The sequence below is a fragment of the Lithobates pipiens genome, unplaced genomic scaffold (assembly GCF_037356315.1).
Source record: "Lithobates pipiens isolate NorthernLeopardFrog02 unplaced genomic scaffold, aLitPip1_a1.2 Scaffold_3, whole genome shotgun sequence".
In the NCBI taxonomy this organism is placed as follows: domain Eukaryota; kingdom Metazoa; phylum Chordata; class Amphibia; order Anura; family Ranidae; genus Lithobates; species Lithobates pipiens.
In genome coordinates this window covers 282073664-282145752 of record NW_027507790.1, presented here as the reverse complement: position 1 = coordinate 282145752, position 72089 = coordinate 282073664, and the positions used below count along the sequence as shown (strand labels likewise).

Genomic DNA, 72089 nt, shown 5'->3' with positions numbered 1-72089 from the left:
CAGCAGCTCCGTGACATACAGCGCTGACAGCAGCACCGTGACATACAGCGCTGACAGCAGCTCCGTGACATACAGCGCTGACAGCAGCTCCGTGACATACAGCGCTGACAGCAGCTCCGTGACATACAGCGCTGACAGCAGCTCCGTGACATACAGCGCTGACAGCAGCTCCGTGACATACAGCGCTGACAGCAGCTCCGTGACATACAGCGCTGACAGCAGCTCCGTGACATACAGCGCTGACAGCAGCTCCGTGACATACAGCGCTGACAGCAGCACCGTAAGCAGCCCCAGGAGGAAGTCAGCACAGCACAGGGATGGTGTGATCCCCTCATAATAAGAACCCCCAGGAGGAAGTCAGCACAGCACAGGGATGGTGGGAGCCCCTCATAATAAGAACCCCCAGGAGGAAGTCAGCACAGCACAGGGATGGTGGGAGCCCCTCATAATAAGAACACCCAGGAGGAAGTCAGCACAGCACAGGGATGGTGGGAACCCCTCATAATAAGCAGCCCCAGTAGAAATATGACACCGCTCAACCTCTTCAAAGAGGAGGGTAGGGGCATATAGTACGGTGTGCTTTTTTGGGTCAGGGAAGTGAGCCAAATGAATTAAGAAGGTCTGTGTGCTTGATTCCAAAAATTGTTTATAGACATATACATGGTCTACTGATCACATGTGTTGAATTCCTCCGAGATCCATGCCTCATTCATTTTTAGAAATGTGAGGTAGTTAACACTGTGGTGAGCTAGGCGAGTACGCTTATCGGTCACAATCCCCCCTGCTGCGCTGAACGTCCTTTCGGACAGGACACTGGATGAGGGGCAAGCCAACAGTTCGATTGCAAATTGGGCAAGCTCTGGCCAGAGGTCAAGCCTGCCCACCCAGTAGTCTAGGGGTTCATCACTCCTCAGAGCGTCCACATCGGCCGTTAACCCAATGTAGTCGGACACCTGACGGTCTAGGCGTTCCCTGATGCTGGATCCGGATGACACCTGTCGATGGGTCGGCTGAAAGAATGACCTCATATCCGAAGTCACCAACACATCTTCAAACCGGCCTCTTCTTGCAGGCGCTGTTGGATTGGTACCCGCAAATCCTTCTCTGGGAGTGGGAATTGCTCCTCTGCCAGCGCACGCAAAAGCAGAATGCAGCATTTCTCGAAGCAAGGCCTGGAAGTGCTGCATTCTGACAGCCCTCTGCGACGGCGGTAACATTTCCGCCATTTTGTGTTTGTACCGGGGATCTAAGTACGTTGCCACCCAGTACTGGTCCTTGACCCTCATGCTTTTTATACGGGGGTCCCTATTAAAACACTGGAGCATGAAGGCCCCCATTTGCACTCAAGCGGAAGGTATGTGGTGGTGGTGGTGTTGTTGGTGGTAGTGTCTTTGGGGGTGCACATAGCAGAGAGTGAAGAAGAGGGTGCAGATCGAGAGGATGAGGAGGGTGCAGAAGAATAAGGCTGAGTGAGCCACTCAACCAAGTCTGGTGCGTCCTTTAAAGTAATTGAACGCACCTTCTGCAACTTCCCACTTTGGCTCAAGGCTGTTGCTCCTGCCCTACCCCTACCACCCCTGCGGAAGGGCCTGCCTCTTCCTCTGCCTGTCATTTTTTAAATCACCCTGTGACAAAACTCTTAGTCCCTATACCGCTGAAGGACTGCTGCAGTATAGGGCAGCGGTCAGCAGTAGTGCACGTCAACCCTATGTATTGTGGACCGATAGCGGTCCTTACAGAACAGCAGACTGTACTGCACTCAGGCCTATGTACCGTAGCACCCTATACCAAGTTACCAGTCCTTATAAGAACTTTTGTGGACCAAGCAGGTTGTGTGTTAGTGATTAGCAGACTGTACGTCAGTCCCTATACCAATGAAGGACTGCTGCAGTATAGGGCAGCGGTCAGCAGTAGTGCACGTCAACCCTATGTATTGTGGACCGATAGCGGTCCTTACAGAACAGCAGACTGTACTGCACTCAGGCCTATGTACCGTAGCACCCTATACCAAGTTACCAGTCCTTATAAAAACTTTTGTGGACCAAGCAGGTTGTGTGTTAGTGATTAGCAGACTGTACGTCAGTCCCTATACCAATGAAGGACTGCTGCAGTATAGGGCAGCGGTCAGCAGTAGTGCACGGCAACCCTATGTATTGTGGACCGATAGCGGTCCTTACAGAACAGCAGACTGTAACGCACTCAGGCCTATGTACCGTAGCACCCTATACCAAGTTACCAGTCCTTATAAGAACTTTTGTGGACCAAGCAGGTTGTGTGTTAGTGATTAGCAGACTGTACGTCAGTCCCTATACCAATGAAGGACTGCTGCAGTATAGGGCAGCGGTCAGCAGTAGTGCACGTCAACCCTATGTATTGTGGACCGATAGCGGTCCTTACAGAACAGCAGACTGTACTGCACTCAGGCCTATGTACCGTAGCACCCTATACCAAGTTACCAGTCCTTATAAAAACTTTTGTGGACCAAGCAGGTTGTGTGTTAGTGATTAGCAGACTGTACGTCAGTCCCTATACCAATGAAGGACTGCTGCAGTATAGGGCAGCGGTCAGCAGTAGTGCACGTCAACCCTATGTATTGTGGACCGATAGCGGTCCTTACAGAACAGCAGACTGTAACGCACTCAGGCCTATGTACCGTAGCACCCTATACCAAGTTACCAGTCCTTATAAGAACTTTTGTGGACCAAGCAGGTTGTGTGTTAGTGTTTAGCAGACTGTGCGTCAGTCCCTATACCGCTGAAGGACTGCTGCAGTATAGGGCAGCGGTCAGCAGTAGTGCACGGCAACCCTATGTATTGTGGACCGATAGCGGTCCTTACAGAACAGCAGACTGTAACGCACTCAGGCCTATGTACCGTAGCACCCTATACCAAGTTACCAGTCCTTATAAGAACTTTTGTGGACCAAGCAGGTTGTGTGTTAGTGATTAGCAGACTGTACGTCAGTCCCTATACCAATGAAGGACTGCTGCAGTATAGGGCAGCGGTCAGCAGTAGTGCACGGCAACCCTATGTATTGTGGACCGATAGCGGTCCTTACAGAACAGCAGACTGTAACGCACTCAGGCCTATGTACCGTAGCACCCTATACCAAGTTACCAGTCCTTATAAGAACTTTTGTGGACCAAGCAGGTTGTGTGTTAGTGATTAGCAGACTGTACGTCAGTCCCTATACCAATGAAGGACTGCTGCAGTATAGGGCAGCGGTCAGCAGTAGTGCACGGCAACCCTATGTATTGTGGACCGATAGCGGTCCTTACAGAACAGCAGACTGTAACGCACTCAGGCCTATGTACCGTAGCACCCTATACCAAGTTACCAGTCCTTATAAGAACTTTTGTGGACCAAGCAGGTTGTGTGTTAGTGATTAGCAGACTGTACGTCAGTCCCTATACCAATGAAGGACTGCTGCAGTATAGGGCAGCGGTCAGCAGTAGTGCACGGCAACCCTATGTATTGTGGACCGATAGCGGTCCTTACAGAACAGCAGACTGTAACGCACTCAGGCCTATGTACCGTAGCACCCTATACCAAGTTACCAGTCCTTATAAGAACTTTTGTGGACCAAGCAGGTTGTGTGTTAGTGATTAGCAGACTGTACGTCAGTCCCTATACCAATGAAGGACTGCTGCAGTATAGGGCAGCGGTCAGCAGTAGTGCACGTCAACCCTATGTATTGTGGACCGATAGCGGTCCTTACAGAACAGCAGACTGTACTGCACTCAGGCCTATGTACCGTAGCACCCTATACCAAGTTACCAGTCCTTATAAAAACTTTTGTGGACCAAGCAGGTTGTGTGTTAGTGATTAGCAGACTGTACGTCAGTCCCTATACCAATGAAGGACTGCTGCAGTATAGGGCAGCGGTCAGCAGTAGTGCACGTCAACCCTATGTATTGTGGACCGATAGCGGTCCTTACAGAACAGCAGACTGTAACGCACTCAGGCCTATGTACCGTAGCACCCTATACCAAGTTACCAGTCCTTATAAGAACTTTTGTGGACCAAGCAGGTTGTGTGTTAGTGTTTAGCAGACTGTGCGTCAGTCCCTATACCGCTGAAGGACTGCTGCAGTATAGGGCAGCGGTCAGCAGTAGTGCACGGCAACCCTATGTATTGTGGACCGATAGCGGTCCTTACAGAACAGCAGACTGTAACGCACTCAGGCCTATGTACCGTAGCACCCTATACCAAGTTACCAGTCCTTATAAGAACTTTTGTGGACCAAGCAGGTTGTGTGTTAGTGATTAGCAGACTGTACGTCAGTCCCTATACCAATGAAGGACTGCTGCAGTATAGGGCAGCGGTCAGCAGTAGTGCACGGCAACCCTATGTATTGTGGACCGATAGCGGTCCTTACAGAACAGCAGACTGTAACGCACTCAGGCCTATGTACCGTAGCACCCTATACCAAGTTACCAGTCCTTATAAGAACTTTTGTGGACCAAGCAGGTTGTGTGTTAGTGATTAGCAGACTGTACGTCAGTCCCTATACCAATGAAGGACTGCTGCAGTATAGGGCAGCGGTCAGCAGTAGTGCACGGCAACCCTATGTATTGTGGACCGATAGCGGTCCTTACAGAACAGCAGACTGTAACGCACTCAGGCCTATGTACCGTAGCACCCTATACCAAGTTACCAGTCCTTATAAGAACTTTTGTGGACCAAGCAGGTTGTGTGTTAGTGATTAGCAGACTGTACGTCAGTCCCTATACCAATGAAGGACTGCTGCAGTATAGGGCAGCGGTCAGCAGTAGTGCACGGCAACCCTATGTATTGTGGACCGATAGCGGTCCTTACAGAACAGCAGACTGTAACGCACTCAGGCCTATGTACCGTAGCACCCTATACCAAGTTACCAGTCCTTATAAGAACTTTTGTGGACCAAGCAGGTTGTGTGTTAGTGATTAGCAGACTGTACGTCAGTCCCTATACCAATGAAGGACTGCTGCAGTATAGGGCAGCGGTCAGCAGTAGTGCACGGCAACCCTATGTATTGTGGACCGATAGCGGTCCTTACAGAACAGCAGACTGTAACGCACTCAGGCCTATGTACCGTAGCACCCTATACCAAGTTACCAGTCCTTATAAGAACTTTTGTGGACCAAGCAGGTTGTGTGTTAGTGATTAGCAGACTGTACGTCAGTCCCTATACCAATGAAGGACTGCTGCAGTATAGGGCAGCGGTCAGCAGTAGTGCACGGCAACCCTATGTATTGTGGACCGATAGCGGTCCTTACAGAACAGCAGACTGTAACGCACTCAGGCCTATGTACCGTAGCACCCTATACCAAGTTACCAGTCCTTATAAGAACTTTTGTGGACCAAGCAGGTTGTGTATTAGTGTTTAGCAGACTGTGCGTCAGTCCCTATACCGCTGAAGGACTGCTGCAGTATAGGGCAGCGGTCAGCAGTAGTGCACGGCAACCCTATGTATTGTGGACCGATAGCAGTCCTTACAGAACAGCAGACTGTACTGCACTCAGGCCTATGTACCGTAGCACCCTATACCAAGTTACCAGTCCTTATAAGAACTTTTGTGGACCAAGCAGGTTGTGTGTTAGTGTTTAGCAGACTGTGCGTCAGTCCCTATACCGCTGAAGGACTGCTGCAGTATAGGGCAGCGGTCAGCAGTAGTGCACGTCAACCCTATGTATTGTGGACCGATAGCGGTCCTTACAGAACAGCAGACTGTAACGCACTCAGGCCTATGTACCGTAGCACCCTATACCAAGTTACCAGTCCTTATAAGAACTTTTGTGGACCAAGCAGGTTGTGTATTAGTGTTTAGCAGACTGTGCGTCAGTCCCTATACCGCTGAAGGACTGCTGCAGTATAGGGCAGCGGTCAGCAGTAGTGCACGGCAACCCTATCTATTGTGGACCGATAGCGGTCCTTACAGAACAGCAGACTGTAACGCACTCAGGCCTATGTACCGTAGCACCCTATACCAAGTTACCAGTCCTTATAAGAACTTTTGTGGACCAAGCAGGTTGTGTGTTAGTGATTAGCAGACTGTACGTCAGTCCCTATACCAATGAAGGACTGCTGCAGTATAGGGCAGCGGTCAGCAGTAGTGCACGGCAACCCTATGTATTGTGGACCGATAGCGGTCCTTACAGAACAGCAGACTGTAACGCACTCAGGCCTATGTACCGTAGCACCCTATACCAAGTTACCAGTCCTTATAAGAACTTTTGTGGACCAAGCAGGTTGTGTATTAGTGTTTAGCAGACTGTGCGTCAGTCCCTATACCGCTGAAGGACTGCTGCAGTATAGGGCAGCGGTCAGCAGTAGTGCACGGCAACCCTATGTATTGTGGACCGATAGCGGTCCTTACAGAACAGCAGACTGTAACGCACTCAGGCCTATGTACCGTAGCACCCTATACCAAGTTACCAGTCCTTATAAGAACTTTTGTGGACCAAGCAGGTTGTGTGTTAGTGTTTAGCAGACTGTGCGTCAGTCCCTATACCGCTGAAGGACTGCTGCAGTATAGGGCAGCGGTCAGCAGTAGTGCACGTCAACCCTATGTATTGTGGACCGATAGCGGTCCTTACAGAACAGCAGACTGTAACGCACTCAGGCCTATGTACCGTAGCACCCTATACCAAGTTACCAGTCCTTATAAGAACTTTTGTGGACCAAGCAGGTTGTGTATTAGTGTTTAGCAGACTGTGCGTCAGTCCCTATACCGCTGAAGGACTGCTGCAGTATAGGGCAGCGGTCAGCAGTAGTGCACGGCAACCCTATCTATTGTGGACCGATAGCGGTCCTTACAGAACAGCAGACTGTACCGCACCCAAGCCTATGTACCGTAGCACCCTAGACAGACCAAGTTACCAGTCCTTATAAGAACTTTTGTGGAACAAGTGAGTTGTGAATGATTAGCAGACTGCAGCAGAAGGGCAGCAGTCAAGTATAATATTCTTTCTATATTTGGAAGAAAGAATATTATACGTGTACAAGCCTATTACCGTACCACTGATACCAGTCCTGAAAAGAACCTTTGTGGAACTAATAGTAACAGCAAGTCTTTAAAATTATCCTCACTGCCTGACACACTGCTTCCTGCCTGTCCCTATACAAATTGGCAAAAAAGAGTAGGCTGGAACGATTAGCTGGAATAGCTCTTTTGTGGACCTGATAGTAACAGCTAATGATGATGATGATGATGATGATGAAGAAAGACTAATCTGGCTGAGCTGTCCCTAAAATAGCAGCATACAGCGCTCTGTCCCTTTATCTAAACTGACAAAAGAAACTCAGGCTGCTGACCTAACACCTATACCAGTCCTGAAAAGAACTTTTGTGTACCAAATAGCTAGCGTTTTCTCTGTCCCTACTCCACACAGGATCCTTTCCCTACAGTGACAGAAGAAAGAATGTAAAATGGCCACCGGATCGGGTGTATTTATAGGTTAGGGGGAATGTCCAAGTGTCCATGAGCTGTCATGTCTCAATTGGTTGTCCTGTAACACATGATAAACGTGTCACGAAAGGTTAAAGTTCTTGTATACATTAAACACGTAAGTCCGCCGGGGCGAACGACGGAAAAAGGCGTTCGAACCCGCGGACGGCGAAAGTCGGAAATTCGCCGCGAAACGACCGCCGGGCGAACCGTTCGGCCATCACTAGTTGAGACAGAAGGGCGCCAACTCCAGTCTCAGAAGCATCAACTTCTAGGATAAAAGGCAACGTAGGATCAGGATGTGCCAACACAGGAGCCGAAACAAAGGCAGCCTTGAGACTCTCAAAGGCCTTAAAGGACTCCGGAGACCAACTCTGTGGGTTACCGTCCTTTCTGGTCATATCAGTCAGAGGCTTGACCAGAGACGAGAAGTTATGAATAAATTTCCGATAGTAATTGGCAAAGCCCAGGCAACGCTGCAGAGGACATAAACACATGGGTTCGGGCCACTGTAGGACTCCTGAAAGTTTCTCTGGGTCCATCGAAAAAACCAGCAGTGGAAATGACAAGCCCAGGAATGTAACCTGTTCATGATGGAACTCGCACTTCTCCAGTTTACAATAGAGATTGTTCTCTCTTAGTTTCTGAAGTACACGACAGACATCTGTGTGGTGGCTCTCCAGGGACTTGGAAAATATGAGGATATCATCGAGATAAACCACCACACATAACTGCAACAAATCTCGGAGGACATTGTTAATAAATTCCTGAAAAACTGCCGGGGCGGTACAAAGGTCAAAAGGCATTACCAGATATTTATAATGGCCTGTTCTGGTATTAAACGCAGTTTTCCACTCGTCGCCCTCCTTACTCCTCACGAGATTGTATGCCCCTCTCAAATCAAGCTTTTTGAAAACCGTTGCTCCCTTGAGCTGGTAATAACTCTGTAATCAATAGAATCGGATAGGCAGCAATATAAGGTCTCACTTGGCCGCTCTTCTTCTTCACAAAGAAGGAACCAGCACCAGCAGGAGACGAGGATTTGCGGATGAAACCTTGAGAAAATGCGCCTGCAACATTCTCCTCCATGGCCTTATCCTCCAAGACTGGCAAAGGGTAAACCCGGCCACGAGGAGGTATGGCACCAGGTTGAAGGTCAATTGCGCAATCATACGACTGGTGTGGAGGCAAACTACTGGTTTGACCTTTATCAAAGACATCGCTAAAATCACGGTACTCCTCCGGCAAGGAGGGGAGTGAAGCGGTGCACAGGACTTGGATACCTTCAGGAAGCATGTCTTACTGCATTGTGGTGACCAGGAAAGAACCTCAGCACGGAGCCAATCAAAAGAGGGGTTGTGTCTCTGCAACCAAGGACAACCAATAACCAGCAGAAACTTAGGTGAGGAGGAATTGGATTATCTCATGGTGAAGAGCCCCTACGGCCATGGACAATGGAACCGTCTCATAAGTCACTTGGGCAGGCTGTAGAGGTCTCCCATCAAGAGCCTCAATGGCAAGTGGAGTGTCACGCAGCTGCAGCGGAATCGAGTGCTGCAATACAAAGGCAGCATCAATGAACAGGCCTGCAGCCCCGGAGTCCATTAGAGCCTGTATCTCGATGGACGACTCAGCCCAAGAAAGGGTGACCGAAACCAGGGGCTTATCCAAATCTACAGCAGGCTTCCACAAGTGCTCCTTAAAAGGGAGTCTTTCTCTGAGTCTGGAGTCAATGAGGATCTACAACTCCCCTCTGCACCCCTCTTCTACAACTCCCCTCTGCACCCCTCTTCTACAGCTCCCCTCTGCACTCCACTTCTACAGCTCCCCTCTGCACTCCACTTCTACAGCTCCCCTCTGCACCCCTCTTCTACAGCTCCCCTCTGCACCCCTCTTCTACAACTCCCCTCTGCACCCCTCTTCTACAACTCCCCTCTGCACTCCACTTCTACAGCTCCCCTCTGCACTCCACTTCTACAGCTCCCCTCTGCACCCCTCTTCTACAACTCTCCTCTGCACCCCTCTTCTACAGCTCCCCTCTGCACTCCACTTCTGCAACTCCCCTCTGCACTCCACTTCTACAGCTCCCCTCTGCACTCCACTTCTACAACTCCCCTCTGCACCCCTCTTCTGCAACTCCCCTCTGCACCCCTCTTCTACAGCTCCCCTCTGCACTCCTCTTCTACAGCTCCCCTCTGCACCCCTCTTCTACAACTCCCCTCTGCACCCCTCTTCTACAACTCCCCTCTGCACTCCACTTCTACAGCTCCCCTCTGCACTCCACTTCTACAGCTCCCCTCTGCACCCCTCTTCTACAACTCTCCTCTGCACCCCTCTTCTACAGCTCCCCTCTGCACTCCACTTCTGCAACTCCCCTCTGCACTACACTTCTACAGCTCCCCTCTGCACTCCACTTCTACAGCTCCCCTCTGCACCCCTCTTCTACAACTCTCCTCTGCACCCCTCTTCTACAGCTCCCCTCTGCACTCCTCTTCTACAACTCCCCTCTGCACCCCTCTTCTACAACTCTCCTCTGCACCCCTCTTCTACAGCTCCCCTCTGCACCCCTCTTCTACAGCTCCCCTCTGCACTCCACTTCTACAGCTCCCCTCTGCACTCCACTTCTACAACTCCTCTCTGCACCCCTCTTCTACAACTCTCCTCTGCACCCCTCTTCTACAGCTCCCCTCTGCACCCCTCTTCTACAGCTCCCCTCTGCACTCCACTTCTACAACTCCCCTCTGCACTCCACTTATGCAGCTCTCCTCTGCACCCCTCTTCTACAGCTCTCCTCTGCACCCCTCTTCTACAGCTCCCCTCTGCACTCCACTTCTGCAACTCCCCTCTGCACTCCACTTCTGCAGCTCCCCTCTGCACCCCTCTTCTACAGCTCCCCTCTGAACTCCACTTCTACAGCTCCCCTCTGCACTCCACTTCTGCAGCTCCCCTCTGCACCCCTCTTCTACAACTCCCCTCTGCACCCCTCTTCTACAGCTCCCCTCTGCACTCCACTTCTACAGCTCCCCTCTGCACTCCACTTCTGCAGCTCCCCTCTGCACCCCTCTTCTACAACTCTCCTCTGCACCCCTCTTCTATAACTCCCCTCTGCACCCCTCTTCTACAGCTCACCTCTGCACCACTCTTCTGCAGCTCCCATCTGCACCCCTCTTCTGCAGCTGCCCTCCACACCTGTTCTACAGCTCCCCTCTGCATCCCTCTTCTACAGCTCCCCTCTGCATCCCTCTTCTACAGCTCCCCTCTGCACCCCTCTTCTACGGCTCCCCTCTGCATCCCTCTTCTACATCTCCCCCCTGCATCCCTCTTCTACAGCTCCCCTCTGCATCCCTCTTCTACAGCTCCCCTCTGCACCCCTCTTCTACGGCTCCCCTCTGCATCCCTCTTCTACAGCTCCCCTCTGCACCCCTCTTCTATAACTCCCCTCTGCACCCCTCTTCTACAACTCTCCTCTGCACCCCTCTTCTAGTCCTGCTTAGTTCTTGGTTGCAATATGAAGCTATAATATCTGATATCTATGTTCAGACTGGAGGAAGCGGTATACTAATGGAAGCACTTAAGCGGAGTGTGGGACAGTGCCATCACACCATCATCACTCCACCATCCCTCTGTCACCTGTTCATCTCGTCCATATAGTTGCATAGTTGGTAAGGTCCAAAAAAGGCATGGATGAGCGAGTTTGGGGTGGAGGAACTTGACTGGCCTGCACAGAGTCCTGACCTCAACCCCAACCCCCATAGAACACCTTTGGGGTGAATTAGAGCAGAGACTGCGAGCCAGGCCTTCTCATCCAACATCAGTGCCTGAACTCACAAATGTCCTTCTGGAAGAATGGTCAAACATTCCTATAGGCACACTCCTAAACCTTGTGGACGGTCTTCCCAGAAGAGTTGAAGCTGTTATAGCTGCAAAGCATGGGCCAACTCAATATTGAACCCTCCGGACTAAGACTGGGGTGTCATTAAAGTTCATGTGTGTGTAAAGGCAGGCGTCCCAATACTTTCATCATCATCAGCATTCAGAATTTACAAAGAATGCAGCAAGAAATGTAAGGGTGCAATAAGGACGGCTAACATAGAACATGAAAGGCACAGCAGAGGAGAGCAAAAAAAAAATCCCAAGAAATTCTTTAAGTATGTAAACAGTAAAAAAGGGGAGGACAGACCATATTGGCCCCATAAAAAATGAGGAAGGGCATCTGGTTACAAAGTATGGGGGGGATGGTGAAGGTATTGAATTTATTCTTCTCCTCGGTCTTCACAAGGGAATCGGGGGGCTTCAGTAACTAAAACTGCAGTGTTTATCCTCAGGACACAACACAGGAAGCCCCTCCATAGTTATCAGAGGACAGAATTAGAATTAGACTTGGGAAACTTAACATTAATAAATCACCGGGACCAGATGGCTTGCACCCGAGGGTACTTAGGGAACTCAGTCAAGTAATTACCAGCTGATTGGAGAAAAGCCAATGTAGCACCAATATTTAAAAAGGGCCCAAAATCCATCCCTGGGAATTACAGACCAGTCAGCCCAACACCAATAGTATGTAAACTCTTGGAGGGGATGATAAGGGACTATATACAAGATTTTAGTAATGAGAACAGTATGATTAGCAGCAATCAGCATGGATTCATGAAGAATCGTTCTTGCCAAACCAATCTACTAACCTTCTATGAGGAGGTGAGTTCCCATCTAGATAAAGGAAGGCCCGTAGATGTGGTGTATCTATATAAAGGAAGGCCCGTAGACGTGGTGTATCTAGATAAAGGAAGGCCCGTAGACATGGTGTATCTAGATAAAGGAAGGCCCGTAGACGTGGTGTATCTAGATAAAGGAAGGCCCGTAGATGTGTTGTATCTAGATAAAGGAAGGCCCGTAGACGTGGTGTATCTAGATAAAGGAAGGCCCGTAGACGTGGCGTATCTAGAAAAAGGAAGGCCCGTAGACGTGGTGTATCTAGATAAAGGAAGGCCTGTAGACGTGGTGTATCTGGATAAAGGAAGGCCCGTAGACGTGGTGTATCTGGATAAAGGAAGGCCCGTAGACGTGGTGTATCTAGATAAAGGAAGGCCCGTAGACGTGGTGTATCTAGATAAAGGAAGGCTCGTAGATGTGGTGTATCTAGATAAAGGAAGGCTCGTAGATGTGGTGTATCTAGATAAAGGAAGGCTCATAGATGTGGTGTATCTAGATAAAGGAAGGCCCGTAGACGTGGTGTATCTAGATAAAGGAAGGCCCGTAGACGTGGTGTATCTGGATAAAGGAAGGCCCGTAGACGTGGTGTATCTGGATAAAGGAAGGCCTGTAGACGTGGTGTATCTAGATAAAGGAAGGCTCGTAGATGTGGTGTATCTAGATAAAGGAAGGCTCGTAGATGTGGTGTATCTAGATAAAGGAAGGCTCATAGACGTGGTGTATCTAGATAAAGGAAGGCCCGTAGACGTGGTGTATCTAGATAAAGGAAGGCCCGTAGACGTGGTGTATCTGGATAAAGGAAGGCCCGTAGACGTGGTGTATCTGGATAAAGGAAGGCCCGTAGACGTGGTGTATCTAGATAAAGGAAGGCCCATAGACGTGGTGTATCTAGATAAAGGAAGGCTCGTAGATGTGGTGTATCTAGATAAAGGAAGGCCCGTAGACGTGGTGTATCTGGATAAAGGAAGGCCCGTAGACGTGGTGTATCTAGATAAAGGAAGGCCCGTAGACGTGGTGTATCTGGATAAAGGAAGGCCCGTAGACGTGGTGTATCTGGATAAAGGAAGGCCCGAAGACGTGGTGTATCTGGATAAAGGAAGGCCCGTAGACGTGGTGTATCTGGATAAAGGAAGGCCCGTAGACGTGGTGTATCTAGATAAAGGAAGGCCCGTAGACGTGGTGTATCTAGATAAAGGAAGGCCCATAGACGTGGTGTATCTAGATAAAGGAAGGCCCGTAGACGTGGTGTATCTGGATAAAGGAAGGCACGTAGACGTGGTATATGTAGATAAAGGAAGGCCCGTAGATGTGGTGTATCTAGATAAAGGAAGGCCCGTAGACGTGGTGTATCTAGATAAAGGAAGGCCCGTAGATGTGGTGTATCTAGATAAAGGAAGGCCCGTAGACGTGGTGTATCTAGATAAAGGAAGGCCCGTAGATGTGGTGTATCTAGATAAAGGAACGCCCGTAGACGTGGTGTATCTAGATAAAGGAAGGCCCGTAGACGTGGTGTATCTAGATAAAGGAAGGCCCGTAGACGTGGTGTATCTAGATAAAGGAAGGCCCGTAGACGTGGTGTATCTAGATAAAGGAAGGACCATAGACGTGGTGTATCTGGATAAAGGAAGGCCCGTAGACGTGGTGTATCTGGATAAAGGAAGGCCCGTAGATGTGGTGTATCTAGATAAAGGAAGGCTCGTAGACATGGTGTATCTAGATAAAGGAAGGCCCGTAGATGTGGTGTATCTAGATAAAGGAAGGCCCGTAGACATGGTGTATCTAGATAAAGGAAGGCCCGTAGACGTGGTGTATCTAGATAAAGGAAGGCCCATAGACGTGGTGTATCTAGATAAAGGAAGGCCCATAGACGTGGTGTATCTAGATAAAGGAAGGCCCGTAGACGTGGTGTATCTGGATAAAGGAAGGCCCGTAGACGTGGTGTATCTGGATAAAGGAAGGCCCGTAGACGTGGTGTATCTAGATAAAGGAAGGCCCGTAGACGTGGTGTATCTAGATAAAGGAAGGCCCGTAGACGTGGTGTATCTAGATAAAGGAAGGCCCGTAGACGTGGTGTATCTAGATAAAGGAAGGCCCGTAGACGTGGTGTATCTAGATAAAGGAAGGCCCGTAGACGTGGTGTATCTAGATAAAGGAAGGCCCGTAGACGTGGTGTATCTAGATAAAGGAAGGTCCGTAGACGTGGTGTATCTAGATAAAGGAAGGCCCGTAGACGTGGTGTATCTGGATAAAGGAAGGCCTGTAGAAGTGGTGTATCTAGATAAAGGAAGGCCCGTAGACGTGGTGTATCTAGATAAAGGAAGGCCCATAGACGTGGTGTATCTAGATAAAGGAAGGCCCGTAGACGTGGTGTATCTGGATAAAGGAAGGCCCGTAGACGTGGTGTATCTGGATAAAGGAAGGCCCGTAGACGTGGTGTATCTGGATAAAGGAAGGCCCGTAGATGTGGTGTATCTGGATAAAGGAAGGCCTGTAGACGTGGTGTATCTAGATAAAGGAAGGCCCGTAGACGTGGTGTATCTAGATAAAGGAAGGCCCATAGACGTGGTGTATCTAGATAAAGGAAGGCCCGTAGACGTGGTGTATCTGGATAAAGGAAGGCCCGTAGACGTGGTGTATCTGGATAAAGGAAGGCCCGTAGACGTGGTGTATCTGGATAAAGGAAGGCCCGTAGACGTGGTGTATCTGGATAAAGGAAGGCCCGTAGATGTGGTGTATCTGGATAAAGGAAGGCCCGTAGATGTGGTGTATCTGGATAAAGGAAGGCCCGTAGACGTGGTGTATCTAGATAAAGGAAGGCCCGTAGACGTGGTGTATCTAGATAAAGGAAGGCCCGTAGACGTGGTGTATCTAGATAAAGGAAGGCCCGTAGATGTGGTGTATCTAGATAAAGTAAGGCCCGTAGATGTGGTGTATCTGGATAAAGGAAGGCCCGTAGACGTGGTGTATCTGGATAAAGGAAGGCCCGTAGACGTGGTGTATCTGGATAAAGGAAGGCCCGTAGACGTGGTGTATCTGGATAAAGGAAGGCCCGTAGACGTGGTGTATCTGGATAAAGGAAGTCCCGTAGATGTGGTGTATCTGGATAAAGGAAGGCCTGTAGACGTGGTGTATCTAGATAAAGGAAGGCCCGTAGACGTGGTGTATCTAGATAAAGGAAGGCCCATAGACGTGGTGTATCTAGATAAAGGAAGGCCCGTAGACGTGGTGTATCTGGATAAAGGAAGGCCCGTAGACGTGGTGTATCTGGATAAAGGAAGGCCCGTAGACGTGGTGTATCTGGATAAAGGAAGGCCCGCAGACGTGGTGTATCTGGATAAAGGAAGGCCCGTAGATGTGGTGTATCTGGATAAAGGAAGGCCCGTAGACGTGGTGTATCTAGATAAAGGAAGGCCCGTAGACGTGGTGTATCTAGATAAAGGAAGGCCCGTAGACGTGGTGTATCTAGATAAAGGAAGGCCCGTAGATGTGGTGTATCTAGATAAAGTAAGGCCCGTAGATGTGGTGTATCTGGATAAAGGAAGGCCCGTAGATGTGGTGTATCTAGATAAAGGAAGGCCCGTAGACGTGGTGTATCTGGATAAAGGAAGGCCCGTAGACGTGGTGTATCTGGATAAAGGAAGGCCCGTAGACGTGGTGTATCTGGATAAAGGAAGGCCCGTAGACGTGGTGTATCTAGATAAAGGAAGGCCCGTAGACGTGGTGTATCTAGATAAAGGAAGGCCCGTAGACGTGGTGTATCTAGATAAAGGAAGGCCCGTAGATGTGGTGTATCTGGATAAAGGAATGCCCGTAGACGTGGTGTATCTGGATAAAGGAAGGCCCGTAGACGTGGTGTATCTGGATAAAGGAAGGCCCGTAGACGTGGTGTATCTGGATAAAGGAAGGCCCGTAGACGTGGTGTATCTGGATAAAGGAAGGCCCGTAGACGTGGTGTATCTGGATAAAGGAAGGCCCGTAGACGTGGTGTATCTGGATAAAGGAAGGCCCGTAGACGTGGTGTATCTGGATAAAGGAAGGCCCGTAGACGTGGTGTATCTGGATAAAGGAAGGCCCGTAGACGTGGTGTATCTAGATAAAGGAAGGCCCGTAGACGTGGTGTATCTAGATAAAGGAAGGCCCGTAGACGTGGTGTATCTAGATAAAGGAAGGCCCGTAGACGTGGTGTATCTGGATAAAGGAAGGCCCGTAGACGTGGTGTATCTAGATAAAGGAAGGCCCGTAGACGTGGTGTATCTAGATAAAGGAAGGCCCGTAGACGTGGTGTATCGAGATAAAGGAAGGCCGTAGACGTGGTGTATCTAGATAAAGGAAGGCCCGTAGACGTGGTGTATCTAGATAAAGGAAGGCCCGTAGAAGTGGTGTATCTAGATAATGGAAGGCCCGTAGACGTGGTGTATCTAGATAAAGGAAGGCCCGTAGACGTGGTGTATCTGGATAAAGGAAGGCCCGTAGACGTGGTGTATCTGGATAAAGGAAGGCCCGCAGACGTGGTGTATCTGGATAAAGGAAGGCCCGTAGATGTGGTGTATCTGGATAAAGGAAGGCCCGTAGACGTGGTGTATCTAGATAAAGGAAGGCCCGTAGACGTGGTGTATCTAGATAAAGGAAGGCCCGTAGACGTGGTGTATCTAGATAAAAGAAGGCCCATAGACGTGGTGTATCTAGATAAAGGAAGGCCCATAGACGTGGTGTATCTAGATAAAGGAAGACCCGTAGACGTGGTGTATCTGGATAAAGGAAGGCCCGTAGACGTGGTGTATCTGGATAAAGGAAGGCCCGTAGACGTGGTGTATCTGGATAAAGGAAGGCCCGTAGACATGGTGTATCTAGATAAAGGGAGGCCCGTAGATGTGGTGTATCTAGATAAAGGAAGGTCCGTAGACGTGGTGTATCTAGATAAAGGAAGGCCCGTAGATGTGGTGTATCTAGATAAAGGAAGGCCCGTAGACGTGGTGTATCTAGATAAAGGAAGGCCCGTAGACGTGGTGTATCTAGATAAAGGTAAAGGAAGGCCCGTAGATGTGGTGTATCTAGATAAAGGAAGGCCCGTAGACGTGGTGTATCTGGATAAAGGAAGGCCCGTAGACGTGGTGTATCTGGATAAAGGAAGGCCCGTAGACGTGGTGTATCTGGATAAAGGAAGGCCCGTAGATGTGGTGTATCTAGATAAAGGAAGGCTCGTAGACATGGTGTATCTAGATAAAGGAAGGCCCGTAGATGTGGTGTATCTAGATAAAGGAAGGCCCGTAGACATGGTGTATCTAGATAAAGGAAGGCCCGTAGACGTGGTGTATCTAGATAAAGGAAGGCCCATAGACGTGGTGTATCTAGATAAAGGAAGGCCCATAGACGTGGTGTATCTAGATAAAGGAAGGCCCGTAGACGTGGTGTATCTGGATAAAGGAAGGCCCGTAGACGTGGTGTATCTAGATAAAGGAAGGCCCGTAGACGTGGTGTATCTAGATAAAGGAAGGCCCGTAGACGTGGTGTATCTAGATAAAGGAAGGCCCGTAGACGTGGTGTATCTAGATAAAGGAAGGCCCGTAGACGTGGTGTATCTAGATAAAGGAAGGCCCGTAGACGTGGTGTATCTAGATAAAGGAAGGCCCGTAGACGTGGTGTATCTAGATAAAGGAAGGCCCGTAGACGTGGTGTATCTAGATAAAGGAAGGTCCGTAGACGTGGTGTATCTGGATAAAGGAAGGCCCGTAGACGTGGTGTATCTGGATAAAGGAAGGCCTGTAGAAGTGGTGTATCTAGATAAAGGAAGGCCCGTAGACGTGGTGTATCTAGATAAAGGAAGGCCCATAGACGTGGTGTATCTAGATAAAGGAAGGCCCGTAGACGTGGTGTATCTGGATAAAGGAAGGCCCGTAGACGTGGTGTATCTGGATAAAGGAAGGCCCGTAGACGTGGTGTATCTGGATAAAGGAAGGCCCGTAGACGTGGTGTATCTGGATAAAGGAAGGCCCGTAGATGTGGTGTATCTGGATAAAGGAAGGCCTGTAGACGTGGTGTATCTAGATAAAGGAAGGCCCGTAGACGTGGTGTATCTAGATAAAGGAAGGCCCATAGACGTGGTGTATCTAGATAAAGGAAGGCCCGTAGACGTGGTGTATCTGGATAAAGGAAGGCCCGTAGACGTGGTGTATCTGGATAAAGGAAGGCCCGTAGACGTGGTGTATCTGGATAAAGGAAGGCCCATAGACGTGGTGTATCTGGATAAAGGAAGGCCCGTAGATGTGGTGTATCTGGATAAAGGAAGGCCCGTAGACGTGGTGTATCTGGATAAAGGAAGGCCCGTAGATGTGGTGTATCTGGATAAAGGAAGGCCCGTAGACGTGGTGTATCTAGATAAAGGAAGGCCCGTAGACGTGGTGTATCTAGATAAAGGAAGGCCCGTAGACGTGGTGTATCTAGATAAAGGAAGGCCTGTAGATGTGGTGTATCTAGATAAAGTAAGGCCCGTAGATGTGGTGTATCTGGATAAAGGAAGGCCCGTAGACGTGGTGTATCTGGATAAAGGAAGGCCCGTAGACGTGGTGTATCTGGATAAAGGAAGGCCCGTAGACGTGGTGTATCTGGATAAAGGAAGGCCCGCAGACGTGGTGTATCTGGATAAAGGAAGGCCCGTAGATGTGGTGTATCTGGATAAAGGAAGGCCCGTAGACGTGGTGTATCTAGATAAAGGAAGGCCCGTAGACGTGGTGTATCTAGATAAAGGAAGGCCCGTAGACGTGGTGTATCTAGATAAAAGAAGGCCCATAGACGTGGTGTATCTAGATAAAGGAAGGCCCATAGACGTGGTGTATCTAGATAAAGGAAGACCCGTAGACGTGGTGTATCTGGATAAAGGAAGGCCCGTAGACGTGGTGTATCTGGATAAAGGAAGGCCCGTAGACGTGGTGTATCTGGATAAAGGAAGGCCCGTAGACATGGTGTATCTAGATAAAGGGAGGCCCGTAGATGTGGTGTATCTAGATAAAGGAAGGTCCGTAGACGTGGTGTATCTAGATAAAGGAAGGCCCGTAGATGTGGTGTATCTAGATAAAGGAAGGCCCGTAGACGTGGTGTATCTAGATAAAGGAAGGCCCGTAGACGTGGTGTATCTAGATAAAGGTAAAGGAAGGCCCGTAGATGTGGTGTATCTAGATAAAGGAAGGCCCGTAGACGTGGTGTATCTGGATAAAGGAAGGCCCGTAGACGTGGTGTATCTGGATAAAGGAAGGCCCGTAGACGTGGTGTATCTGGATAAAGGAAGGCCCGTAGATGTGGTGTATCTAGATAAAGGAAGGCTCGTAGACATGGTGTATCTAGATAAAGGAAGGCCCGTAGATGTGGTGTATCTAGATAAAGGAAGGCCCGTAGACATGGTGTATCTAGATAAAGGAAGGCCCGTAGACGTGGTGTATCTAGATAAAGGAAGGCCCATAGACGTGGTGTATCTAGATAAAGGAAGGCCCATAGACGTGGTGTATCTAGATAAAGGAAGGCCCGTAGACGTGGTGTATCTGGATAAAGGAAGGCCCGTAGACGTGGTGTATCTAGATAAAGGAAGGCCCGTAGACGTGGTGTATCTAGATAAAGGAAGGCCCGTAGACGTGGTGTATCTAGATAAAGGAAGGCCCGTAGACGTGGTGTATCTAGATAAAGGAAGGCCCGTAGACGTGGTGTATCTAGATAAAGGAAGGCCCGTAGACGTGGTGTATCTAGATAAAGGAAGGCCCGTAGACGTGGTGTATCTAGATAAAGGAAGGCCCGTAGACGTGGTGTATCTAGATAAAGGAAGGTCCGTAGACGTGGTGTATCTAGATAAAGGAAGGCCCGTAGACGTGGTGTATCTGGATAAAGGAAGGCCTGTAGAAGTGGTGTATCTAGATAAAGGAAGGCCCGTAGACGTGGTGTATCTAGATAAAGGAAGGCCCATAGACGTGGTGTATCTAGATAAAGGAAGGCCCGTAGACGTGGTGTATCTGGATAAAGGAAGGCCCGTAGACGTGGTGTATCTGGATAAAGGAAGGCCCGTAGACGTGGTGTATCTGGATAAAGGAAGGCCCGTAGATGTGGTGTATCTGGATAAAGGAAGGCCTGTAGACGTGGTGTATCTAGATAAAGGAAGGCCCGTAGACGTGGTGTATCTAGATAAAGGAAGGCCCATAGACGTGGTGTATCTAGATAAAGGAAGGCCCGTAGACGTGGTGTATCTGGATAAAGGAAGGCCCGTAGACGTGGTGTATCTGGATAAAGGAAGGCCCGTAGACGTGGTGTATCTGGATAAAGGAAGGCCCATAGACGTGGTGTATCTGGATAAAGGAAGGCCCGTAGATGTGGTGTATCTGGATAAAGGAAGGCCCGTAGACGTGGTGTATCTGGATAAAGGAAGGCCCGTAGATGTGGTGTATCTGGATAAAGGAAGGCCCGTAGACGTGGTGTATCTAGATAAAGGAAGGCCCGTAGACGTGGTGTATCTAGATAAAGGAAGGCCCGTAGACGTGGTGTATCTAGATAAAGGAAGGCCTGTAGATGTGGTGTATCTAGATAAAGTAAGGCCCGTAGATGTGGTGTATCTGGATAAAGGAAGGCCCGTAGACGTGGTGTATCTGGATAAAGGAAGGCCCGTAGACGTGGTGTATCTGGATAAAGGAAGGCCCGTAGACGTGGTGTATCTGGATAAAGGAAGGCCCGTAGACGTGGTGTATCTGGATAAAGGAAGGCCCGTAGATGTGGTGTATCTGGATAAAGGAAGGCCTGTAGACGTGGTGTATCTAGATAAAGGAAGGCCCGTAGACGTGGTGTATCTAGATAAAGGAAGGCCCATAGACGTGGTGTATCTAGATAAAGGAAGGCCCGTAGACGTGGTGTATCTGGATAAAGGAAGGCCCGTAGACGTGGTGTATCTGGATAAAGGAAGGCCCGTAGACGTGGTGTATCTGGATAAAGGAAGGCCCGCAGACGTGGTGTATCTGGATAAAGGAAGGCCCGTAGATGTGGTGTATCTGGATAAAGGAAGGCCCGTAGACGTGGTGTATCTAGATAAAGGAAGGCCCGTAGACGTGGTGTATCTAGATAAAGGAAGGCCCGTAGACGTGGTGTATCTAGATAAAGGAAGGCCCGTAGATGTGGTGTATCTAGATAAAGTAAGGCCCGTAGATGTGGTGTATCTGGATAAAGGAAGGCCCGTAGATGTGGTGTATCTAGATAAAGGAAGGCCCGTAGACGTGGTGTATCTGGATAAAGGAAGGCCCGTAGACGTGGTGTATCTGGATAAAGGAAGGCCCGTAGACGTGGTGTATCTGGATAAAGGAAGGCCCGTAGACGTGGTGTATCTAGATAAAGGAAGGCCCGTAGACGTGGTGTATCTAGATAAAGGAAGGCCCGTAGACGTGGTGTATCTAGATAAAGGAAGGCCCGTAGATGTGGTGTATCTGGATAAAGGAATGCCCGTAGACGTGGTGTATCTGGATAAAGGAAGGCCCGTAGACGTGGTGTATCTAGATAAAGGAAGACCCGTAGACGTGGTGTATCTAGATAAAGGAAGGCCCGTAGACGTGGTGTATCTGGATAAAGGAAGACCCGTAGACGTGGTGTATCTGGATAAAGGAAGGCCCGTAGACGTGGTGTATCTAGATAAAGGAAGGCCCGTAGATGTGGTGTATCTAGATAAAGGAAGGTCCGTAGACGTGGTGTATCTAGATAAAGGAAGGTCCGTAGACGTGGTGTATCTAGATAAAGGAAGGCCCGTAAACGTGGTGTATCTAGATAAAGGAAGGTCCGTAGACGTGGTGTACCTAGATAAAGGAAGGCCCATAGATGTGGTGTATCTGGATAAAGGAAGGCCCGTAGACGTGGTGTATCTAGATAAAGGAAGGCCTGTAGACATGGTGTATCTAGATAAAGGAAGGTCCGTAGACGTGGTGTATCTAGATAAAGGAAGGTCCGTAGACGTGGTGTATCTAGATAAAGGAAGGCCCGTAGACGTGGTGTATCTAGATAAAGGAAGGCCCGTAGACGTGGTGTATCTAGATAAAGGAAGACCCGTAGACGTGGTGTATCTAGATAAAGGAAGGTCCGTAGACGTGGTGTATCTAGATAAAGGAAGGCCAGTAGACGTGATGTATCTAGATAAAGGAAGGCCCATAGACGTGGTGTATCTAGATAAAGGAAGGCCCGTAGACGTGGTGTATCTAGATAAAGGAAGACCCGTAGACGTGGTGTATCTAGATAAAGGAAGGTCCGTAGACGTGCTGTATCTAGATAAAGGAAGGTCCGTAGACGTGGTGTATCTGCATTGTGAGCACTGAACTTATTCTCTCTGGAGAAGAGACGCTATGATTTCATTATATAAATACCGGACTGGTGACCCCACAATATATATGTAGCGCCGGCTCCTGAAGAAGTTTTGAAATTTAATGTTACACCTAAACTGCAGTTTAGTTTGGATATAATTATTCCAAATTTTGACCTCAGCACCAGTCTGACTGGACTATAGGATGTTCGGCCTGGCCACAGGGGGCGCTGTCTCTTCTGGCAGGCATGGAAACACAGTCTGGTTGGGTGCTTTAATGTTACTGTCTCTCGGATCCCACCCAGTGGGAGTGTCACTCTTGCTGTGCTTTCTGGGAGAGGGTACTTAAGACGCGGATGTCATGTGGTTCAGGGTTCCGGTCCAGAATTATGTTCTGACTCCATGGTCCTGGTCCTCCTAACCAGCCCCCAGGAAGGTTATGGCCTGGGGTGTGGATCCACCCAACTTTATGTCTCGGGGCTGGCTAGCCTGAGGTAAGGAAACTAAGGAAAGGATTCTGAGGTGGTTGGGTGCCGTCTCCGGTCGTGGAGAGGCCCAGCAACTTCGTAGCTATCCAGGGGAGGACTCTTCAGAAGAAGGCCACATACGGGTTGACTTCTTAGCAAGAGCCTGGTGAGGCCGAAGGACCTAAGTGAATCCAATTTGATGAGGTATCGCCAAACCGACTGATAGATACTGATATCACATGAGTGTTCTACAAGTACCTAAGATTCCTACCTGTTCTACAACAAAGTCTGTGGCAGAGATTTGTTCCTGATTTAAGCACCTTGTTGGTTGCTCGGCCTTGTGAGAGAGGGACTATCCAACCTGAGTGACCATCCAGCTGTGATTGGCTATTCTCTGGATTTAGTCAAAGTAAGAGAGTTCTTCATTATTGACTTTGACACGTACACACAATCAGACTATCCGGCCGTGTGTGGGCTCCGGCGGACTTATGCCGCGTACACACGAGCGGACTTTTCAACATCCAAAGTCCGAAGGACTGAGTCCGTTCAGACTATCCGATCGTGTGTGGGCTGCAACGGACTTTTGACTCGCCAAAGTCCGAAGGACTTTAGAAAATGGAACAGGCTTCAAATTTTTCCGAAGGAACTCCGCCGGACCCGGTCCCCTTCGAAAAATCTGCTCGTGTGTATGCTACTCCGACGGACTAAAACCGACGCTAGGGCAGCTATTGGCTACTGGCTATGAACTTCCTTATTCGAGCCGAGTCGTACGTCATCACGTTCCAATCCGTCGGAGTTTAGTGTGATTGTGTGTGGCCAAGTCCGCTCAGTCGAAAAGTCTGTCAGAACTCCGTCGGAACTCCGGCAGAACTCCGACGGAACTCCTTCGGAAGTCTGTCGGACATAAGTCCCCTCGTGTGTACGGGGCTTTAGAAAGAAGTTTTGACTCAAAATTGTCCGCCGGACTCGGCAGTCCGGCGGACAATCCGCCCGTCTGTGTGCTGGCCGGACTTTTGAAATGAACGGACTTGCCCACACACAGAGTAAAGTCCGTTCATTTTGAACGCGGCTCCAGGTAGACGGGACTAGCGAAGGAGGTCAATGTCGCCACCTCCATCGGCGAGATTGACACCTCCCTGGCCCCGTCACCTGGTATGGACTTCAAGGGGAAGCCCTACTCTGAAAAAACGGCGTGGGGGTTCCCCCCAAAGTCCATATCAGACCCTTATCCAAGCACGTAGACTGGCCGGTCAGGAAAGGGGGTGGGGAAGAGCGAGCGCCCTCCCCCCCTCTCCTGAGCCGTACCAGGCCGCGTGCCCTCAACATGGGCTCTCCGATTTATTCTCCTAGCTCTTTTACTAGCGGTGGCCCGGTCTTCTGTCGCCGCCGCCGCCTCTTCTTCTGCTTCTTCTTTTCTTCTTCCTTGAGATGTTGACACAACGCTCTCTCTGTCTATGGCGACAGAAGACCAGGCCACCGCTAGTAAAAGAGCTAGAGGAAGATAGCGGAGGCCCGGCAAGAAGAACCAAAGAGGGGGACAAGACCCCCAAAGAGGGGGGACAAGACCCCGAAGTCAGAAGAAGACCCCCAGACGGAGGCGGCAACGACGAAGAAGAAAGCCGGGCTCCTCTGCTAGTAAAAGAGCTAGCAAAAAAGCAGAAGATAGCGGAGGAGTCCGGTGAGAAGACCCCCCCAAGACGGAAGACCACCTGAGCTGTCCAATAAATTATTTTAAAAACATGTGTTGTGTTTTTTTATTTACACTTTTTTTCACCAGATGAATGGGTAGGGGAACATGGTACCCCAATACTCATTCACATAGAGTGGGGGGCCGGAATCTGGGGGCCCCCTTATTAAAGGGGGCTCCTGGATTTCTATAAGCCCCCCGCCCGCAGACCCCGACAACCAACGGCCAGGGTTGTCGGGAAGAGGCCCTTGTCCTCATCAACATGGGGACAAGGTGCTTTGGGGTGGGGGGCTGCAGGGCCCCCTTCCCCAAAGCACCCCCCCATGTTGAGGGCACATGGCCTGGTATGGCTCAGGAGGGGGGGGGGGGGGGGGGCGCTCGTCCCCACCCCCTTTTCTGACCGGCCAGGCTACGTGCTCGGATAAGGGTCTCATATGGTCCTTGGGGGGGACCCCCCATGCTGTTTTTCTGGCCTTTTAAGTCCATACCAGGTGACGGGGCTATCGACGTGTCAATCTCGCCGATGGCGACAATGACTTCCTTCGCGTGTGGGCAATTCCGTTCATTTCAAAAGTCCAGCGGATTGTCCGCCAGACCTAGTCCGCTGGAAAAGTCCGGTCGTGTGTGGGCAGGTCCGCTCATTTGGAAAGTCCGGCGGATCTTCGAGGTGAAAAAGGTAACGGTAAGCCCAAATAAAACCAGCAGCTCCTTTGGGGGTTAGTGCTTCATATAAATACCGGACTGGTGACCCCACAATATATAAATACCGGACTGGTGACCCCACAATGTATAAATACCAGACTGGTGACCCCACAATAGGGAGAAAACTTTTTCGCAGAAGGGAGTATAACAAGACTCGTGCCCACTCATTAAAATGAGAAGAAAAGAGGTTTAACCTTAAACTATGTAGAGGGTTCTTTACTGTAAGAGCAGCAAGGATGTAGAATTCCCTTCCACAGGCAGGGGTCTCAGCGGGGGGCATCGATAGTTTCAAGAAACTATTAGATAAGCATCTGAACGACCGCAACATACATGATATACAATGTAATACTGACATATGATCACACACATAGGATGGACTTGATGGACTTGTGTCTTCTTTCATCCTCACCTGCTATGTAACTATGTAACTTTTGGTAATATAATGTATATTATACAGGAGTGACATCACCGCTCTCCAGATATAAGGTGAAATCTCTGTGATCGTATTATTGGTGATGTTGTCCCTTTAAGTGTAGCCACACCCCCACAGACAGAGTCCGCCCTCACCACTCCCACATTCTGGTTACCAGGAAACGCAAACAAAGACAAACGGAACGTAATGACGCTGCGTACAACGTTGTTTCCACGACAACCAACAACGTGTTTACCCGACGCCTGCAACACTCTGCGTGTGACTACCCACTGCACCGCATTCTATACTAGAAATTGCACATTATACTACACACTGAACTACACACTATACTACACACTATACTACACACTATACTACACACTGCACTACACACTATACTACACACTATACTACACACTATACTACACACTGCACTACACACTATACTACACACTACACTACACACTGCACTACACACTATACTACACACTACACTACACACTATACTACACACTATACTACACACTATACTACACACTACACTACACACTATACTACACACTATACTACACACTACACTACACACTATACTACACACTACACTACACACTATACTACACACTATACTACACACTACACTACACACTATACTACACACTATACTACACACTACACTACACACTATACTACACACTATACTACACACTGCACTACACACTATACTACACACTATACTACACACTATACTACACACTGCACTACACACTATACTACACACTATACTACACACTATACTACACACTATACTGCATTCTGTACTACATACTATACTACACACTATACTACACACTATACTACACACTATACTGCATTCTGTACTACATACTATACTACACACTGCACTACACACTATACTACACACTGAACTACACACTATACTACACACTATACTACACACTGAACTACACACTATACTACACACTATACTACACACTGAACTACACACTATACTGCATTCTGTACTACACACTATACTACACACTGCAGACATAGTCGCACCAACACGCAGAGCACACACCCGCAAAAACAATTCCGGCTGGTTCATTGACTCTCTTACATCACTGTAACAAGAACGCAGAAGAGCTGAAGGAGTCTGGAGAAGGGACCCAACAATGGAAAACCACACAAATTACAAATCACTCACCACAAGATACCACAAAGCCATCTTCATAGCAAAAAAAAAGAACATTTCTCCAAAACCATCTCAAAAGCCATAAACCGCCCCGGAGAACTCTTCAATCTAGTCGCCCAGACTATGACCCCCACCTGTTTAGAGTCTCCTGCAAACAAAACACAAGAATTCCGCAACGAGTTATCTGATTTCATTGACAAACCTTTTGGGAAACAATTCAGCAGAACAACAGCAAGTAACCCCACTCAGCCAGAATACTCTTGTCCCAATCACCTGTGGGGTCAATCATCGGGTCCATCACCTCATCCATCATCTTCCTATCAACCCATCCATCATCACTCCATCCATCATCCCTCCGTCAACCCATCCATCATCACTCCATCCATCATCCCTCCATCATCCTTCCATCACCTCATCCATCACCTATCTATCTTCTCTCCATAACTCTGCTATCATCCTTTCTTTACCTATCCCTCACCCCTCCATATCTCCTCCATCATCCTTCCATCAACCCATCCATCATCACTCCATCCATCATCCTTCCATCAACCCATCCATCATCACTCCATCCATCATCCTTCCATCAACCCATCCATCATCACTCCATCCATCATCCCTCCATCATCCTTCCAATTCCCCATCCATCACCTCATCCATCACCTATCTATCTTCTCTCTATAACTCTGCTATCATCCTTCCATCACCTATCCCTCATCCCTCCATATCTCCTCCATCATCCTTCCATCACCCCTCCATCATCTCTCCATCACCCCATCCATCTGTGACAGACTCACCCAGGACAGAGGCTTTTGGAAGGGAATGAATGCTAGCCTCTGACTATGGACCCTGGCATTTGAGGGAGATACAAGCATTTAGGAAGATGTCCTGTTATGTAATGCAAAATGACATTATTATGGAGGCCATTATGGTCTCTGCCAGGTTGGGACTACTTGTAATAATGTGTATTGTACTTTGTGAGCTCAATGCCGACAAGTCTGACCTGGAATGAGACCTCTGAGCGTCCAGATGGATAGTTGTTTAATGGATTTAATATTTATAGTATATGTTGGTTGTTGTAATTATATTCCTGTGTACAGTTTGTATTGTTAGGGTATTGTTAGGGTAATATGATCAGGAGGGGGTAGTCCTCCTGTGGGGTATATATTCTGTGTGAGTTTGTTCAAAAAGAGTTCCAGTTTTGCAGCTAAACCGGTCCGACCTAGTTCTTGGTTGCAATATGCGGCTATAGTATCTGATATCTATGTTCAGACTGGAGGAACATCAGAAACCATGAAATCAGGCCGAGACAGAAGTACAGTTATATCATACTTGTTTAACAATAAAAGTAAAAAGAACGAACGTAGTCAAAACATAGTAGACATGTGCGATTTGTTTCATACAAATCTCAAATTCGTACAAAGTTCCCTAAATTTGTACGTTCGGGAGGATCCGAAATACGAATTGCCATGCGTCCGAATTTTGTACGAAATACGAACTTTTGTTTATGAATCCCCAGGAGGAAGTCAGCACAGCACAGGGGTGGTGGGAGCCCCTCATCTAACAGAATTTCGTATTTCGGATAAAAACCAAACTTCCATCAGCATCGACTGTCATATTGAGGTATATTTTTTCCTTTAAATTCATCGTAATGAACGTTCGTACAAGTTAACGAACCTAATGACAATTTGTATTTCGTACGAGTTGAAATTGAATTTCGGACACGAAATACGAAGTACGAATGAATTCTAATACGAACTGTAACGGAATGGAACGAAACTAATTTATTGATGGCGCCCATGTCTAAAACATAGCCAAAGTTCAGTAACCGGAACAGATAGTCAGACAAGCCGAAGAATGGGACAATGTAATTGAAACTTGACAAGAAAAGAGCCCATCGCACCCTTCTGGAAGAGAGTCGCTTAGCCTCAGACAAGAATGTGAGATTCTTCTGGTCAGTAAGAATAAGAACGGGCACAGTGGTACCTTCAAGGAGATGTCTCCATTCTTTCAGGGATAAAATGATCGCCAACAGCTCTCTGTCAGAAATCTGGTAATTGCACTCAGCAGGTGACAATTTCTTGGAAAAATAGCCACACGGATGCATAGCGCTCTCAGAGTTAGGACGTTGAGACAGAAGGGCGCCAACTCCAGTCTTAGAAGCATCAACTTCTAGGATAAAAGGCAACGTAGGATCAGGATGTGCCAACACAGGAGCAGAAACAAAGGCAGCCTTGAGAGTCTCAAAGGCCTTAATGGACTCCGGAGACCAACTCTGTGGGTTACCGTCCTTTCTGGTCATATCAGTCAGAGGCTTGACCAGAGACGAGAAGTTACGAATAAACTTCCGATAATAGTTGGCAAAGCCCAAGAAATGCTGCAGAGGATGTAAACCCACGGGGTTAGGGCCACTGTAGGACTGCCGACAGTTTCTCTGGGTCCATCGAAAAAAACAGCAGTGGAAATGTCATAGCCCAGGAATGTAACCTGTTCACCATGGAACTCGCACTTCTCCAGTTTACAATAGAGATTGTTCTCAGTTTCCGAAGCACACGACAGACATCTGTGTGGTGGCTCTCCAGGGACTTGGAAAATATGAGGATATCATCAATATAAACCACCACACATAACTGCAACAAATCTCGGAGGACATCGTTAATAAATTCCTGGAAAACTGCAGGGGCATTACAAAGGACAAAAGGCATTCCGAGGTACTCATAATGGCCTGTTCTGGTATTAAACGCAGTTTTCCACTCGTCACCCTCCTTAATCCTGACGAGATTGTATGCCCCTCTCAAATCAAGCTTTGTGAAAACCGTTACTCCCTTGAGGCAGTCAAATACTTCCGTAAACAACGTAATCGGATAGGCTTTCTTAATCATGAAACTATTGAAACCCCTAGTGATAAACTACAAGGTCTCAGTTCATCACTCTTCTTCTTCACAAAGAAGGAACCAGCACCAGCAGGAGACGAGGATTTGCGGATGAAACCTCGAGAAAGTGCATCTGCAACATACTCCTCTATGGCCTTATCCTCCAAGACCGACAAAAGGGTAAACCCGGCTACGTGGGGGTATGGCACCAGGTTGAAGGTCAATTGTGCAATCATACAGCTGGTGTGGAGGCAAACAGGGAAAAGTTTTCCCCTCCATCCGGGAAAGGTACTGGTCATGGTACGAAGTGCAAATGCTGTTTTTGGGGAATTAAACACACAAGGAGTGGAAAGCTAAGTTAACCGGACGTGTCCAGGTGGAGATGTGTTCAACATCCCAATGGAAGGCTTTGGCTACGACAGCCTGGGGCTGTTATTAGAGAGGCTGTACAAGGACTCTGACTTTGGGAGCGATTTGGAGTGGCATTTGGAGGAAATCTTGGAATATAGAGAACAGATGCTGAATGTCTCGGAAGTGATCTGGGCACTGGAAGATTTGGAGTTCCTAACCAATCAGAAATGGAAGTTGGAGATCGCCTACAGATGGCTGCTAAACTCTGCTCAGCAGCGGGTCTTGCCTCCCTTTGCCTGTGTCTATCCAGAAGTACCAGCCGACAGTCCAGAAAAACCTGCCTGAAGAGTCTGCAATTTTGCAAAGCAACAGTGTGCTTTGCTCATCTCCACCCGCAGCTATGGAAGTGGAGATCTTATGGAGGATGCAGCAAGTGCGGACTCACCTTGACGATCCTGTTTCTGCATGGGACAATTTTGGATGGAGGAATGTGTCTGTCCAGCAGCCGGATGAGGGTACGGGAAATGGAGCAGTCGGCTCATCTCTCCAGCCACAGATCACAGGATCAGAGGATTTAACATGTACTGAACTTTCAACTGAAGTGCTGAAAACAGGGCAGAGCTCTGCTAGCCTCTGCCCAGCACCGGAAACATATTCTGGGTTTTAGGGACAGGAGATGGTGAACCTCTATCCCCAGACAGCAGTTCCAGAGACTGGGAATTGAATAGACTTTTCTGCTGAGGGAGATCAACCCAGTGAGCCTACAGTAGAAGAGCCAGTGGTGGCTGGTGAAGTTTTAGGATGGAGGGGTGCCAGACTCTGCCCTTCCTTTTTGAACACTCCCACATCGCATAAGCCCCACCCCTTATATAATCCACCCACTCCGTCCCCTGTATTCCACTTGCTTCCACCAATAGTGTCAGGAGTATACAGCTCAGCATCACAGGACAGAGTATACAGCCCCCGAATCACAGGACAAAGTATACAGCTCAGCATCACAGGACAGAGTATACAGCCCCCGAATCACAGGACAGAGTATACAGCTCAGCATCACAGGACAGAGTATACAGCTCAGCATCACAGAACAGAGTATACAGCTCAGCATCACAGAAGAGAGTATACAGCTCAGCATCACAGAAGAGAGTATACAGCTCAGCATTACAGGACAGAGTATATAGCTCAGCCTCACAAATCAGGGTATATAGGTCAGCATTACAGATAAGGTATATAGGTCAGCATTACAGATAGGTTATATAGCTCAGCAATTACAGATAGGCTATATAGCTCAGCATTACAGATAGGGTATATAGCTCAGCATTACAGATAGGTTATATAGCCCAGCATTACAGATATGGTATATAGTCCAGCATTACAGATATGGTATATAGTCCAGCATTACAGATAGGGTAAATAGGTTAGCATTACAGATAGGGTATATGGCCCAGCATTACAAATAGGGTCAAGGGTGGCCCCAGGGCCCACGGCACTGTCAGCCAGCACCCCTCACCCCCGCGGGAGGACCGGCACTTACTGTCCGCCTCTCCTCCTGTGTCCTCCAGGCAGCGGCGGATCTGGTTTCAGTATGTCTCCTCTTCCGAAGCGCTAGGCATCCAATAGGATCACCTGGTGCTTTGGCCAATTGGGAAACAGGACTCATGACCTGCCTCCTGATTGGCAGGGAGAAACTGTACTGTGAAAATAGCGAAAATGAATTTGCTATGGTCATATACCCTATTTTTAAGCCTATTAGAGCCTCTGGCTCTAATCAGGTGCTTCAAAAAATATAACCTCCGCCTATCCCCATTATAGGAATTCATGTGCTCGGCATCCTTAAAGGGGCCAGGCGCATGGATAGGGAGGGCAGTGGTGGTGTTGGGGGGGCAGCGCTCGTGCACCCACAATGCACACCCACCTCTGAGAAGAGCTAGCATCAGGGCAGAGCGCTGCTGACATCTGCCTGCAACAGTTAGTGACCCTGGAGGATGTGTGCTAGGCCACCAACTTTTCAGTTTACTTCCCAGCAGAACAGTGTGCATCAGGGCAGAACATCACTAGACTCTGCCCAGCACCAACAGCAGCTTCAGCTTCCCTGAGAGAAGAAGAAGCCGCCCTTTCTCCCACACCACTGACAGGGACATGGGATTTCCTGCCATCAGTATCTATGAAGTTACAACAAAATTCTCCATCTGAAGAACTGACAACCGGACAAAGGGTCCAAGACCTCTGTCCCACACTTGTGGCAGTGAGACGGTGACAGTCACTCCCTGAGAGGAGCTAGCATCAGGGCAGAGCGCTGCTGACTCTGCCCTTCCTTTTTGAACACTCCCACATCGCATAAGCCCCACCCCTTATATAATCCACCCACTCCGTCCCCTGTATTCCACTTGCTTCCACCAATAGTGTCAGGAATATACAGCTCAGCATCACGGGACAGAGTATACAGCCCCCGAATCACAGGACAAAGTATACAGCTCAGCATCACAGGACAGAGTATACAGCTCAGCATCACAGGACAGAGTATACAGCTCAGCATCACAGGACAGAGTATACAGCTCAGCATCACAGGACAGAGTATATAGCTCAGCCTCACAAATCAGGGTATATAGGTCAGCATTACAGATAGGGTATATAGGTCAGCATTACAGATAGGGTATATAGCTCAGCAATTACAGATAGGGTATATAGCTCAGCATTACAGATAGGTTATATAGCCCAGCATTACAGATATGGTATATAGTCCAGCATTACAGATATGGTATATAGTCCAGCATTACAGATAGGGTATATAGTCCAGCATTACAGATAGGGTAAATAGGTCAGCATTACAGATAGGGTATATAGCCCAGCATTACAGATATGGACATGGGATTTCCTGCCATCAGCATCTGTGAAGTTACAACAAAATTTTCCATCTGAAGCACTGACAACCGGACAAAGGGTCGAAGACCTCTGTCCTACACTTGCGGCAGTGAGAAGGTGACAGTCACTCCCCAACAGCAGATCAAGACCCAGGGGGAGAAGGGAGAGGAGGTTGTCGTCTTCCCTCCCCAACAGCAGAGTAGGGACTCATGAGTGAAGGAAGTCGTCCCCGCTCCACAGTCCGGGATTCTGGGAGATAGAGCAGTCGGCTCCAAAATGGCAGACATATTGTTGGGAAGAAAATGTGGTAATCCTTCCTCCCCAATGAGAGACCCACAGTCTGGGAGTGGAGGAAGCTGGCCTCCTTCCCCAGCAGTTAGTCGGAGTGGATTATGTGGGGTCCACAGAAGAAGTGCTGGCAACAGGGCAGAGTGCTACCAACCTCTGCCCAGCACTGGCAACAACTGCAGAGTTCCAGGGAGTGCTTCTGGCCTCTGCCCTTAACTAACAAAAGATGGATTTCCTGTGAAAGTGGATGGGACTTTGGTCTCCACTGACACAACCCCAGAAAAACGTTTGGCATTGGGACAGAAGGATATCAGCTGTGCTCTACAAGCACTGAGGGATTTTCAGTTAGCAAAAGTGGATGGGACTACGATCTCCACCTGTATACTCCAGGGATGTTGGGCAGTCGACCCAGATCCCCAACAGCATGATGGAGTGAATCCACCCACCCTGTCTTCTCTTCAGCAGCTGAAAGGATTCCAGGGAGAAGGTCCAGTCCACACTTCTCCCCAGTGGCAGCTATGTTCTACAAGAGTGGCAGAGGTTGGCTGGGTGACTAATGCTATGTTCGGGATAATTTGTTTGGGATACTGTGTGGGTACAGGCATTGGAGGACTAGAACTACAGACTAACTTCGAAAGTCAACCCATCTTAGGTCTCCTCTTGGTGTTGGTCTCTTGCGGAAAGGGAAGAATTGTGACAGACTCACCTGGGACAGGGGCTTTTGGAGGGGTTTGCAGGCTAGCCTCTAACATACTGACTATGGGCCCTGGCATTCGAGATATCTACAAGCATTTAGGAAGATGTTCTGTTATGTAGTGCAAAAGAACATTATTAAAGTGGCAATGATGGTCTCTGCCAACTTGGGACTCAGTGGACAGATGTATGCGAAAAGTAAGCTGGTTAATGAGATCTAGAAAGCCCTGGGTCTCCTGTTTCTACTAGTCTGAGGTGGGATGAGATCACTGTTTATATTGTTAATCGTGCTAATTAATTCACCCATTGTCTACTAGCAAACAACTGTGAGGGATGTTTACACTTGTAATAATGTGTATTGTACTTTGTGAGCTTGATGCTGACAAGTCTGACCTGGAATGAGACCTCTGGGTGTCTAGGTGGCTAGTTTTTTAATTAATTTAATATTTATAGTATATGTGGGTTGTTGTAATTATATTCCTGTGTACAGTTTGTATTGCTAGTGTAATATGATCAGGAGGGGGTTGTCCTCCTGTCGGGTCTATATTCTGTGTGAGTTTTTTCAATAAGAGTTCAAGTTTTGCAGCTAAATTAGTCCTGCCTAGTTCTTGGTTGCAATACGAAGCTATAATATCTGATATCTATGTCCAGACTGGAGGAAGCCGTATACAAACGGAAGTACTCAAGCAGAGTGTGGGACGGTTCCATCATCCCGCATAACTCCATCATCCCTCTGTCACCCGTTCATCTCGTCCATATAGTTACATAGTTGGTAAGGTCCAAAAATGCCTGACCTCACAAATGCTCTTCTGGAAGAATGGTCAAACATTCCCATAGACACCCTCCTAAACCTTGTGGACAGCCTTCCCGGAAGAATGGAAGCTGTTATAGCTGCAAAGGGTGGGCCAACTCAATATTGAACCCTACGGACTAAGACTGGGATGTAATTAAAGTTTATGTGTGTGAAAAGGCAGGTGTCCCATTACTTTTGGTAACATAGTCTATCTATCTATCTATCTATCTATCTATCTATCTATCTATCTATCACCTACATAGCAGACCCCAGGGGGGTAATTTCAAAAGTCAGTTTCAATGTTTTTCATTATGTAGCCTGGTGATCCTGCCATGAAGGCCCCTGTTCAGTCCCTTCCGGTTATAGGGTGACAACACTCTGTCCATGTCCCCCATGTTGCTCTCCTGTGTTGGCACCATTGTGATAGGCTCACCCGGTACCGGGGCTTTTGGAGGGGACTGAATGCTAGACTCTTGAATACCGACTATGGGCCCTGGCATTTGAGGGAGCTACAAGGATTTAGGAACATATTCTGTTATGTAATGCAAAAGGCCAAGGTGGTCTATAGTCTGGAGGGTCCTCACTCATTATTAATTGTGCTCATTAACTGACCTTTGTCTCCTAGCAAACTATTGGGTGATGTGTTTCTACTTATGTGTATTGTAAGTTATGAGTTAGGAGACAACAAGGCTGCCCTGAAAGGTCATATCCCTGAGTCACCTAGTCTGGGTAAATGATTAGTTAATTAGCTCATGTTAATTAGGTTTCTGGTTACAGTTTGTATTATCATCCTGATGTATATGTTTGTGTGAGATCTCAAATAAATCAGTTCATGTTCAGCAGCCAAAACAAGTACTGCCTAGTTATTGGTTGCCAGCAGTTTGGAATATCTGATATCTATATTTAGTCTGGAGGAAGCGATATACGACCGGTATACGACCAAAGCACTCAAGCGGAGTGTGGGACGTTTCGTTACAACATTCCTGGTGGAGAGTATCAGTGGCTTTGCTGACACATATTGTACTGACATGAGTCACTGTTATCCCTATAAGGAAGGACGATTTTCAGGGACTTTCGTGTTCGTTTTAACAAAAGGATAACAAATCGCGCCGAATCCCAAATCCAAAAGATCCGAAATAAAAAAATGCTTTATTTTGGTATCCATTATATTCGTATCGTTATTTCAGTTATTTTTGTATCCTTGCAACAGCAGTTCCATATAGATAGATAGAAGATTCCACATGGCGGTGACAATAGTCCTAATCTGTGTCTACCCAACCTGCGGTTGAATGTGCCTAACCCAACTCTATTAGTCCAAGATTATTCGACATAAAGAGAAAAGATTCGACATTATAGAGACATGAAGATTCGACAAAGCAGCTAAAAACATACGATCGCCACGAGCAGACATTTAGGGTCAAATGCGCTGCCCATAGGCTATAGAAGAATTCTAATGTTGCTTCACTAGTAATACTAATTATAATTATTACTAGTCAAACAACATTAGAATTCTACTATAGCTTGTGGGAGGGGCATTCCACCGGAAATGTACAATCGCAGCGGAAGAAAAGCCATCAGTCTACACAGCCAATTAGGAATAGAAAAAGTTTGTAGGCCTCCAAGATGAAGATACCTTCAAAGAAGGGCCATTGGATTCCGGGGTTCAGCTGTATGAGGGTGATTAATTGATTGGGTTCCGGGGTTCAGCTGTATGAGGGTGATTAATTGATTGGGTTCCGGGGTTCACCTGTATGAGGGTGATTAATTGATTGGGTTCCGGGGTTCAGCTGTATGAGGGTGATTAATTAATTGGGTTCCGGGGTTCAGCTGTATGAGGGTGATTAATTGATTGGGTTCCGGGGTTCAGCTGTATGAGGGTGATTAATTAATTGGATTCCGGGGTTCAGCTGTATGAGGGTGATAGGATTGCAGGGTTCAGATGTATGAGGGTGATTGGGTTCTGAGGTTCAGATGTATGAAGGTGATTGGGTTCTGAGGTTCAGATGTATGAGGGTCTTTGGGTTCTTAGGTTCAGATGTATGAAGGTGATTGGGTTCTAAGGTTCAGATGTATGAAGGTGATTGGGTTCTAAGGTTCAGATGTATGAAGGTGATTGGGTTCTGAGGTTCAGATGTATGAAGGTGATTGGGTTCTTAGGTTCAGATGTATGAAGGTGATTGGGTTCTGAGGTTCAGATGCATGAAGGTGATTGGGTTCTGAGGTTCAGATGTATGAGGGTCTTTGGGTTCTTAGGTTCAGATGTATGAAGGTGATTGGGTTCTGAGGTTCAGATGCATGAAGGTGATTGGGTTCTGAGGTTCAGATGTATGAAGGTGATTGGGTTCTAAGGTTCAGATGTATGAAGGTGATTGGGTTCTGAGGTTCAGATGTATGAAGGTGATTGGGTTCTGAGGTTCAGATGCATGAAGGTGATTGGGTTCTGAGGTTCAGATGTATGAGGGTGATTGGGTTCCATGGTTAAGATGTATAAGGGTGATTCGTTACTGGGGTTCAGATTTATGAGGGTGATTGGATTCTGGGGTTCAGATTTATGAGGGTGATTGGATTCTGGGGTTCAGATTTATGAGGGTGATTGGATTCTGGGGTTCAGATTTATGAGGGTGATTGGATTCTGGGGTTCAGATGTATAACGCGGCTGCATTACAGCCCCCCAAATACACAATGTGCGTCGCTGTGCATTGTGCTGAAAAAAAAAACGGAGAATCTATTTTTTAAAGCCCATTCAGTTTTCCTAATGCCAACATGCCCCAATGCATCCAAATGCATGTATTGTGTGCAAGCTGTTGGGGTGTAAATGGGGCCTAATTCGGGTCAATGTCAGGTGAATTATTATATAATTATAAAACATCTGTGAAAAGTGGAAAACACTCATTCTTTGTATTTCAGATCTTTGCTGCAGCTGAAGTTATGATCAAATCACCGAGCACGTTTGTGATGGGGAATCACAGCTACAACATTGTAATAATCATCATTCTAACAAGTTCTGACATCATCCACCGAAGGAAGAGCCATCAGTCTACACAGCCAATTAGGGATAGAAAAAGCCTGTAGGACTCCAGGATGATGATACCTTCAAAGGAGGGCCATTGGATTCCGGGGTTCAGATGTATGAGGGTGATTGGATTCTGGGGTTCAGCTGTATGAGGGCCATTGGATTCCGGGGTTCAGCTGTATGAGGGTGATTGGATTCCGGGTTCAGCTGTATGAGGGTGATTGGATTCCGGGGTTCAGATGTATGAGGGTGATTGGATTCCGGGGTTCAGATGTATGAGGGTGATTGGCTACTGAGATTCAGATATATGAGGGTGATTGGATTCCGGGGTTCAGATGTATGAGGGTGATTGGTTTCCGAAGTTCAGATGTATGAGGGTGATTGGATTCCGGGGTTCAGATGTATGAGGGTGATTGGTTACTGAGATTCAGATATATGAGGGTGATTCAATTCCGAGGTTCAGATGTATGAGGGTGATTGGATTCCGGTGTTCAGATGTATGAGGCTGATTGGATTCCGGGGTTCAGATGTATGAGGGTGATTGGATTCCAGGGTTCAGATGTATGAGGGTGATTGGATTCCAGGGTTCAGATGTATGAGGGTGATTGGATTCCGGGGTTCAGATGTATAAGGGTGATTGGATTCCAGGGTTCAGATGTATGAGGGTGATTGGATTCCGGGGTTCAGATGTATGAGGGTGATTGGATTCCGGGGTTCAGATGTATGAGGGTGATTGGATTCCGGGGTTAAGATGTATGAGGGTGATTGGATTCCGGGGGTTCAGATGTATGAGGGTGATTGGATTTCGTGGTTCAGATGTATGAGGGTGATTGGGTTCTGAGGTTCAGATATATGAGGTGGATTGAATTCCAGGGTTTGGATGTATGAAACGATTGAATTCCGGGGTTCAGATTTAAGAGGATGATTGTTTTCTGGTTTCGGTTGTATGAGGGTGATTGGATTCCGGGTTTCGGTTGTATGAGGGTGATTGGATTCCGGGTTTCGGTTGTATGAGGGTGATTGGATTCCGGGTTTCGGTTGTATGAGGGTGATTGGATTCTGGGTTTCGGTTGTATGAGGGTGATTGGATTCCGTGTTTCGGTTGTATGAGGGTGATTGGATTCTGGGTTTCGGTTGTATGAGGGTGATTGGATTCCGTGTTTCGGTTGTATGAGGGTGATTGGATTCCGGGTTTCGGTTGTATGAGGGTGATTGGATTCCGGGTTTCGGTTGTATGAGGGTGATTGGATTCCGGGTTTCGGTTGTATGAGGGTGATTGGATTCCGGGTTTCGGTTGTATGAGGGTGATTGGATTCCGGATTTCGGTTGTATGAGGGTGATTGGATTCCGGGTTTCGGTTGTATGAGGGTGATTGGATTCTGGGTTTCGGTTGTATGAGGGTGATTGGATTCTGGGTTTCGGTTGTATGAGGGTGATTGGATTCCGGGTTTCGGTTGTATGAGGGTGATTGGATTCCGTGTTTCGGTTGTATGAGGGTGATTGGATTCCGGGTTTCGGTTGTATGAGGGTGATTGGATTCCGGGTTTCGGTTGTATGAGGGTGATTGGATTCCGGGTTTCGGTTGTATGAGGGTGATTGTATTCCGGGTTTCGGTTGTATGAGGGTGATTGTATTCCGGGTTTCGGTTGTATGAGGGTGATTGGATTCCGGGTTTCGGTTGTATGAGGGTGATTGGATTCCGGGTTTCAGTTGTATGAGGGTGATTGGATTCCGGGTTTCGGTTGTATGAGGGTGATTGGATTCCGGGTTTCGGTTGTATGAGGGTGATTGGATTCCGGGTTTCGGTTGTATGAGGGTGATTGGATTCCGGGTTTCGGTTGTATGAGGGTGATTGGATTCCGGGTTTCGGTTGTATGAGGGTGATTGGATTCCGGATTTCGGTTGTATGAGGGTGATTGGATTCCGGGTTTCGGTTGTATGAGGGTGATTGGATTCCGGGTTTCGGTTGTATGAGGGTGATTGGATTCCGGATTTCGGTTGTATGAGGGTGATTGGATTCCGGGTTTCAGTTGTATGAGGGTGATTGGATTCCGGGTTTCGGTTGTATGAGGGTGATTGGATTCCGGGTTTCGGTTGTATGAGGGTGATTGGATTCCGGGTTTCGGTTGTATGAGGGTGATTGGATTCCGGGTTTCGGTTGTATGAGGGTGATTGGATTCCGGGTGATTGGATTCCGGGTTTCGGTTGTATGAGGGTGATTGGATTCCGGGTTTCGGTTGTATGAGGGTGATTGGATTCCGGGTTTCGGTTGTATGAGGGTGATTGGATTCCGGGTTTCGGTTGTATGAGGGTGATTGGATTCCGGGTTTCGGTTGTATGAGGGTGATTGGATTCCGGGTTTCGGTTGTATGAGGGTGATTGGATTCCGGGTTTCGGTTGTATGAGGGTGATTGGATTCCGGGTTTCGGTTGTATGAGGGTGATTGGATTCCGGATTTCGGTTGTATGAGGGTGATTGGATTCCGGGTTTCGGTTGTATGAGGGTGATTGGATTCCGGGTTTCGGTTGTATGAGGGTGATTGGATTCCGGATTTCGGTTGTATGAGGGTGATTGGATTCCGGGTTTCAGTTGTATGAGGGTGATTGGATTCCGGGTTTCGGTTGTATGAGGGTGATTGGATTCCGGGTTTCGGTTGTATGAGGGTGATTGGATTCCGGGTTTCGGTTGTATGAGGGTGATTGGATTCCGGGTTTCGGTTGTATGAGGGTGATTGGATTCCGGGTGATTGGATTCCGGGTTTCGGTTGTATGAGGGTGATTGGATTCCGGGTTTCGGTTGTATGAGGGTGATTGGATTCCGGGTTTCGGTTGTATGAGGGTGATTGGATTCCGGGTTTCGGTTGTATGAGGGTGATTGGATTCCGGGTTTCGGTTGTATGAGGGTGATTGGATTCCGGGTTTCGGTTGTATGAGGGTGATTGGATTCCGGGTTTCGGTTGTATGAGGGTGATTGGATTCCGGGTTTCGGTTGTATGAGGGTGATTGGATTCCGGGTTTGAAGGTTCACCAGAAGACATGCTGGTGGAATGCTGAACCTCTCCTAGAGAAAGCTCTCTGGAGTATACAAAGCAAAAGAGACAAGAAGAGGAGAGTCATGGGGGAGCATCAAGAAGAGAACAAGATAGTAATAGGAGGGTCACCAGGGAGACAACAAGACAATCATGAAGGATCTTGATTGAAAAAAAGAACAGGAAACGAGGTCTCATTAAATCTGAAATCATGGAGGAGCACCGAGGAGACAAGAGGACATTCTTGGGGGAGCATCGGGGAGATAACAAGAGGACAGTTAGGTGGGTCACAAAGGAGACAACAAGAAGGATTTAGAGATCTAGGAGACAACACCAGGACAGCCATGGATGGGCATCACCAAGGAGACAACAAGAAGACAATCATGGGAGTTACCAAGAAGACAACATGAGGACAGTCATAGGGGAGGGTCACCAAGTGGACATCAAGAAGACAGGAATGGGGGTCACCAAGGAGACATCAAGAAGACAGGAATGGGGGTCACCAAGGAGACATCAAGAAGACAGGAATGGGGGTCACCAAGGAGACAAAAGCACAGTCATGGAGGTAATCAAATCAACAGGAGGACAGTAAAAGAGGGTCACCAAGAAGAAAACAAGAGAACAGTCATGGGGGGGCCACCATGGAGACAACAAGAGGACAATCATGGGTGGTTACCAAGGAGACAACAAGAAGACAGTAATTGGGGAGCACCAAGGAGACAACAAGAAAATCATCGGGGGGGGGGGGGGGCAATTAGGGACAACAGGAGGACAGTGATAGGGCATTACCAAGGATACAACAAGAGGTTACCCATGAAACAGCAAGAGGACAGTTATGGGGGAGTCACCATGGAGACAAGAGATCAGTCATGGGGGTAATGAAGTCAACAGGAGGATAGTAAAAGTGGGTCACCAAGAAGAAAACAAGGGAACAGTTATGGGGGGTTACCAAGGAGACAACAAGAGGACAGTAATGGGGAAGCAACAAGGTGATAAGTGGACAGTAATGGGGGCTACCAAGGACAAGAGGACAGTCATGGGAAGTCACCAAGCAAAAAACAAGACAATCATGGTGGGAGGGTAGGAGGGTGGGGGAGGGGGTCACCATGGAAGAAGCTGACACTCTGTAGATGAAATATCATTCTTCTCCAGGTCCCACAGCACCACAAAAACAATGTTCTGTGGATAAAGATACACCAGTCAGACCTTCTTCTAGTAAACCCACAAATAGTAATAAAACATTCCTCCATACACACATCTTCATTATACGGAGAGTGCTCCCCCCACTGTGAAACATGGTGGAGGACATCTATATTAGTCCTAATTCTATATTAGTCCCCGATCTCCCTATATTACTTCTCTTCTATGTTTTTCTCTAACCTTTCAAGTATATTTTAAATGAGGGGATTACATCACATTGAGCATAAATATGCATCTCCATAAAAAAAAATCATCCAATAACCTCCGACCCCCCATCCCTTTCTACTCCTTCACTATGGGGTCTAAATGGAAATCAGAGAGTCCAGGTCACACATCTTCATATACAACACATCCCATACTATGGAGGGGTCACCACCGATTAACCCTTACATAGAGCCAACTCCTCTGAAACGGGGATTCATAGTTCTCGTACATTGCAGCCAACTGCATCAACGTGATCCCTCTCTGACCAAATGCACCAAAGTGATCCCTCTCTGACCAAATGCACCAAAGTGATCCCTCTCTGACCAAATGCACCAAAGTGATCCCTCTCTGACCAAATGCACCAAAGTGATCCCTCTCTGACCAAATGCACCAAAGTGATCCCTCTCTGACCAAATGCATCAAAGTGATCCCTCTCTGACCAAATGCATCAACGTGATCCCTCTCTGACCAAATGCACCAAAGTGATCCCTCTCTGACCAAATGCATCAACGTGATCCCTCTCTGACCAAATGCACCAAAGTGATCCCTCTCTGACCAAATGCACCAAAGTGATCCCTCTCTGACCAAATGCATCAACGTGATCCCTCTCTGACCAAATGCACCAAAGTGATCCCTCTCTGACCAAATGCATCAACGTGATCCCTCTCTGACCAAATGCATCAAAGTGATCCCTCTCTGACCATCTGCATCAAAGTGATCCCTCTCTGACCAAATGCATCAACGTGATCCCTCTCTGACCAAATGCATCAAAGTGATCCCTCTCTGACCATCTGCATCAAAGTGATCCCTCTCTGACCAAATGCATCAACGTGATCCCTCTCTGACCAAATGCATCAAAGTGATCCCTCTCTGACCAAATGCATCAAAGTGATCCCTCTCTGACCAAATGCATCAAAGTGATCCCTCTCTGACCAAATGCATCAAAGTGATCCCTCTCTGACCAAATGCATCAAAGTGATCCCTCTCTGACCAAATGCACCAAAGTGATCCCTCTCTGACCAAATGCATCAACGTGATCCCTCTCTGACCAAATGCACCAAAGTGATCCCTCTCTGGCCAAATGCATCAACGTGATCCCTCTCTGACCAAATGCACCAAAGTGATCCCTCTCTGACCAAATGCATCAACGTGATCCCTCTCTGACCAAATGCACCAAAGTGATCCCTCTCTGACCAAATGCACCAAAGTGATCCCTCTCTGACCAAATGCATCAACGTGATCCCTCTCTGACCAAATGCACCAAAGTGATCCCTCTCTGACCAAATGCATCAACATGATCCCTCTCTGACCAAATGCATCAAAGTGATCCCTCTCTGACCATCTGCATCAAAGTGATCCCTCTCTGACCAAATGCATCAACGTGATCCCTCTCTGACCAAATGCATCAAAGTGATCCCTCTCTGACCAAATGCACCAAAGTGATCCCTCTCTGACCAAATGCATCAAAGTGATCCCTCTCTGACCAAATGCACCAAAGTGATCCCTCTCTGACCAAATGCATCAACGTGATCCCTCTCTGACCAAATGCACCAAAGTGATCCCTCTCTGACCAAATGCATCAACGTGATCCCTCTCTGACCAAATGCATCAAAGTGATCCCTCTCTGACCAAATGCATCAAAGTGATCCCTCTCTGACCATCTGCATCAAAGTGATCCCTCTCTGACCAAATGCATCAAAGTGATCCCTCTCTGACCAAATGCATCAAAGTGATCCCTCTCTGACCAAATGCATCAATGTGATCCCTCTCTGACCAAATGCATCAACGTGATCCCTCTCTGACCAAATGCATCAAAGTGATCCCTCTCTGACCAAATGCATCAAAGTGATCCCTCTCTGACCAAATGCATCAAAGTGATCCCTCTCTGACCAAATGCACCAAAGTGATCCCTCTCTGACCAAATGCACCAAAGTGATCCCTCTCTGACCAAATGCACCAAAGTGATCCCTCTCTGACCAAATGCACCAAAGTGATCCCTCTCTGACCAAATGCATCAACGTGATCCCTCTCTGACCAAATGCACCAAAGTGATCCCTCTCTGACCAAATGCATCAACGTGATCCCTCTCTGACCAAATGCACCAAAGTGATCCCTCTCTGACCAAATGCACCAAAGTGATCCCTCTCTGACCAAATGCATCAACGTGATCCCTCTCTGACCAAATGCACCAAAGTGATCCCTCTCTGACCAAATGCATCAACGTGATCCCTCTCTGACCAAATGCATCAAAGTGATCCCTCTCTGACCATCTGCATCAAAGTGATCCCTCTCTGACCAAATGCATCAACGTGATCCCTCTCTGACCAAATGCATCAAAGTGATCCCTCTCTGACCATCTGCATCAAAGTGATCCCTCTCTGACCAAATGCATCAACGTGATCCCTCTCTGACCAAATGCATCAAAGTGATCCCTCTCTGACCAAATGCATCAAAGTGATCCCTCTCTGACCAAATGCATCAAAGTGATCCCTCTCTGACCAAATGCATCAAAGTGATCCCTCTCTGACCAAATGCATCAAAGTGATCCCTCTCTGACCAAATGCACCAAAGTGATCCCTCTCTGACCAAATGCATCAACGTGATCCCTCTCTGACCAAATGCACCAAAGTGATCCCTCTCTGGCCAAATGCATCAACGTGATCCCTCTCTGACCAAATGCACCAAAGTGATCCCTCTCTGACCAAATGCATCAACGTGATCCCTCTCTGACCAAATGCACCAAAGTGATCCCTCTCTGACCAAATGCACCAAAGTGATCCCTCTCTGACCAAATGCATCAACGTGATCCCTCTCTGACCAAATGCACCAAAGTGATCCCTCTCTGACCAAATGCATCAACATGATCCCTCTCTGACCAAATGCATCAAAGTGATCCCTCTCTGACCATCTGCATCAAAGTGATCCCTCTCTGACCAAATGCATCAACGTGATCCCTCTCTGACCAAATGCATCAAAGTGATCCCTCTCTGACCAAATGCACCAAAGTGATCCCTCTCTGACCAAATGCATCAAAGTGATCCCTCTCTGACCAAATGCACCAAAGTGATCCCTCTCTGACCAAATGCATCAACGTGATCCCTCTCTGACCAAATGCACCAAAGTGATCCCTCTCTGACCAAATGCATCAACGTGATCCCTCTCTGACCAAATGCATCAAAGTGATCCCTCTCTGACCAAATGCATCAAAGTGATCCCTCTCTGACCATCTGCATCAAAGTGATCCCTCTCTGACCAAATGCATCAAAGTGATCCCTCTCTGACCAAATGCATCAAAGTGATCCCTCTCTGACCAAATGCATCAATGTGATCCCTCTCTGACCAAATGCATCAACGTGATCCCTCTCTGACCAAATGCATCAAAGTGATCCCTCTCTGACCAAATGCATCAAAGTGATCCCTCTCTGACCAAATGCATCAAAGTGATCCCTCTCTGACCAAATGCACCAAAGTGATCCCTCTCTGACCAAATGCATCAACGTGATCCCTCTCTGACCAAATGCATCAAAGTGATCCCTCTCTGACCAAATGCATCAAAGTGATCCCTCTCTGACCAAATGCATCAACGTGATCCCTCTCTGACCAAATGCATCAACGTGATCCCTCTCTGACCAAATGCACCAAAGTGATCCCTCTCTGACCAAATGCACCAAAGTGATCCCTCTCTGACCATCTGCATCAAAGTGATCCCTCTCTGACCAAATGCATCAACGTGATCCCTCTCTGACCAAATGCACCAAAGTGATCCCTCTCTGACCAAATGCATCAACGTGATCCCTCTCTGACCAAATGCACCAAAGTGATCCCTCTCTGACCAAATGCACCAAAGTGATCCCTCTCTGACCAAATGCATCAACGTGATCCCTCTCTGACCAAATGCACCAAAGTGATCCCTCTCTGACCAAATGCATCAACGTGATCCCTCTCTGACCAAATGCACCAAAGTGATCCCTCTCTGACCATCTGCATCAAAGTGATCCCTCTCTGACCAAATGCATCAACGTGATCCCTCTCTGACCAAATGCATCAAAGTGATCCCTCTCTGACCAAATGCACCAAAGTGATCCCTCTCTGACCAAATGCATCAACGTGATCCCTCTCTGACCAAATGCACCAAAGTGATCCCTCTCTGACCAAATGCATCAACGTGATCCCTCTCTGACCAAATGCATCAAAGTGATCCCTCTCTGACCAAATGCATCAACGTGATCCCTCTCTGACCAAATGCATCAAAGTGATCCCTCTCTGACCAAATGCATCAAAGTGATCCCTCTCTGACCAAATGCATCAAAGTGATCCCTCTCTGACCAAATGCATCAATGTGATCCCTCTCTGACCAAATGCATCAACGTGATCCCTCTCTGACCAAATGCATCAAAGTGATCCCTCTCTGACCAAATGCATCAAAGTGATCCCTCTCTGACCAAATGCATCAAAGTGATCCCTCTCTGACCAAATGCACCAAAGTGATCCCTCTCTGACCAAATGCATCAACGTGATCCCTCTCTGACCAAATGCATCAAAGTGATCCCTCTCTGACCAAATGCATCAAAGTGATCCCTCTCTGACCAAATGCATCAACGTGATCCCTCTCTGACCAAATGCATCAACGTGATCCCTCTCTGACCAAATGCACCAAAGTGATCCCTCTCTGACCAAATGCACCAAAGTGATCCCTCTCTGACCATCTGCATCAAAGTGATCCCTCTCTGACCAAATGCATCAACGTGATCCCTCTCTGACCAAATGCACCAAAGTGATCCCTCTCTGACCAAATGCACCAAAGTGATCCCTCTCTGACCAAATGCACCAAAGTGATCCCTCTCTGACCAAATGCATCAACGTGATCCCTCTCTGACCAAATGCATCAAAGTGATCCCTCTCTGACCAAATGCACCAAAGTGATCCCTCTCTGACCAAATGCATCAACGTGATCCCTCTCTGACCAAATGCATCAAAGTGATCCCTCTCTGACCAAATGCATCAAAGTGATCCCTCTCTGACCAAATGCATCAACGTGATCCCTCTCTGACCAAATGCATCAACGTGATCCCTCTCTGACCAAATGCATCAAAGTGATCCCTCTCTGACCATCTGCATCAAAGTGATCCCTCTCTGACCAAATGCATCAACGTGATCCCTCTCTGACCAAATGCATCAAAGTGATCCCTCTCTGACCAAATGCACCAAAGTGATCCCTCTCTGACCAAATGCATCAACGTGATCCCTCTCTGACCAAATGCACCAAAGTGATCCCTCTCTGACCAAATGCATCAACGTGATCCCTCTCTGACCAAATGCATCAAAGTGATCCCTCTCTGACCAAATGCATCAACGTGATCCCTCTCTGACCAAATGCATCAAAGTGATCCCTCTCTGACCAAATGCATCAAAGTGATCCCTCTCTGACCAAATGCATCAAAGTGATCCCTCTCTGACCAAATGCATCAATGTGATCCCTCTCTGACCAAATGCATCAACGTGATCCCTCTCTGACCAAATGCATCAAAGTGATCCCTCTCTGACCAAATGCATCAAAGTGATCCCTCTCTGACCAAATGCATCAAAGTGATCCCTCTCTGACCAAATGCACCAAAGTGATCCCTCTCTGACCAAATGCATCAACGTGATCCCTCTCTGACCAAATGCATCAAAGTGATCCCTCTCTGACCAAATGCATCAAAGTGATCCCTCTCTGACCAAATGCATCAACGTGATCCCTCTCTGACCAAATGCATCAACGTGATCCCTCTCTGACCAAATGCACCAAAGTGATCCCTCTCTGACCAAATGCACCAAAGTGATCCCTCTCTGACCAAATGCATCAACGTGATCCCTCTCTGACCAAATGCATCAACGTGATCCCTCTCTGACCAAATGCACCAAAGTGATCCCTCTCTGACCAAATGCACCAAAGTGATCCCTCTCTGACCAAATGCACCAAAGTGATCCCTCTCTGACCAAATGCATCAAAGTGATCCCTCTCTGACCAAATGCACCAAAGTGATCCCTCTCTGACCAAATGCATCAACGTGATCCCTCTCTGACCAAATGCATCAAAGTGATCCCTCTCTGACCAAATGCATCAAAGTGATCCCTCTCTGACCAAATGCATCAACGTGATCCCTCTCTGACCAAATGCATCAACGTGATCCCTCTCTGACCAAATGCACCAAAGTGATCCCTCTCTGACCAAATGCACCAAAGTGATCCCTCTCTGACCATCTGCATCAAAGTGATCCCTCTCTGACCAAATGCATCAACGTGATCCCTCTCTGACCAAATGCATCAACGTGATCCCTCTCTGACCAAATGCATCAACGTGATCCCTCTCTGACCAAATGCACCAAAGTGATCCCTCTCTGACCAAATGCACCAAAGTGATCCCTCTCTGACCAAATGCATCAACGTGATCCCTCTCTGACCAAATGCATCAACGTGATCCCTCTCTGACCAAATGCACCAAAGTGATCCCTCTCTGACCAAATGCATCAACGTGATCCCTCTCTGACCAAATGCGTCAACGTGATCCCTCTCTGACCAAATGCGTCAACGTGATCCCTCTCTGACCATCTGCATCAAAGTGATCCCTCTCTGACCAACTGTGTGAAAGTGATCCCTTTCTGATCAAATTAATAAAAATTATCCCTCTTTGACCCAAATACTTCAACATGATCCCTCTCTAACCAACCAGTATTCATATCACTCATATATTTCAGTCCTTTATCTTCCATCTCTCACTATCAGTCCTCTATTGCCTGTATACAGTATATTTATGTTGTAGTCATCGATCCTCTATATATACGTATTGCTGAGCCCCGTCCATCCCCTGCTTTGTATACTTCTCTCTCTGTCTCTTTAGATATTTAATGATCTACTAATCCTCTACATATACAGTGTCTGGAAAAAGTATTCATACCCCCCCCCCGAGATTCCCCACATCTTGTCAGGTTACAACCAGAAGATCGTAAATGTATTTTATTGGGATTTTATGTGATGGCCCGACACAAAGTGTCACATAATTGTGAAGTGGAAGGAAAATGATAAATGATACAAATAAATATGTGAAAAGTGTGGGGGAGGGGCATTTGTATGGCGCCCCCCTTACTCTGATACCCCTAACTAATATCTAGAGGAACCAATCGCCTTCAGAAGTCACCTAATTAGTAAATAGAGTCCCCCTGTGTGTGATGTCATCTCAGTATAAATACAGCTGTTCTGTGAAGCCCTAAGAGGTTTGTTAGAGAACCTTGGTGAACAAACAGCATCATGAAGGCCAAGGAACACACCAGACAGGTCAGGGATAAAGTTGTGGAGAAGTATAAAGCAGGGTTGGGTTATAATAAAATCTCCCAAGCTTTGACCATCTCACGGAGCTCTGTTCAATCCATCATCGGAAAATGGAAAGAGTATGACACAACCGCAAACCTACCAAGACATGGCCGTCCACCTAAACTGACCGGGCCGGGCAAGGAGAGCATTCATCAGAGAAGAGCCAAGAGGTCCATGGTAACTCTGGAGGAGCTGCAGAGAGCCACAGCTCAGGGGGGAGAATCTGTCCACAGGACAACTATTAGTCGTCTCTCCACAATTCTGCCCTTTATGGAAGAGTGACAAGAAGAAAGACATTGGAGAAAGAAAGTCATAAGAAGTCCTGTTTGTAGTTTGTGAGAAGCCATGTGGGGGAGGGGGCAGCAAACATGTGGAAGAAGGTGATCTGGTCACAGGAGACCAAAATTCTACTTTATGGCCTAAAAGCAAAACGCTATGTGTGGGGAAAACTAACACTGCCCATCCCCCGAACACACCATCCCCACCGTGAGACATGGTGGTGGCAGCATCATGTGGTGGGGATGGTTTTCTTCAGCAGGGACAGGGAAGCTGGTCAGAGTTGATGGGAAGATGGATGGAGACAAATACAGGACAATCTTAGAAGAAGACCTGTTAGAGTCAGCAAAAGACTTGAGACCGGGGCGGAGGTTCCCCTTCCAGCAGGACAACGACCCGAAACATCCAGCCAGAGCTACAATGGAATGGTTTACATCAAAGCATATTCATGTGTTAGAATGGCCCAGTCACAGTCCAGACCTAAATCCCATTGAGAATCTGTGGCCAGACTTGAAAATTGCTGATCACAGACGCTCTCCATCCAATCTGACAGAGCTTGAGATATTTTACAAAGAAGAAGAATGGGCAGAAATGTCCTCTCTAGATGGGCAAAGCTGGTAGAGACACCCCCAAAAAGACTTGTAGAGAAAGGGGGTTCTACAAAGTATTGACTCCGGGGGGCGCCATACAAATGCCCCTCCCCCACACTTTTCACATATTTATTTGTATCATTTATCATTTTCCTTCCACTTCACAATTATGTGACACTTTGTGTTGGTCCATCACATAAAATCCCAATAAAATACATTTATGGTTTTGGTTGTAACAAAATGTGGGGAATGTCGGGGGGTATGAATACTTTTTCCCGGCCGGTATTATTCCTCTATGTATATATATATATATATAATGTATGAATCGTCTCTGCAGTTCTCTCTCAGGTCCGTCCTGCGGTTACTATTAATACACGGGGCCGGCGCGCGCGTTGCGGGGAGCCGGGATTCCCTCTGACGTCACTCCTTAGTAACCGATAAACACAGCGAAGACAAGTCCATAGATGGTTATGTACGTCACAGGAACTCCGCTGGGCGGGGCCAGCCCTCCGCCGCTCTGTACCCCCATATCCCGGGCCGGGGGGCGGCCGAGGGGGCAATGATCGGGGGGGATGGGAGTGGGGGGTGGGGTACGGGGCGGCGGGGGGTCGCTCGGTCTGATTTTGGGGGCGCTGGGGGCTCCTTAGCCCGAGATGTGGGCGGGGTCAGGGCTGTGACGTCGGTGGGAGTATAAATAGGGAGAAGTGATGTGAGCTTCATTCATAAATCTCACACCGAGCCGGAGGACGATCCGCCGTACTACCGTACCGGGGACCTACCGGGGACACCTACCGGAGACAACATACCGAGGACTTACTAGAGACAACATACGGGGACCTACCGGGGACACCTACCGGAGACAACATACCGAGGACTTACTAGAGACAACATAGCGGGGACACCTACCGGAGACAACATACCGGGGACTTACTGGAGACAACATAGCGGGGACACCTACCGGAGACAACATACCGGGGACTTACTGGAGACAACATACCGGGGACTTATCGGGGACAACATACCTACCGGAGAGAATTATCAGTGAGAGCTACCGTATTACCGGGACACTTACCGTGCTATCTGATACCTACCGGAGAGACCCCTGCACCACCTGCAATCTGCACCCCCATTACTGGAGACCCCCGGGATCTATAAAGCCCTCCATGCGGACTGCGGGACTTTCCCCGGGACTCCGGTGCCGGTCCTGACCTCCTCTCCTCTCCCCGGATCTCCTCCGACTGGACTTCTCACTTCTGGACTCTCCTCCTTGGATTGGACTTTCCTGGTTCTGGAAACTCTCCCTGGTCCTGATCTGGGCTCTCATCCTTCTTCTGGTCCTGGTTCTGGAATCTGATCCCGATCTTGGGTGCTGCTCCTGGTGCTGACCCTGGTCCTGGTTTTAGACTCTGGTCCTAGTTCTGGGCTGTAACCCTGGCTCTGGTCTCTGGCTCTGAGTTCTGACTCTGGTTCTGGGCTCTGACCCTGGTTCTGACCCTGGTTCTGGACTCTGACCCTGGTTCTTGGCTCTGACCCTGGTTCTTGGCTCTGACCCTGGTTCTGAACCTGGTTCTGGACTCTGACCCTGGTTCTTGGCTCTGACCCTGGTTCTTGGCTCTGACCCTGGTTCTTGGCTCTGACCCTGGTTCTGGGCTCTCACCCTGGTTCTGACCCTGGTTCTGGGCTCTGACCCTGGTTCTTGGCTCTGATCCTGGTTCTTGGCTCTGATCCTGGTTCTGGGCTCTGACCCTGGTTCTGGGCTCTGATCCTGGTTCTGGGCTCTGACCCTGGTTCTGGGCTCTGATCCTGGTTCTGGGCTCTGACCCTGGTTCTTGGCTCTGACCCTGGTTCTGACCCTGGTTCTGGGCTCTGACCCTGGAATCGCCTCAGTTTGGACCCCTGTGGACTCTGGTTCTGGAAGGACATGTACCAGGGATACGACTCCTCCAGCTCCTCTCCCTCTGCAGAGTCTCAGTACCTCTCCTCGGTGGATTCTTTTGGGAGCCCCCCCACAGCTGCTGCACCACAGGTGAGTGTGACGTCACTGACAGCAGTGATGTCACTGGGGGCTGGTGGGCTGAAGAGTGAGTGGGGGACACAAGAACCCACTGCTGCTCAATGACTCTCTCTGACGTCACAGCAACTTTCTACAACCACACATTGTATAGAGTCCCAGAGCACACTGTGCATAGTATAGGGGGTCAGAGTATAATGTGTATAATATAGAGGAGTCACTATATAATGTGTATAGTATAGAGGAGTCACTATATAATGTGTATAATATAGAGGAGTCACTATATAATGTGTATAATATAGAGGAGTCACTATATAATGTGTATAGTATAGAGGTCAGTATATAATGTGTATAGTATAGGGGTCAATATATACTGTGTATAGTATAAGGGTCAGTATACATACACTGTACATAGTATAGGGGGCCAGTATGTACTATGTATAGTATAGGAAACACTATACACTGTGTATAGGAGTCAGTATATAATGTGTATAGTATAGAGGTATACACTGTAGATGTATACACTGTCAGTATACACTGTCTATAGTATAGGGGGATCAGTGTATACTATGTACAGTATAGGGGGTCCGTATATACTATGTATAGTATAGGGGGTCAGTATACACTGTGTATAGTATAGGGGTCAGTATACACTGTGTATAGTATATGGGTCAGTATATAATGTGTATAGTATAAGGGTCGATATATACTATTTATAGTATAGGGGATTATTATATACTGTATATAGTATATGAATCAGTATACACTGTGTATAGTATAGGGGTCAGTAGATAATGTGTATAGTATAGGGGTCAGTATATACTTGTATAGTATACAGGTCAGTATATAATATAGAGGGTCAGTATACACTTTTTATATATAGGGGTCAGTATATACTGTGTATAGTATAGGGGTCGGTATATACTATGTATAGTATAGGGGATCAGTATATACTGTGTATAGTATATGAATCAGTATACACTGTGTATAGTATAGGGGTCATTATATCATGTGTATAGTATAGGGGGGTTCGTATATAATGTGTATAGTACAGAGGTCAGTATACACCATGTATAGTATAGGGGTGATTATATGCTGTGTATAGTATAGGGGGTAAGTATATAATGTGTACAGTATAGGGGTCAGTACATATTGTGTATAGTATAGGGCTCAGTATATAATGTGTATAACATAGGGGGTCAGTGTATACTGTGTATAGTATAAGGGTCAGTAAATAATGTGTATAGTATAGGGGGCAGTATATAATGTGTATAGTATAAGGCTCAGTATATACTGTGTATAATATGGGGGTCAGTATATAATGTGTATAGTATAGGGGTCAGTATACAATGTGTATAGTATAGGAGTCCATATATAATGTGTATAGTATAGGAATCAGTATACACTGTGTATGGTATAGGGGTCAGTATATAATGTCTATAGTATAGGGAGTAGTATATACTATGTATAGTATAGGGGGTCAGTATATACTGTATATCATATAGGAATCGGTATACACTGTCTATAGTATAGGGATCAGTATATAATGTGTATAGTAGAGAGGGTCAGTATACACTGTGTATAGTATAGGGGTCGGTATATACTATGTATAGTATAGGGGATCAGTATATACTGTGTATAGTATAGGAATTAGTATGCACTGTGTATAGTATAGGGGTCAGTATACACTGTGTATAGTATATGGGTCAATATATAATGTGTATAGTATAAGGGTCAGTATACACTGTACATAGTATAGGGGCCAGTATGTACTGTGTATAGTATAGGAATCAATATATACTGTGTATAATATAGGGGGCAGTAGATTATGTGTATAGTACAGGGGTCAATATATACTGTGTATAGTATATGGGGGTCAGTATATACTGTGTATAGTATAGGAGGTCAATGTATACTGTGTATAGTATATGGGGTCCATATATAATATGTATAGTATAGGAATCAGTATACACGTGTATAGTATAGGGGTCAGTATACACTGTGTATGGTATAGGGGTCAGTATATGTGTATAGTATAGCGGTCAATATATAATGTGTATAGTATAGGGGGTGAGTATATACTGTGTATAGTATAGGAATCAGTATACACTGTGTATAGTATGGGGGTCAGTATATACTGTGTATAGTATATGGGTCATTAAATAATGTGTATAGTAGAAGGGTCAGTGTATACTGTGTATAGTATAGGAGTGAGTATATACTGTGTATATTATAGGGGTGAGTATATACTGTGTATAGTATAGGGGTCCGTATATATTGTGTACAGTATAAGATTCAGTATACACTGTGTATAGTATAGGGGGTCAGTATACATTGTGTATAGTATAGGAGTCAGTATATAATGTGTATAGTATAGAGGGTCAGTATACACTGTATACACTACCTATAGTATAGGGCTCAGTATATACTATGTATAGTACAGGGGTCAGTATATAATGTATATAGTATAGGGGTAATTATATACTGTGTGTAATATAGAAATCAGTATACACTGTGTATAGTATAGGGGTTGGTATATAATGTGTATAGTATAGAGGGTAAGCATACAATGTGTATAGTATAGAGGGTCAGTATACACTGTGTATTGTTTAGGGGTCAGTATATAATGTGTATAGTATAGGGGGTCAGTATACACTGTTTATAGTATAGGGGCCAATATATACTGTGTATAGTATGGGGTCAGTATACACTGTGTGTGGTATAGGGGTCTGTATATACTATGTATAGTATAGGGGGTCGGTATATACTGTGTATAATATAGGGGTCAGTAGATAATGTGTATAGTATGGGGGTCAGTATATACCATGTATAGTATAGGGGTCAGTATACATTGTGTTTAATATAGGGGTTCAGTATATAATGTTTATCATATAGGGGCCAGTATATAATGTGTATAGTATAGGAGTCAATATCTAATGTGTATAGTATGGGGGGGTCAGTATGCACTGTGTATAGTATAGGGGGTCAGTATATAATATGTATAGTATAGGGGTCAGTATGCACTGTGTATGGTATAGGGGTCAGTATATAATGTGTATAATGTAGGGGATCAGTATATACTATGTATAGTATAGGGGGCCAGTATACATTGTGTATAGTATAGGGGGTCAGTATACACTGTGTATGCTAAAGGGGCCAGTATATAATGTGTATAGTATAGGGGTCAGTATATAATGTGTATAGTATAGGGGGGTTGGTATACACTGTGTACAGTATAGGGGTCCGTGTGCACTGTGTATGGTATAGAGGTCAGTATATAATGTGTATACTATAGGGGTCAGTATATACTATGTATAGTATAGGGGGTCAGTATACATTGTGTATAGTATAGGGGGTCAGTATATAATGTGTATAGTATAGGGGGTCAGTATACACTGTGTATATGGATCCATTGTATACCTTATATAGTCGTCAATATACTATATAGGGATCAGTATACACTGCAAATGAGTTATATACAAGACATTGTCCTCTGTATATGGGGTTGGTGTATATAGTGTTTTGTTTATATAGGTGTACAGAAGGGTCAGTGTACACTCTGTATGATGTCTTCTGTATATTGGGGTTGGTGTACATAGTGTCTTTTGTGTATGGTGTATATAGGGGTCAGTGTACCTACTGTATGGTGTGTATATAGGGGTCAGTATACACTGTATATTAGTTATATAGGACACATTGTGCAATATAGGGGTCAGTATAGCCTGGACATAGTGTTATAGTATAGGGGTCAGTACACACAGGGTTTGGTGTATATAGGAGGCAGTGTACACTGTGTAATATGTGTATATAGGGGTCAGTGTATACTCTGTATGAGGTGTGTATGTACATAGTGTATGGTGTTTATAGGGGTCATTATACACAGTGTATGGGGTATATTGGGTACATTGTGCAGTATAGGGGTCAGTGTAGTCTGAACATATAGGGGTGAACACAGTGTGTGGTGTATATAGGGGTGGAGCGGCTGTCCCTCCATATGCCCCACACAGAGTACATAGGTAGATATTCCTCTGTGTGGAAAGGGGGCCGTTGCTTTGAGTTCTCCCCAAAGAGGAGCCGTCCCTCTCCATCTCAGCCATAGAATATTTCTGATAATCACATCCCATAACTTCATTTGCCTGTACCCCGTGACATGTTGCGTGCCGTCTTCTTTGCAGGAGTGCGTGTCTCTGTGTGATGCTCCATCCTCCTTTGTGCCCACTGTTACCGCCATCACCAGTAGTCAAGACCTCCAGTGGCTGGTCACCCCGGCCCTCATCTCCTCTATGGCTCAGTCCCAACCTCCACCGGGACCCTCGCTGGACCCTTATGATGTGCCAGGGCCCAGCTACGCCTCTCCGTCCGGATCATCCTATGGCCCATCTGTTTCCACACCGGGACCAGAGGGCTCCCGGCCCACCCGTACCCGCAAGAGAACCAGAGAGGAGGCGGTGAGTGTCCCTGGACTAGGTGAATATAGGTGTATGTGCCCCAACCAAAAAGTGACCTCTGATCCTTGTTCCAACACACAGCTGACACCGGAGGAGGAAGAAAAGAGACGAGTACGCAGAGAAAGGAACAAACTCGCCGCTGCCAAATGCCGGAACCGAAGACGAGAACTGACCGACCGACTTCAAAGCGTAAGTGACAACAATAAACGTTTCCCAACAGGTGACACCATAGAGATCACAGACTGAGGAGCGCCAAGGAAGGGTCTACAGACCCTCTAGAGGTTTATGTGGTGGATTCAGGCGCTCGCAGTCCTCTTCCAGAGAACCGGAGTCTCCATTCCCATAACCCTACCATCATATTCTTTGTTTTCAGTATCAGTGGAGGGTTGTGGTTTTCCCGTGGTCACACCGCCCCCCGTGTGTAACTTCATGTTTAATGGAGCCCCAGATGTGGTGGAAGAGGAGAGGATTTGGTTCTCTGGTTCTGTAAATCCCTACTCACCCTCGACCCACATCCTACTCACCCTCGACCCACATCCTACTCACCCTCGACCCACACCCTACTCACCCTCGACCCACACCCTACTCACCCTCGACCCACATCCTACTCACCCTCGACCCACATCCTACTCACCCTCGACCCACACCCTACTCACCCTCGACCCACATCCTACTCACCCTCGACCCACACCCTACTCACCCTCGACCCACACCCTACTCACCCTCGACCCACATCCTACTCATCCTCGACCCACACCCTACTCACCCTCGACCCGCACCCTACTCACCCTCGACCCGCACCCTACTCACCCTCGACCCGCACCCTACTCACCCTCGACCCACACCCTACTCACCCTCGACCCACACCCTACTCACCCTTGACCCACACCCTACTCACCCTCGACCCACATCCTACTCACCCTCGACCCACATCCTACTCACCCTCGACCCGCACCCTACTCACCCTCGACCCACATCCTACTCACCCTCGACCCACATCCTACTCACCCTCGACCCGCACCCTACTCACCCTCGACCCGCACCCTACTCACCCTCGACCCACACCCTACTCACCCTCGACTCACATCTCTGACACCTTGATCAAGAATAGCCGCAATGAGCACCACGTCTTCTCTCTCTGCTCTACTTAGAGGGTCACATTTGTCTTTTGTTGGTTGGACGCAAGGCCCGATCAGATGGGACATGGTCCACAAATATTCATTAGCGTAATAGTCCAGGTTGATGTGAAGCTCTACAGTGATTACCACTTGTGTTCCCCCTATCAGGAGACGGACCTTTTAGAAGAGGAGAAGTCCACACTGGAGGCAGAGATCGATGAGCTGCAACGACAGAAGGAACAGTTGGAGTTCGCCCTTCTCTCCCATCGATCGACATGCAAACTCCCTTACGAGGACCCTGACCTGCCCTCCAGCGAACCAGCTGTCTCCTTTCCCCACGGAGGACTCCTGCCCTCGTATCCCCCCCAACCGGAGGTATCATTCCCTGTCTGTTTGCCCCCACTACCGGACCCAGACTGTGCAATCGGCCCTGGAGCTTACACCTCTTCGTTTGTGTTCACCTCCCCAGAGGGAGGAGCCTGTGGAAGCCGGTACCAGCGCAGCAGCGGAAGTGAGCGCTCATCCTCCGACTCGCTCAGCTCCCCCTCACTCCTGGCACTCTGAGACATAAATTCCAACACCTCTTCCTGCACTTTCCTCATTCAGCCAACCTTTCCAATCCATGCAGATTGCTAACCACTGCCGCCCATCTGACAGATCCTCACCCTTCTCCTCTCCTCGCCCTTCTCCTCTCCTCACCCTTCTCCTCTCCTCACCCCTCTCCTCAATCTTTCATTTGCTCTCTTTTCCTCCTTCATCATAATCTTGTGTTTCATCATGGTCTGCTATGCCTTCCGTGGCTTGCTTCATTCCCTCTACCAGCTATGGAGATCTCTCCAGTCCTCTTCCTTCCTTCTGCCATCTATCACCATTACTCCACTCTTCTCCCGTTTCTCTACCAACTACGGAGATCTCTCCAGTCCTCTCCTTCCTTCTACCATCTATCACCATCACTCCACTCTTCTCCCGTTTCTCTACCAGCTATGGAGATCTCTCCAGCCCTCTTCTCTCTATCGACTATGGAGATCTCTCTAGTCCTCTTCTCTCTACCAGCTATGGAGACCTCTCTAGTCCTCTTCTCTCTATTGACTATGGAGATCTCTCCAGTCCTCTTCTCTCTATTGACTATGGAGATCTCTCCAGTCCTCTTCTCTCTATCGACTATGGAGATCTCTCCAGTCCTCTTCTCTCTATTGACTATGGAGACCTCTCTGGTCCTCTTCTCTCTATTGACTATGGAGATCTCTCCAGTCCTCTTCTCTCTATTGACTATGGAGACCTCTCTAGTCCTCTTCTCTCTATCGACTATGGAGATCTCTCTGGTCCTCTTCTCTCTATCGACTATGGAGATCTCTCTGGTCCTCTTCTCTCTATCGACTATGGAGATCTCTCTAGTCCTCTTCTCTCTATCGACTATGGAGACCTCTCTGGTCCTCTTCTCTCTATCGACTATGGAGATCTCTCTAGTCCTCTTCTCTCTATCGACTATGGAGACCTCTCTGGTCCTCTTCTCTCTATCGACTATGGAGATCTCTCCAGTCCTCTTCTCTCTATCGACTATGGAGATCTCTCCAGTCCTCTTCTCTCTATTGACTATGGAGACCTCTCTGGTCCTCTTCTCTCTATTGACTATGGAGATCTCTCTAGTCCTCTTCTCTCTATTGACTATGGAGACCTCTCTGGTCCTCTTCTCTCTATCGACTATGGAGATCTCTCTGGTCCTCTTCTCTCTATCGACTATGGAGATCTCTCTGGTCCTCTTCTCTCTATCGACTATGGAGATCTCTCTGGTCCTCTTCTCTCTATCGACTATGGAGACCTCTCTGGTCCTCTTCTCTCTATCGACTATGGAGATCTCTCTAGTCCTCTCTATCGACTATGGAGATCTCTCCAGTCCTCTTCTCTCTATTGACTACGGAGATCTCTCTAGTCCTCTTCTCTCTATCGACTATGGAGACCTCTCTGGTCTTCTCCTTCCTTGCTGCCCATTGTTCATTGGCCCACCTCTTCCTCTTTTCCCACATTATTGTCATGTGAACTTTTCTCTGTCTTACTTTCTTTTACACATAAATTCCGGAACCAGCCCTCATCCTGCACCGTCCTCCTCATCACCGATTCTACAGTCCTCCTCCTCATCTCTTCATGTCCGCCTCCAGGTCTGCTCTTCTCCATCGCCATGCGTTTTTTGTATTGTTACTCCTCTTCTGCTTTTCCATCTCTTCTCTTCTCTTCTCTTCTTCTCCTTCCCCATCATCCTTGTATCTGTGAACATTCATAACCCCCCCCTCCCCTCCCCCCACGATGGAAGTGTGTGGTGGGCTGAGCGCTGTCAAGAAGTTTCCTCCTGGCTACATTCCACTTCAAGGACCAGCTTCATGGACTTCACCCGAGCCAACACCCAGGACCAGGACCAAGTGGACCTCTCTACCTCCTCAGCTGTAAGGGGGGTGACCAATGAGATGGGATGTGATGGGGAGTGGGGTCAATGTGTATCAGACCAGAGAGGGGGATATAGGCCGAGCATTGCAGCAGCTCATGTCAGTCCACTCCTGTGGAGTGGCCCTCAGAGACTATGGACAAAAGGGCCCTACACTCTCTACTGGTTTCTCAGCGTCCCCTGCAGGTCACAGGGTGCACTGCATTTTCCTGGCAGCAGGGTAGACCAACCTGTTCTATGAAATGTGATTTGCTCCTAATTAGTTTTCTCAAAGAGAACCCGTCAGAAGAGAAATATGGGCTTTGCCAGTGCTTTCTGAAAATGCTAGTTGCCTGGCTGCTTCTTTGGGGGTCTATTTATCAATGTTTTCCCTCAAGATTCCCACATTTTTCACATAAGATTAGAAGGAACTATAACTCCCGGGTATGAACATTGATAAACTGACCCACAGCGAGGATGCGGGGCAGAAGACCTTCCAAGTTCTTGGTCAAGTCCTGGAGAACCCCAACAGCCGTTTTCAGAAGAGCTTAGTAATGGTGGTCCTGTCCCTTTAATCTTTCACTGTGACCACGCCTGCAGCCATACTGGCCCCGCCTCCGGCGCTGTGCCGTATTTCCGTATTTTGTATACAGAGTCAGTCTGTAGATCTCCGGTGCCTGGACTTTGTATTGTACATGTGGAGCCAACCGGATGGAGGAGCTGGGTGGCTGCCAGGGTGGACTTTGCCAGCAATTATCGCCCTCTGATCAGCTTTATTGATTAGGAGCCAATGAGGTCTCAACACTTATCGCCCTCTGATCAGCTTTGTTAATTAGAATGTGAACTCAGCACTTTTCAACCTTTGATCAGATTATTGATTAGGAGCCAATGAGGTCTCAGCACTTATCTATCTCTGATCTGATTATTGATTAGGAGCCAATAAGGTCTTAGTACATGACCCCTTCTGATAAAATTATTGATTAGGTGCCAACAAAGTCTTAGTACACGACCCCTTCTGATCAGATTATTAATTAGGAGCCAATGAGATCTTAGCACTTATCCATCTCTGATCAGATTATTGATTAGGAGCCAATGAGGTCTCAGCACTTATCTATCTCTGATCTGATTATTGATTAGGTGCCAATAAGGTCTTATTACATGACCCCTTCTGATCAGATTATTCATTAGGAGCCAATGAGGTCTCATCATTTATCTATCGCTGATAAGATTATTGGTTAGGAGCCAATCAGGTCTTAGTACATGACCTCTTCTCATCAGATTATTGATTAGGAGCCAATGAGGTCTCAACACTTATCTCCCTCTTATCAAATTAACGATTAGGAGCCAATGAGGTCTTAATGCATGACCCCTTCTGATAAAATTATTGATTAGGTGCCAACAAAGTGTTAGTACACAACCCCTTCTGATCAGATTATTAATTAGGAGCCAATGAGGTCTCAGCACTTATCCATCTCTGATCAGATTATTGATTAGGAGCCAATGAGGTCTCAGCACTTATCTCTCGCTGATCAGATTGTTGATTAGGTGCCAATGAGGTCTTATTACATGACCCCTTCTGATCAGATTATTGATTAGGAGCCAAAGAGGTCTCAGCACTTATCACCCTCTGATCAGATTATTGATTAGGTGCCAATGAGGTCTTAGTACATGACCCCTTCTGATCAGATTATTGATTAGAAGCCAATGAGGTCTTAGTACATGACCCTCGCTGATCAGATTATTGATTCAGAGCCAATGAGGTCTCAGCACTTATCTCCCTCTTATAAAATTAATGATTAGGAGCCATTGAGGTCTCAGTACATGACCACTTCTGAGAAAAATTATTGATTAGGTGTCAATGAGGTCTCATTACATGACCCCCTTCTGATCAGATTATTAATAAGGAGCCAATGAGGGCTCAGAACTTATCTCCTTCTGATCAGATTATTGATTAGGAGCCAATAAGGTCTCAGCACATATGTCCCTATGATCAGACTGATGATCAAGGCTGATATCAGAATATTGATTAGGAGCCAATGAGAACTCAGCACATAATTCCCTCTGTTCATATTGCTGGTCAAGGCTGAAATGAGATTACTGATTAGGAGCCAATGAGATCTCAGCACTTGTCTCCCTCCTATCAGATTGCTGGTCAAGGCTGAGATCGGAATATTATTTGATATATTGACTCAAGTAGGGTCTCGGCAGCACCAGAACTGACCCTGACATTCGAAGAGTCGAAGGTGTGTCAGCCAGAGATCAAGGTGCAATGACCCACTACCGGATTGTCTGTATGTGTGTGGCGCTATATACAGCACATACACATTGTATACGCACACACACAGTTTTATAAAGAGCAATAGCCATATTTTTCTATATATTTTATTATATATATATGAGGCTTATTTATAGATGTATATTATATATATAAAGATATATAGTGAAAGTAATGTTATGTACATACGTACAGACAGAACATAATGCGAGAGTGTATATATCTATTTCCTAATATATTTTTGGATGTTATATAAGTTTTATATATATAGAAATATGTATATACACAGAGAGGTTCTCCTATTCAGTGGTATCTATTGGTCGGTGAACCGTCACTGGTTACAATGTATACAACTCGAGGGTTCATTTTAGCACTGGAACTGGAAAATGAAACATTGTTGCCGCCTAAAGAAACGCCATCCCATGGCAGCCAATCACCTTTCAGTGTTCTGATAGAAGGTGATTGGCTCCCTATACTGCCTATTAGAGGAGGAATGTGACAATACAGGGGGCGGCCAAAGGAATGTCACTGCCCTAAACTCCGCCCAGGCAAGCAGCTCCTCGGGGGTGGAGACTAGCACCATGTCTGCCTACTGGGGGGTGACAAACTGAGTGCCCGGGGCAAAAAAAGATGAACTCCACTCAGAACCAAAACCTCAATACCGTCCTACGGCAGCCGGTGCCTGCGCTGCAATAGTCCCCGAACGGAACATTAAAAATCAGTTCCCGGCAGCTGAGTAGCGGGACATGTGGGTGCGTGTACAGGTCATGTGGGCTGGGTGGTTCTCCATGGGGCCCGGCTGTACGCAGTCAGAGGCTGTATGGCGCTGATACAGGTGAGAAAAAAAAGTCTATTTAGGACTAAATATTGACTGGAGTTCTTCTTTAATCCCCAGCAGCAGCGGCGGCGGCGGCGGCGGAGGTGGCGTTTTTCTCTGTCTGTACGTGTGAGGATGATTGCACCTTTCTCAGCAGAGTGGACGAGGATACACATCTATGTAAAGAGAGGAGGGGGGAGGGGACCACGCTGGGCGCACACTTTTTCCTGTTACTGTATTAGTGATATTGTGTAAGTAAAAGAAATAAATAGAAACATATATATATATATATATTTTGACTTCATTATAGTATAGGTCTTTATGGAACTGTAATAAATAAAAAAAATGTCAATAAAACTCCGCCCGTGGTCGTGTCATTCTTCCGGTAACAGCCAATGGGGAGTCGGCCCCACTCTGTTCGGCTATCACCAATCTCTACTGTACGTGTCCGCCAAGCGTGGCGTCTATAGGCTGTATACACCGAGATATATATCACCCGATCATTCCCCGCCTGATAATGAACACACCGGACTCAGCCCCCCGAGGAGTGCAATATGTCAGAGTGCAAATGAATAAGACAAAACCTTATTCTCCCGATAAATGAGTACATAGTAGTATATTATTCCCCCAGCACAAGACTACAGGAGATATCAATACCCCAGCACAGGACTACACGTGGCGTCATTCCCCAGCACAGGACTAAACACAACGTCATTACCCCAGCACAAGACTACACGTGGCATCATTACCCCTGCACAAGTGTCACATACCTAGTGGATGAGCCAGATCTGACTCCAACTCGAGGCCCCTGATAGGATGAACAGGAGGCACAGGAGTCAAGAGTGGCACGAGTGCCTGGCAGGATCAATAGAAGGAGGTTTGTCTGGAGTTCAGGAAACACTATATAGAAGGACCTTAGGCAGGAGCTGGACAGTAGGCTGGAAGCTGGAACCAGGATACTGGAACTGGACCACAGACTGGAGCTGGACAGTAGGCTGGAAGCTGGAACCAGGATACTGGAACTGGACCACAGACTGGAGCTGGACAGTAGGCTGGAAGCTGGAACCAAGATACTGGAACTGGACCACAGACTGGAGCTGGACAGCAGGCTGGAAGCTGGAACCAGGATACTGGAACTGGACCACAGACTGGAGCTGGACAGCAGGCTGGAAGCTGGAACCAGGATACTGGAACTGGACCACAGACTGGAGCTGGACAGCAGGCTGGAAGCTGGAACCAGGATACTGGAACTGGACCACAGACTGGAGCTGGACAGCAGGCTGGAAGCTGGAACCAAGATACTGGAAGTGGAGGGTCAAATAAGCTGGTTCGGTAATCCAGCAGACGGTGAAGGTACAGGAGGAGCAGGCAGGAGAGAAGTCAGACAAGCCGGGGTCGGGTGCAGGCGGATGACAGGAATGGTCAGAGGCAAGCCAGGTAAAGTACTAGAACAGGTTTTCAGGAATCAAGATACATGTAACGCTGTAGAGCAGACAGCAAAGTCCCAATTTTATAGTCTGGTTTAAATAGCCCACCTGGTGTTAATGCGCGCGCACTTCCGTGTACGCGCGTGCGCGACCGTGCAACAGCAAGTTCAGAATGCCTGTTTCTGGCAGGATCTTCCTGACATTACCCCCTCCCTAGGAGCAGCCTCCAGATGCCCAACCGGGCCCATTTTTCAGGATGAGATCTTTTAAAGGAATGTATTAGGTTTTTAGCATGAATGTTCTTCAAGGGATAGGGGCTCCCAAGAGTTCTCTTCAGGCCCCTATCCCTTCCATTCAATCAGAAATTGGATTTGATTATTCCTCTTCCTGCAGTCCAAGGTGGCTTCTATTTCAAGTTCTTTTTCCCCGTCCACCATTACAGGATCGGGAGGATCCAAATCTCGGTCAGGGAAAGGGTTGGAGACAGAAGGTTTCAACAAGGAAACATGAAAGACAGGATGAATCCTGAGTGAGTCCGGGAGTTCCAACTCATAAGATACCTGATTGATCTTCCTCTATACGGGGAAAGGACCCATGAACTTAGGACCCAATATCCTAGGCACAAGCCAATTTTAGGTTTACAGTGGATAGCCATACAAGACTACCAGGTTTAAGTTCCAATTCTCCTCATTTCATCCTGTATAGAGGCTTCTTTGTTATGCTCCTGAGTTTTTGTCAAGGTTTCCTGTAATAATTGGTTATTAGAGGCAAAAAAATTAATTGTTTCCTGGACCGCTGGTACAGAGCATTCGGGAAAGGAATTGGGCAAAAAGGATGGGTAAAAACTGTAGTTAGCAAAAAACGGACTTTGTTTCCTGGTGGAGTGGATGGAATTCTTGTAGACAAATTCGACAAACCAGGGCGAAGCAATCATCCTGAGAAAAGGAAGAAATGCAGCGTAGACATTGCTCGAGGGTCTGATTAGTCCTCTCAGTTAGGCCGTTCCTCTGGGGGTGATAGGCGGTGGAGAATGACAGCTCAATTCCCAGAGCTCTCCAGAATCGGGAAGTAAATTGTACTCCACCAACAGGATTTTTTTTAGCAGGTATTCCATGAAGTTTTGCCACTTCTCTGGTGAACATTTGCGCTGCTTCAGGAGCAAAGGGATGTACTTTCATTGGGATAAAGTGAACCATTTTAGATAACTGGTCCATCACCACGAAGTTGGCAGTGTGGCCCTCTGCCGGAGGCAGTTAGACAATAAAGTCTATAGATAACATCTTCCATGGCCTGTCTGGAACGGGCAAAGGTTTCAACAGTCCCCAGGCCCTGGTTCTACTGGTCTTGTTCCGGACACAGGTGGTGCAGGACTCCACATATCTTTCGCAGTCACTAAGTACCTGGGGCCACCAGAAGGTGCATTGGACAAGATCCGCAGTCTTGGTGACACTGAGATGTCCCGCCAGTGCATGGTCATGGCAAAATCCCCAAATCATGACCTATAGGCCTTCAGGTACGAAAACCTTGCTCCCGAACCAGAACAGTCCGTCTTTTGCTTGTAATTCTGTTCCTGTGGCAGGTGCCGACCCTACTGAGGCTTGCTTGATCCGCAAAAGCAGGTCTTCTTGTATCAGAATTTTTTTTCCAGGGGAAAGAATGGTGTCTGGGGAAGAGGTTTCTTTAGACTTATGGAACATCCTAGACAGGGCATCAGGTTTTATGTTCTTAGAGCTTGGCCGATAGGTAACATGGAAAGAAAACCTGGAAAAGAATAGAGCCCACCTGGCTTGTCGTGGTCTCAGCCTTTTTGCAGACTTCAGGTACTCCAGGTTTTTGTGATCTGTGTAGATCAGGATTGGACGGGCAGCTCCCTCCACAAGGTATCACCACTTTTCTAGAGTGGACTTTATGGCCAATAGTTCCCGGTCACCCACGTCGAAATTTCTTTCTGCAGTTGATAGTTTGCAAGAAAAGAAATGTATTGGGTGTAACAAGGCTTTGGTCCCTTGTCGTTGGGAGAGAATTGCTCCAACAGCGATTTCGGAGGCGTCTACTTCCAGGACAAGCGGTAGAGTGGAGTTAGGATGTTTCAGGACAGGAGCGGAAGGTAAACAGTCTTTTGAGGGACTCAAAGGCGGTTTGGGCCTCTGGAGACCAATGAAAGCGGACTCCTTGTTTGGTTAACTGGGCGATAGGGCAAATGATGGCTGAAAACCCTTTAATAAATTTTCTATAGAAACTGGCAAAACCAACGAAACGTTGGGTTCCTTTGTAGTCAGCGGGGGCTGGCCAGTCAAGAATTGCAGCAATCTTCTGGGGATCCATCTTGATTCCCTCTACAGAAATAATTAGTCCCAGAAATGGAATACTCTCCTGCTCTAACTCGCAGTTTTCAGACTTTGCGTACAGGCCATATTGCCGGAGCCGGGCTAACACGCATCTGAGGTGTTTGCGGTGAGAGCCCAGAGAGGAAGATATACAATGACGAACAAATCCAAGTAATCCCAGAAGACATCATTTATGAAGTACTGAATAGTAGCAGGGGCATTACACAGCCCAAAGGGCATTGCAATGTACTCGAAGTGCCCAAAACGAGTATGAAAGGCTGCCCTTTGCTGATACGGACCAGGTTGTGTGCCCCTCGGAGATCTAACTTGGTAAAAATGGTAGCGGCCCCCAGTCTCTGGAATAATTCTGGTACCAAGGGGAGAGGGTAGTGATTTTTAACAGTAATTTTGTTAAGCTTGCGGTAGTCTATGCAGGGGGCTAAGGGAATGGTCCTTTTTTTTCCACAAAAAAGGTACCTGCACCTGCTAGGGATGTGTATGGCCGAATTAACCCTTTTTTCAGGTTTTCGTCAATATACACTTTCAGCGTTTCTTGCTCATGTTCAGTCAATGGAAAGATTCTACCAAAGGGAACTTCAGCTCCAGGGAAGAGCTCGATTGGGCAGACATAGGCCCAATGAGGTGGAAAGGTTTCTGCCCCTTTCTGGCTAAATACATCTAAGAAGTCATGGTAGGCCTTCGGGAACAGACTGGCGTAGCTCAGAGTCAGTGTTCAAACATAACAGGGCAGGAGGTTCACAGGGGCTCTTAGGAATACAGGTCTTCTGGCAATACAGAGAGGGGAACGTGACTTCTCCGGTGACCCAATTGATGGAAGGATTACGGACTTGTCGCCACGGCATACCGAGGATAACAGGGAATAATGGTGAAGAAACGATGTCCAAGCGGAGCAGTTGTTGGTGCAGATTGGCGATGATGACTGGAAGAGGAGAAGTCTCCTTTATGACTGGCCCAGATTTTATCGCAGACCCATCAGCCATGTGAATAGAAAGTCCTTGGGCCTTGTATAGTAGAGGAATCTGGTGTTTAGCTGCAAAGGATGAGTCCATAAAGCATCTACAGGCCCTGGAATCAATAATAGCAGGGATTTGTAGAGTCCTTCCTGGGAGCTGCAACAAGATAGAGCAAGGTGAGAGGTAGTCTTGAGCCAAGTAGTCGCATGATCAGAAGGGACACTTACTGAGCTTGGTAGGACAGTTCCTGACATAGTGCCCAGGTTCCCCACAGTACTGGCACAGGTTGTTGACCCGGCGACGTTGGCGTTCTTCCATCATAAGAGAAGGACGAAGGAATCCAAGCTGCATGGGTTCGGAAGTATCCGGTGTAGAGGCTGGTCTAGCGGTAGGTGTTGGGTGATAATAATTGGGGACTCTGGCAACATCCAGGTAGGACGGGCGACCCCAATGCATCTTTCTGCTCTTCACTCTCTCAACCGCCAGTCAATTTGTATAGCGAGGTTGACTAGGGCATCCAGGGTCTGGGGAATTCCTACTCGAGCCAGTTCATCTTTTAAGGGGTCGGAGAGTCCCATGCGGAACTGGTAACGGAGGGCAGCATCATTCCAGTCAGTATTTGCACTCCATCGCCGGAATTCCATGACATAGTCCTCTACTGCCCTACGCCCTTGAAGGGTATGCAAGGCAGACTCTGCAGTTGTGGAGAGCTGCGGGTCTTCATAGAGTTGGGCCCTGGTATCAAAAAGGGTAGTCAAGTTGGTTAATACTTCGGCTTTCTGTTCCAGAAGGCGGTGGGCCCACGTTTAGGGTTCACCCAGGAGTAAAGAAACCACAAATACCACTTGCAAGGGGTTGCAAGGCAAAGTATAGTTCACATGAGTTTGGAATGCTCTAAATTTCCTTCATTCCCCAGAGAACTGTTCAGGAGTGGGCACTCTTGGTTCGGGTGGCATCATAACCACTGTGGGAGAGGCAGTGCTGGCTGTCGGAGTAGACGGGTAAGTGGGGGAAGAAAGTACTTGGACCCGTTCTTCCAAAAATGTATAACCTTTCTGTAGACTCTTAACGGCCTGGGTAAGGCCTGCCAGGTGCATACAAAGTTCCTCCATAGGAGAGGCTCAGTCATGGCTGTCTGCTACTGTCACGTACCTATTGGATGAGACCGATCTGCAGGGGATGGCCTCTTTTGCAGCTCAGACTCGAGCCCCCTAATAGGATGAACAGGAGGCACAGGAGTCAAGAGTGGCACGAGTGCCTGGCAGGACCAACAACAGGAGGTTAGTCTGGAGTTCAGGAAACACTGAATAGAAGGACCTCAGACAGGAGCTGGACAGCAGGCTGGAAGCTGGAACCAGGATACTGGAACTGGACCACAGACTGGAGCTGGACAGCAGGCTGGAAGCTGGAACCAGGATACTGGAACTGGACCACAGACTGGAGCTGGACAGCAGGCTGGAAGCTGGAACCAGGATACTGGAACTGGACCACAGACTGGAGCTGGACAGCAGGCTGGAAGCTGGAACCAGGATACTGGAACTGGACCACAGACTGAAGCTGGACAGCAGGCTGGAAGATGGAACCAGGATACTGGAACTGGACCACAGACTGGAGCTGGACAGCAGGCTGGAAGCTGGAACCAGGATACTGGAACTGGAGTTTCAAAGAAGCCAGTTCGGTAATCAGGCAGACGGTAAGGGTACAGGAGGAGCAGGCAGGAGAGAAGTCAGACAAGCCGGGGTCAGTTGCAGGCAGAGGACAGAGATGGTCGGAGGCAAGCTGGGTAAAGTACTAGAACAAGTTTTCAGGAATCAAGATACATGTAACGCTGTAGAGCAGGCAGCAAAGTCCCAGTGTGATAGTCTGGTTTAAATAGCCCACCTGGTGTTAATGGGTGCGTGCGCGTGAACGTGCATGCACGCATTGGCGCACTTGATCGCGCAACAGCAAGTTCAGGACGCCTGTTTCTGGCAGGATCTTCCTGACAACAAGACTACACGCGGCATCATTCTCCAGCATAGGACTACATGCGGCATTATTCCCCCAGCACAGGACTATACGCAAGGTAATTTCTCCAGCACATGACTACAAGCGGCGTCATTCCCCATGGACAAGACTACACGCGGCGTCATTTGCCCAGCACAGGACTACACGCAGCGTCATTCGCCAAAAACAGGACTACACGCTGTGTCATTCCCCCATCATAGGACTACACGTGGCTCATTCGCCAAAAACAGGACTACACGTGGCTCATTCGCCAAGAACAGGACTACGTGCTGTGTCATTCCCCCAGCACAGGACTACACGCAGCATTGTTCCCCCAGCACAGGACTACACGCGGCATTGTTCCCCAGCACAGGACTACACGCAGCATTGTTCCCCCAGCACAGGACTACACGCAGCATTGTTCCCCCAGCACAGGACTACACGCGGCATTGTTCCCCAGCACAGGACTACACGCAGCATTGTTCCCCCAGCACAGGACTACACGCGACATTGTTCCCCCATCACAGGACTACACGCAGCATTGTTCCCCCATCACAGGACTACACGCGACATTGTTCCCCCATCACAGGACTACACGCAGCATTGTTCCCCCAGCACAGGACTACACGCAGCATTGTTCCCCCAGCACAGGACTACACGCGGCATTGTTCCCCAGCACAGGACTACACGCAGCATTGTTCCCCCAGCACAGGACTACACGCGACATTGTTCCCCCATCACAGGACTACACGCAGCATTGTTCCCCCAGCACAGGACTACACGCAGCATTGTTCCCCCAGCACAGGACTACACGCGACATTGTTCCCCCATCACAGGACTACACGCAGCATTGTTCCCCCAGCACAGGACTACACGCAGCATTGTTCCCCCAGCACAGGACTACACGCAGCATTGTTCCCCCAGCACAGGACTACACGCAGCATTGTTCCCCCAGCACAGGACTACACGCAGCATTGTTCCCCCAGCACAGGACTACACGCAGCATTGTTCCCCCAGCACAGGACTACACGCGACATTGTTCCCCCAGCACAGGACTACACGCAGCATTGTTCCCCAGCACAGGACTACACGCGACATTGTTCCCCAGCACAGGACTACACGCGGCATTGTTCCCCAGCACAGGACTACACGCGGCATTGTTCCCCCAGCACAGGACTACACGCGGCATTGTTCCCCAGCACAGGACTACACGCGGCGTCATTCCCCAGCACAGGACTACACGCGGCATTGTTCCCCAGCACAGGACTACACGCGGCATTGTTCCCCAGCACAGGACTACACGCGGCATTGTTCCCCAGCACAGGACTACACGCGGCATTGTTCCCCAGCACAGGACTACACGCGGCGTCATTCCCCAGCACAGGACTACACGCGGCATTGTTCCCCAGCACAGGACTACACGCGGCGTCATTCCCCAGCACAGGACTACACGCGGCATTGTTCCCCAGCACAGGACTACACGCGGCGTCATTCCCCAGCACAGGACTACACGCGGCATTGTTCCCCAGCACAGGACTACACGCGGCATTGTTCCCCAGCACAGGACTACACGCGGCATTGTTCCCCAGCACAGGACTACACGCGGCATTGTTCCCCAGCACAGGACTACACGCGGCGTCATTCCCCAGCACAGGACTACACGCGGCATTGTTCCCCAGCACAGGACTACACGCGGCATTGTTCCCCAGCACAGGACTACACGCGGCATTGTTCCCCAGCACAGGACTACACGCGGCGTCATTCCCCAGCACAGGACTACACGCGGCATTGTTCCCCAGCACAGGACTACACGCGGCGTCATTCCCCAGCACAGGACTACACGCGGCATTGTTCCCCAGCACAGGACTACA

The 72089-nt window shown here is 47.8% G+C and overlaps 2 protein-coding genes across 2 annotated transcripts; both read left to right on the top strand.

The window, feature by feature from the left end:
- Positions 1–51140: 51140 nt before the first annotated feature.
- FOSB (FosB proto-oncogene, AP-1 transcription factor subunit) lies at positions 51141–58560 on the top strand. Its single transcript, XM_077463204.1, has 4 exons — positions 51141–52445; positions 56606–56878; positions 56960–57067; positions 58165–58560. The coding sequence occupies exons 1-4, from the start codon at positions 52341–52343 to the stop codon at positions 58558–58560; spliced, it is 882 nt and encodes a 293-aa protein (XP_077319330.1). The 5' UTR covers positions 51141–52340.
- Positions 58561–58819: 259 nt separating this feature from the next.
- LOC143941176 (uncharacterized) lies at positions 58820–63865 on the top strand. Its single transcript, XM_077463203.1, has 2 exons — positions 58820–60434; positions 63583–63865. Exons 1-2 carry the CDS (start codon positions 58821–58823, stop codon positions 63757–63759), a joined length of 1791 nt encoding a protein of 596 aa, XP_077319329.1. The 5' UTR covers position 58820; the 3' UTR covers positions 63760–63865.
- Positions 63866–72089: the final 8224 nt, after the last annotated feature.

Excerpts from the sequence above, each read along its gene's own strand:
- FOSB (XM_077463204.1), top strand. The coding sequence starts at position 52,341 with ATGTACCAGGGATACGACTCCTCCAGCTCCTCTCCCTCTGCAGAGTCT. Across the intron at positions 52,446-56,605 it reads CCACAGCTGCTGCACCACAG|GAGTGCGTGTCTCTGTGTGA; the intron begins GTGAGTGTGACG and ends TCTTCTTTGCAG. Across the intron at positions 56,879-56,959 it reads AGAGAACCAGAGAGGAGGCG|CTGACACCGGAGGAGGAAGA; the intron begins GTGAGTGTCCCT and ends TCCAACACACAG.
- LOC143941176 (XM_077463203.1), top strand. The coding sequence starts at position 58,821 with ATGGAGATCTCTCCAGTCCTCTTCCTTCCTTCTGCCATCTATCACCAT. Across the intron at positions 60,435-63,582 it reads ACCTCTCTACCTCCTCAGCT|CAGCAGCGGCGGCGGCGGCG; the intron begins GTAAGGGGGGTG and ends TTTAATCCCCAG.